The 70,065-nt window shown below is 36.6% G+C and overlaps 1 protein-coding gene across 3 annotated transcripts; it reads left to right on the top strand.

The window, feature by feature from the left end:
* The first annotated feature begins 13,477 nt into the window (after positions 1-13,477).
* Positions 13,478-55,420, top strand: LOC121407122 (cell adhesion molecule 1-like). Of its 3 annotated transcripts, XM_041598051.1 has the most exons (3): positions 13,478-13,783; positions 34,406-34,597; positions 52,961-55,420. In XM_041598051.1, the coding sequence occupies exon 3, from the start codon at positions 52,989-52,991 to the stop codon at positions 54,552-54,554; it is 1,566 nt and encodes a 521-aa protein (XP_041453985.1). In that variant the 5' UTR covers positions 13,478-13,783; positions 34,406-34,597; positions 52,961-52,988; the 3' UTR covers positions 54,555-55,420. The 3 variants fall into 3 exon arrangements, with proteins under 3 accessions (XP_041453985.1, XP_041453986.1, XP_041453988.1); XM_041598052.1 differs by lacking the exons at positions 13,478-13,783; positions 34,406-34,597 and adding an exon at positions 38,205-38,666; XM_041598054.1 differs by lacking the exons at positions 13,478-13,783; positions 34,406-34,597 and adding an exon at positions 52,424-52,566.
* The last annotated feature ends 14,645 nt before the right edge of the window (positions 55,421-70,065 follow it).

Genomic DNA, 70,065 nt, shown 5'->3' on the forward strand with positions numbered 1-70,065 from the left:
CATTTCATTTTATGTTGAAGATAAAAGAACTATCATAAGGAGTATCAAACTTTGTAATATATTTTCCATAATCAAATGTACGAAGACCATCACTGGTGTATATAGCTAGATGGGAGAGGGATGTGCACTGGACCCCTAACAGTTTCACGACCAAGAAAAAAAAAGGAAGTGGAGAAATGAAAAGGGGAAAGGGAGTAGGGTGAGATATTGACATTATTTTCTGATTATTAGGTCAAAATCTATCACAAAAATTTATATAAATATTTTCATTTTTGTCTCACCTGCATAGCAGAGCGAGACTATAAGCGCCGCTTTTCCGATGGCGGCGACGGCGGCGGCGTCGTCAACATTGAAATCGAGGTTAAGTTTTTGAAATGTCATCATAACTTAGAAAGTATATAAACCTAGTTCATGAAACTTAGACATAAGAATAATCAAGTATTACTGAACATCCTACCTGAGTTTTGGGTCACATGAATAAGGTCAAAGGTCATTTAGGGTCAATGAACTTAGACCATGTTGGGGGAATCAATATCGAAATCTTAAAACCAAGGTTAAGTTTTTGAAATGTTGCCATAACTTCCAAAGTACATGGACCTAGTTCATAAAACATAGACATAAGGGTAATAGTGTATTACTGAAGATTCCGCCTGAGTTTCAGGGCACATGATTAGGATCAAAGGTCACTTACGGTCAACGAACTTTGGCCATGTTAGGGTTATTTGAAGAATTGTCATAACTTTGAAAGTTTATGCATGGATCTAGTTCATGAAACTTGGACATAAGAGCAACCATGTATCCCTGAATATCATGTGCAAGTTTCAGGTCACATGACCAAGGTCAAAGGTCACTTAGGGTTAACGAACTTGGCCATGTTGGGATGTTGGGGTTATTTGAGGAATCATCATAACTTTAAATTTTATGGATCTATTTCATGAAACATTGACATAAGAGCAATCAAGTATCCTTGAACATCCTGTGTGAGTTTTAGGTCACATGACTAAGGTCAAAAGTCATTTAGGGTCACAAAACTTTGGGGTATTTGTAAAATTGTCATCAAAACTTTCAAAGTCTATGGATCTAGTGCATGAAACTTGGACAAGCAGTGTATCCCTAAATACCCTGTATGCATTTCAGGAACATGGCCAAGATCAAAGGTCATTTAAAGGTCAATGAACTCTGGCCGTGTTGGGAGTACGTGTTGAATTGGCATCATAACTAAGGAAGTTTATGGATCTTGCTCTTGAAACATCGACATAAGGATAATCAAGTATGAATGATTGTTTTGCACATGTCTTAGGTTACATGATCATTGTCAAAGGTCATTTTTGGTCAATAGGCATAATATTTTATTATCACATGTTTTCTTCTGTGAATAATGTTCATTAGCTATTTTCAAATTGGAAGCACTGCTGCTATATCGCATTGCGTATAATGCAGGAGAGACTGCCAGAGGCGTTCCACTTGTTACTTTAAAATATCAAATTTTTCGCTCTGCTGATGACGCCGCTGAAGACTAAAATACAGCACATGAAGTCTATCATTATAGACCCCACTGTGATGGTGAAATCGAATTCTCTGGAGTATTATTTGGGGTCTTCCGTTCTGATCGCATTGATCAGATTATAATTTTATTTTCATTTATCAAAATACGGTATAGATAATGTTAGTCTTTATGTATTTTATCATTGTGTATCTATATGAATCCTTACGCAAGCTTACGTTTTGTGTTAGCTTTAAACAGTCATGTTCTCTTTCATGCAACGAATCAGACTTTGTATATTATTTTTACTGATGATCAATAAAGACTTCTTTGAAAAACGAATTAATAAATTTATAAATTTTATTCAGTAAAATTTTATTATTCTGTATCTATATGAATCCTTAGGCAAGCATACCTTTTGTATTAGTTTTTAACATGTTCTCTTTCATAAAACGAATCAAACTTTGTATATGATATTTACTGATGATCAATTTAAAAAAAAATCCAATCCTGTCCCCTTTAATGTATCAGGATAATGACAAAGCATGTTAGTAACCACAAACATTTGTTCGCATATCCTTGTCTAGATATCGATAACAAAGTTAGAATCGGGGAACCACACGCACTCCTTCGCTCCGTTACCTGGAAGGGCCCCTGGGAAAAAGCCGCGACGCACCCCTGCATGTGGGCCCAGGGTGACCACCCCCCCCCCCCCTCCCGATCATATCTCCATCTTTCAAGCGCAAGCCTTTCCTCAAATCAAACCCTTTCCTTCCTCTATATACAAATCTAATTAATTTATTAGTCATGCCCACAATAAAAATAAACTTGACTAAAAAAATCATTCTCTTTCTGTTTCCCTTCAAGTACGAAATGACATGAGTTTCTGGCTTTGTGACACGTAATATATAGCAGGAAATTAATGACAACAATGTGTTTTATCCATTAAATTGGAAATGCAAGTGGCACTTTGGTAATGAATTACGAGAATCATAATTGTAATGTTTAATTTTATTGTTCCTTGACATCATATCACGAATTTTGTAAGAGTAGAAGAAAGTTATTTGCAATCATTCTCATGATTTTAGAGTGCATATTTTACAAGATTATAATGATCAACATGTTATATTTTTAGTAAAGAGGTGATCACAAATCGACGTCATCAGTCTTCATAATTTCTTTGGCCCCGAACGTGAATACTATCAGGGACTTTATTACATAGTTTGACCAATTCGCTTTCAGCAGGTTACAACAATGCACTTATTACTTGTTTAACAGGGGCGAATCCAGCTTTCGCCAATGGGGGGGGGGGCCGAAAAATATTTTCATCAATTTTTTCTCAAATTGGCCACTATAATCTGATTTTTTTTATTTTTTCAGGGGGTAGTCCTAACTAAAGGCTGAAGTTTTAAGTTGTTATAAACAAGATAAGGTATCTAATGTGGTCTTAATATATAATGCGAGCGCGAAGCGCCAGCTAAAATTCTTTGATATTTTAAGTCATTAGAACTGAAGATTCTGAGCAGTTTTTATAATCATGAACAAAGATAAGTATCCAACTAAACAATGCGAGCGCGAAGCGCGAGCCGAAATTTTATTTTAGTAACGTGAAAAGGGACTCAATTAGGACTGTTTTTTAGTGATTAATGAAGAGGATAAAAGTATCACCAATTAAATAATTAGAGTGCGAAGCGCGCGAGCTCAAAATTTTTAATATTCCGACCTGAAAACTGGACAGTCTAAGCGCGTTATTATTTAAATGAAGAACAAGCTGTGTGTCTCAAACAAATAAATGCGAGCGCGAAGTATGAGCTTATTTTTTTTATATACTGACATGATAAAGGAGCATTTTGACAAATTTTTGAAAGAATTTACAAAGAGGATAGGTATCTCACAAATCAAACAATGCTAGCGCGCAGCGCGAGCTGAAAATTTTGATATAACAATAATTTGTGTAAATCAAAACAAAATAATGAAAGCTTGATGTGCGAGCTAAAATATTGTGTGCAAATTGATTTCAGAATTGGATATATGAAGTGTCATTTAATCCTCTTGAATGGGATTCATTACACAGGCAATGTGAGCGCGAAGCACGAGCGAAATTTTTTATATAAAGTCTATTTTCCAATTCTTCCCCTCACCTTTTTCGAGGCTGTAAATTACACATCATGGGTATAATACCTCTTTCTTATTTTTCTTTCTGTTTTTTGTAGTTTCTATCAAGATAAAGAGTACACTTTTTTCTGCAAAAAAATAGGGGGCCGGCTCGGCCCCCTCCTGGATCCGCGCCTGTTTGTGGAAGAAAATTCAAAAGAAAAGGAGCATGACAAAAAGAAAGTAATTTTCACCGAAACATATAATTACAGTTCGACCATGTTCCAGAAGAGTCGCGTACTTCTGTATCTTTAGGGCTTATGTTGTTGGTGTTTATATTTATTTCTGTGTTGAATGATTGTTCTTGGCTCCATAACTACAACATATAAGAAGAGATAATGATCCTCTTGGTTCAGAATGTGTATATATTTCTATTTGAAGTCACTGCTATACCTATTAAGGCATTTTATATTTTGGTACTGAAGCATTTATCCCTATTTTTCTGAATATCTGTGCAAGACGACTCGTCAGCCTGATGAATTACCGGCACCCCCACCCCTCAGCCCTCCTCTAACAAACGGGTAAAACATAATCTCTACTTTTCATCTTAATCCATTACTAACCCAAATCCATTGAAACATGGAAATCCCAAAACCGTAATCTTACACAAGGCCAATTCCCTATTTAATCATATTATTTCTCCTAATATACATCAATTTTTGTCATTAACATGATTAAGGTCTCGTCGCTCCCCTACCAGAAATGTGGATTATCTACGAATTTGTGGCATGCACGAATGTTGTTGTTGCTGTTCTTGTACTGATTGTGTATAATTCTGATCAGCCTTAATTTCATTTGATCAATGATACCGTTTCCTATTACAATAAGTCATTCATTTAAAAAAAAGATTAAAAATATATGTAAGAGTAAAATGTCATTCGAAAAGACATGTTAAAACTTTTTAGTGATGCGCCCTACCAACGAGTATTATCTGTATTTGTAGGTCGTTTGATTAGTACGTGGTTGTGCCTGTGTCTCAGTTTATTATTATTGAGATGTCTAACGAGAAATAATAATAATCGCAACAGTAATAAAAAAAAATTATAATGATAATAATAATGATACAAATAATAATAATAAAATTTTCTATGCAGCATTTAATACAATGTATTTACGCGCTGCACAGTGTCCCGGCTGTACAATTCAAGGAATTTCTTTCAACTGGAGACCAATCTATTCGCCTGGGTGTGGCAAATGTAGATCATAAACGCCTTGCCAAAAGACTCGAGTGCTATGGTGGGACTCGAACCTAGGACCTTATGGTTCAAAGTCCGGAGACGTATATTTGACGGATATTATCGCGTCTCGAATCGCGATTGAACCGAATGACTCGTATTCTGAACTCCGATTTAAATCAAACTCTGGTTTAAAGTTGTGGCTTAACTATGGATAGCCAAGTGTGACACAAATCTTTAACAGTACATGTTCAACTTGTCAGCTCATTTGACACTCAAATCACTTATAACTGACTGGGGATACATACTGAAAAAGATCTTAATTTAAACATGGAGAATGAGGGAAGAGCCAAATAAAGACATTGTGTAACATAATCTAAAAGCAATTTTGAATTTTTTGGCTCCCCATAATGCTAACTCAGAGTTAGACCAAGGCCCAAGTTATATCGGTCTTCAAAATTAATAAAGCAATAAGGAAAATATCAATCGCTCATGATGCGCTTCTGAATTAGTATGTTGATAAAGATGCTAGCTGGTGATAGGGGGGTGGGGTCGGGCAGAGTGCTCCAACAATGGACAGGTGGTAAGCTCATACTTGAAAGATCAATCTTTATTCGAACATTTGCTTTTTTCTTTTGCAAACCGTTCCAATTGAGTCAGAGGAAACGGCCTACCTGAGACGTCACGAAGCACCTTGCGCTACAAAACTGCCGACAATCATCGCTGTGACAATTGTTCGGAAAATGGATCAAGCCTTCTTTTTGTTGGAGAGGAAAAAACTAAAAAAAAATAAAGAATTTTGTAAAGCCTGGAAACCTTTGACATTTAGGGTAGCTAAAAGAAAACTTGCAAGGTCATGTATTGTCGGGGATATAAGCCAGAGTGAAAAGGGAATAGAACGGATTGCAAGATTTTAGCATTCTAGAGGCTTTTTGTTAAAGCTGGAGTGGGCAAATTATTTAAAGAAAAAGGCTCGATCGATGAAGCAGTGGTTAGAGAGAGAGAGAAAAAAAACATAGTGCTGCCCCTCTTAAAAAATAGACGAGCAAATAGTTTTATATTTGTTAATTTATTAATGCAATCACCCCTCATGCATAGCGCGTCTTCGCCCCGCCCCCGCCCCGCCCCTTGTAAAACAACGTATACTAAACTTTTTGGTAGTCACATATTTAGCAAATCAGACTAGGGATAGAAAAAGTGAGATATTTGTGTTGGATGAGTGACAATTAATTTCATTTCACACCTGTTCCTTGTAACAGCAACAATAATGTCTCTCGGATGTGAACGCTCCCGACAGATGACAGGCCTATGGTGGTGACGTCATAATAGACAATAGGTTGAGATTGATGAATATGATGTCCCTTGTAAATTAAGTGTATCCCGCCCCATCATTCCCCACTAAATACGTCCCAGACATGTCATGCATGTACCATCCCATATCGTCTGCACTTCTTTCTAGTGACAACAGATGTCCTTAAAGAGACATTAATGTTGCAGGAATATGCGTGAGTGTGTGCTTGAATAGAATAGTGATATATCAGTAATGAAAAAATTGAATTAATTGACTAAAAATATAATGAATAAAACATACTATTGAATAAAACGAAATGTAAGGTAATAGACCCACAAAAAAAGAAATCAGTATTGTTTTCTCATTTATTTGTTTATGAGAAATTTTTCTATCTTTTAATTTTACTTTTGTTCCATTTTAGTTTGCATTATTTTTTTACAAATAATTTTTATCCGTCGAGTGATTGATTGATTTATCTCTAATTTTATATTTTCATCTATTTTCTCTCATTTCTTTGTAGTGAGGGGGTAAACACAGGAGGAGAGAATCCAAATTCAAATTTGAATTCAAATCCAAATTTCTTGATATGAGCAGCGGTGGATACAGGACTGACCATTCATGCCATTAGGTCACAATGGACCATTTTTTGTCTCACCTGCATAGCAGAGTGAGACTATAGGCGCCGCTTTTCCGACGGCGGCGGCGGCGTTAACATCAAATCTTAACCTGAGGTTCGGTTTTTGAAATGACATCATAACTTAGAAAGTATATGGACTTAGTTCATGAAACTTTGCCATAAGGTTAATCAAGTATTACTGAACATTCTATTAGAGTTTTAATGTCACATGACCAAGGTCAAAGGTCATTTAGGGTCAATGAACTTAGACCATGTTGGGGGAATCAACATCAAAATCTTAACCTGAGGTTAAGTTTTTGAAATGTCATCATAACTTAGAAAATATATGGACCTAGTTCATTAAACTTGGACATAAGATCAGTCATGTATCACCAAACATCCTGCATGAGTTTCATGTCACATGACCAAGGTCAAAGGTCATTTAGGGTCAATGAACTTTGGCCGAATTGGGGGTATCTGTTGAATTACAATCAAAACTTTAAAAGTTTTTGGATCTGATTCATGAAACTTGGACATAATAGTAATCAAGTATCACTGAACATCCTGTGCAAGTTTCAGGTCACATGATCAAGGTCAAAGGTCATTTAGGGTCAATGAACTTTGGCCGAATGGGGGTATTTGTTGAATTACCATCATAACTTTGAAAGTATGTTGGTCTCTGAACATCCTGTGCGTATTTTAGGTCACATGACCAAGGTCAAAGGTCAATGAACTTTTGCCACAATGGGGGTATCTGTTGAATTACCATCATAACTTTGCAAGTTTATTGATCTGACTTTTGAAACTTGGACATAAGAGTAATCAAGTATCATTGAATATCCTGTGCAAGTTTCAGGTCACATGATCAAGGTCAAAGGTCATGTGAGGTCAATGAATTTTGGCCACATTGGGGGTATTTGTTGAATTACCATCCTATCTCTGTAAGTGTATTGGTCTAGTTCATAAAACGTGGAAATAAGAGTAACCAAGTATCACTGAACATCTTGTGCGAGTTATAGTAGTTTTCAAAGTCAGCACTGCTGCTATGTTGAATCGCGTGATGCAGGTGAGACGGCCAGAGGCATTCCAATTGTTTTACAAAAGTTGTTGTTCTTGTATTGTCACTCCAATCACCTAACTACCCCCTCCCCCTTTCTTGGTACCAGGAGGCACTTTTTGACAACTTTCCACTTTTTTTCCTCTTGGGCGGTCTCTCCCCGACCCCCAGGTCTGCCATATGAGATCCACAATCATCGTAATGATTCATGCAAGTCCAAAGAAAATGATATTATGATTACAAACATAGCCACCATAAGAGGCAAAAGTATGCACATTTGACAAAACCATTTTCTTTTAATTAACCAAAATCAGAATGAGATTTTTTTCCCCTTATACCCTGCATAGATACGGCTATTAGCATCTTGTTATTTACAATTATCATCTGATTTTTACAATGGATTATTATTTGCCCCGCTATCCTATCAATTCTGAAATTGCCAGCTTATTGGAATGTCGTTATATGCAGCCATCCATCAATTAAGCACTTCCAGTAGACTATCAGCTATTGTCATTTGTATAAAGCCTAAACGTGGGCTCGCATGAAGTTATAGTTGAATAGCAAAAATACATCAGGAATTTAACGTGGGTGCAAGTTTGATTTAGTTTTCTTCTGAATTTGAGCCCCCCCCCCCATTCTAGAAATGTTCCGCGGCTAGGCTATCACAAGTATGTACTGTCATTTAAGGTATATTAACTTTGAAGATTGAAATAACACGTTCGCTTTTTTAAAATAATGAGAGTATTTTATGTTTTTTTTATAATTTCTTTCATTTTAGGCCCCTTCATATGAGCCCCCCATTTAGATATGAAATTCTTGATATGCCACTAAGATTTGACTGTGAGTGTATGTGGGTGTGTGTTGTGTAGGTTTTTCAAGTGTTTGTTTGTTTTATTCTTCACCATTCATAACAAGAAATAACTTTACAGAATACAATGTTACATTAATAATGATAATGCACAGTAGGAACTAAGCATTAAAAAAAATTTGAATGCACACGTGTTTGTACCGTTATCATGATTAACGCCTAGCGCATTTTCATTTATTTTTCCATTGAATGGTAAATAACATTGTAACAAACATTGTAGATACATAGGCCTATCCTTTCTCAAGGGCATTGGTTTCGTGACCGGGGATCGAACCCCTGACTTTCATGTGTCTATAGTCAGCCACCACAGACTGTCTGACCGCTGATCGAACATGTCGAAGTTGACAGTTGCAAAGTCCCCCCCCCCCCCATACTTCGCCGGGACGGCAATGACCCATAGCTGTATACATTATCCGCATTGTGTATAATATGAAATTTGCCTCATAAAGCTAGACAACAATGGACTAATAATTGGTGAGATCATCAGAAAACAATATAATTATATCCGTGGTTATGATCCACCTCCCCCCCCCCCTGAAAAGTCAATTAGCATAGGATGCATGAATTTATAATGGTACACAGCAAAAACGGTGTTTTTTACACAGTGCTATTTACCTATTTGGACCTTACATAAGTTAAAATCTTATGCAAAAAAAGTTTAATTTGTAATATTTAATTCTCAAGGTATAGACATGCAGTAACCAGCATTTTTTTTACTGTGTATTAGTCATACCATAAATCCATGGTTGTCACGGCGACGGTTGTGCCAGCGACTAACAATTCCTAAGTCAGTTGGTCGCAGTTGCGTACGCAAATTGTTTTAAAGGGGGGTGGTACAAACTAAAAGAAATGTTGACACCCTCCCCAAAAAAGGTCTTTAAAAATCTAGAGGGTGGGCTTTAAAACATTAAGGGGGTCAAACCCCTGTAACCACTTCCCTGCGTACCCCTTCTGGTTGGTCATACTACATATTTGGCATACAGTTTTTGCCTATTTCTGTCGTTTGATGCCTATTGTTACATTGAAGCAAAAGGTGTTATATAGTTACAGATTTCCATAATCTCTGGACACTGAAAACACTCAAATATGACCATAATGGTCACATGATTTCGTTTGGTAATGCGAATAGATTTTCATCTTCTTTCGTTTTGGCCCGGTGTTTTTCTCCGAAATCAGGTCACATTTTAATACCCTATACTATAGCCTGATTAATTATCTTTGGGCGATGTAAATTCTTTATAATACATGTAGGTATCTGAAGACAATTTTCGTGCTCTGGGGTGGTATTCTGAGATCCATTTTATCTCAGATAAAATAAAATATTTTATCTCCGTTAAAATCAGTGAGATAAAATGCCCTTAAAATCTCTCCAAATTGGTATTCTGAGAACCATTTTATCTTCATTTTATCTCTGTAAGACACACCTACTTTTTAATCAATATCCAATTAGAAACGCGCTTTTATAGCTTTTTCGTGTCAGTCAACCAATGGAAATCCATTCCACAAGGAGGTGTGGCAAAGGAGTGAGATTGCGTTAATTTTTGACTTCAAATACGCTTGCACTATACGCTCGCGCGTCTTTACAGAGATTTCTTTTTAACAAAAAGGACAATGCTCTCATCTTTTTTCGAGGTCTGTATCGCATCTTTTCAAGCATCATTTCAAAGACAATATTAGTAAAGACAAGTCTTATGAAATACTTTCTTATTGTACAGGAATAACGTTAAGGTGTTATTCTAAATAAATATATAATTTTTCTTCATTTTAATGTCAACATTTGGGGTTAATTCACCTAGAAATATTGGTGAAATCAACGTCGCGGAGATAAAATAGCCCCTACCCTCTTTTAAGTTTATTTTATTTTTTTCTTCAAACTATCTTGGGCGCAAGCACATCATCTGCGTTGCAATACCCAGATACGCGATGCCTTTGTCTACGCAGGCACTGTTTTGTTGCGTATCAAAAAGTTACGCAAGATAAAATTTATACGCAAGATAAAATTGTAAATTTTATCTGAGAGATAAAATGTCATCTCAGAATACCAATTTCATTTTAAGAGATAAAATAAAATATTTTAAAGATAAAATGACCTCAGAATACCACCCCTGGTCGCTACACGATGTCGATACCCGTTTCATGGCCATTGGATATCGGCTCTTTCTGATTGAATAGCAGGATAGTAGGATAGTCGGACAGGTTACACTTCGTAATTCCAAAGGTTCGTAATTCCGAAGGTCCGTATAATTCCGAAGGTTCGTAATTCCGAAACACGTAATTGCCTATTCCTCGATGTTCGTTATTCCGAAAACGTAAAAGGGCTCGTTAATCCGAACATTTGTGGCGTTATTCCGAAGGTTCGATAATCCGAAAACGAACGGGGCCCCATGTTATGTCAAATATGGAACGGACCATTTTATGATACCATCGTTATCTAAAACAAATGATATATTGTTGTATTAGCATGTTAGAATTAAATAATAATTTTTGCATTGTGCATTTTGAAAATAAATAACCGTTCGATAATTATTTTTTTAATTCAGAATGTCTAGGACGTGGATATAAAAAAAAAAACCGTCGTGTACAATAAAGACATGCACATCTAGCTTTTCTCGACCCAGGTGAGGTAAATAGGTACGGAAAGAATAACTTTCAAAAAGAAGAAGCTGTGAGCACCGGAATCGGGGGACAGGAGGGACGTGTTGCCCCTACTCAGAATACATGTATTTTAGGACGAGATGACCTCACTTTGGGGATGATAACCTTTTTTTTTGCTTGTCAAATTTATTTTCGTCGAAATCACATTGAATTTGGGTTGATAACCTTTTTTCTTTTGCTTGTCAAATTTTCCAGCCTCTTGCCCCCACCCCCTACCTTTTGGGAGAGATTATCGCCCCTGGTAGCTACATTAAATTGCAGGGCTAAAATAGGAGCGCAATTGGGTAACTCACATCAAAGTGGATATGTGGCCATATAAACAGGCATATCCCCTTTATTATCATTATCATTAAATATATCAGGTCATACTATCTTTTAACGGCCCGATGTTACTGAATCATCACATCTCCATGCTACAATAATACATTATGTTTCATTATAGCACCACATGGGAATGGCTCACACATCGTCTCAAGTAGCGATCGAGCGACACAGTCCAAAAAAATGGAGAAAAGAAAAGGATATACTCGGTAAGACATCTGGGGTTCCCCCAAGTCCAAAGTACAACTACCATGGCAAACATTCAAGTTCGGAAATCGAAAATCAAGTTAATATTGAAGTGTCGCACCCCGCAGCGGTGATTGGAACATAAGTCCACATATACAAACTAGGCTCACGAGTATTGCTAGATAATTGTAAGGGGAGGGGTAGTGTCGAACAATGTCTGCCGACAAAGCAGCAGAAGCAAATGCATGGATGGATGGATGAATGAATGATGAAACGAATGAAAAAGGATCTTGATAAACTGAAAACAAATCAATGAATACTCACATAATGAATGAATAAATAAACAAATAAATAAATGATTAATGAATGAACTCATCAATGAATCAATCCATATATAACTTTGAATAAAGGAATAGATGAATAAATGATAACGAATAGTCATTAATGGATACAGAGGGGTGAATTGGCCTTTTACAATTATTAAAGTGTGTGAACGCCTCGCATCTTGCTAGAGTGAATGCTAGTAAAATTCCGAACTGCTAAAACTAACCCGCCAAAATATAACTAATATTTTTACGGAAATTAAAAATGAATATGTGTGTGAGAGGACAATTGTGATTTACGTGTATATGACATGATCATTTTGCCTTGGACTAATCTGTCATGAAAGAGGTGACTTGGGACTCGAACCACTGATCTCTGAATTGGTTTGTAACTTGCACCAAGGGCGACATCATGTAATTTCCTTCGGCAAGAAATTTATCCACATTGTGCCGCACTCGACCTAGGTGAGGAGAATGGGTACCCGTTAGTAACCGCGCTATATAAATGGACATATAATCATTATTATTATAAGTTTGTGTCGTGTAACTTTATTTCAATTGAGAAAAATTATGACGTCAGCGTTAGGTCATCTTACCCCATCCCTTCCAATATATCCAGGCCGCTTTGAGACCCACGTCACAACGTCCTTTGTACCTGTACTTAGGCGCCCCTCCGGAGATTTTTCTTTTTCTTAAAAAAGGGTGCCGCCCCACCAATCTCTTCTTCCCTGCACTTGCTGACACCTAGAGGGTCATGGTCCACCACGCTTTCGAGAAACACCTCAAACATTCGTTAACATATTCGAACACGGCGTGTAATTTGATTTACCTAGCTTGGCTAGATAGGCATGCTTAGAGACGGTACTGTATTATCTTTGTATGAAGAAATCCAAGTTCGTTGCCGCATACCCGCATTTGTTTACTTTCGTTTTTGGATTTAGGAGGCAAAAAAAGGAAACTTTGCCCTTTGATGTTTGTAAGGATAGCAGGCACATTCAAGTACCCGTTTAATATTTCATTTTAATTGAACTCTTTACAGAAGAAAAGAATACTTCCACCGACCTTAAATCCCAGGAGAAGATTCCTTTCGCGATATTTTTCGCCAAAGATTTTGCTCCACTTCTCTCTCGTCAAATTTTAACTATTGTCCTCTTTTGTGAAGTGTGAATCGCATATCGAGTATTATTTTGTGGGATCATTTTACACCTGAATGTATGGACATAAAGAGGACTCGGCGAAGCGAACTGCAAGTTCTCGAAAGATTTGTGCTTCGCAGACGACAAACGTCGGCAAGTTGTGGAAAGAGGTCCCTTTGCTCGACGCGCGCTCGTGATCGCTCACACTTTTCCAGACAAATTGACGGTGCGCCGCACGCTTTTGTCGCGTCGCACTCAGTACATCGTGATCGTGCTAGATTGGTAGTTGGAAAAGTCTCTCTTTGTGGATCCTACTAGACTTGCACTTATATGAGCTGCTGCTTACTTGGAATACTCTCGAGATATAAAAACATACCTTGGATAAGTTCATTGTGCACTAATGTCCTGATTGATAGCTCATTCCATTGTGTCTTGATTCATTTTTCCGTGTTTTCAAGCACTGATATCTGACTGTATTTTTGCCATACAATGATCGGCAGGTATTCTACTTTATTAAGGTAAGCCTCATGCTCAATTTCATATTTCGATATCAAAATCATGCCCACTGGGCCGGGGCTCTCTCTTTTTATTTCTTCTCTTCCTCCCTTCCCTTGCTGCTTTCCGTCGAGAAGGAAGCTTTAATTTGCAATTTACAGGTGTGATCTGCAACTGTTGCCCCTCCTGACGTCATTTCTAAGGGGTTCAGTTAAAAGCGGAATCTTATGGGCTCCTGTTTGCCCCCTTCCTAAACTTTCGAATAACCTGCACCTCGTTGGAAAGTAAGCTAATTCGCTATTTTTAGCGTGCTGTGTATTCCGCATACTTTCCGTCCCTTTCACTTGATAATGTGTCACGCTTTTATCACCACAATCGAAAGATGCGTGAATTTTCATAATTTTCAGTCAATAAGGGACTTCAAAAGAGTAATGATTTTTAGGACTGTTTGATAAAAAAAAGGTGATCAGGTTTGTTTATGTATGTTTGTTATTTGAGGGCCACTTTCGCTGTAATTCAATAGTACGGCACATGCATCCAGTCCTCGCCGATGGCATTCTGGCCAAGCAAATACAAATATCTATTAGCTGTCAATTCAATTCTTCTTAAGATTATATATGTCCAGGCGTTCAACCAGGCGGGGGGGGGGGGTACGTGGCCCTCCCCACCACCGCAGTAGCACAAAGAACCAACCAGAATTAGGGGCCAGACATAGCTATGGAACAAATCCCTAAAAAAAAAAACTGCGAGCGAGCGAAGCGATCGCCAGTCAAAACCTTTGATTTTTTTTTAGTTAAAAAGCCTATTATCGTGATAGATTGTGACATAATATCACATACTTTCCATCCTTCTCCGTTCCTTTTCTGTAAGTTAATTGGTTTTGAAAATTTTGGGGATCCAAGGCCCCCAATTCCCCCATCTGTACGCCACTAGTGCTCCACCGTACCCAATTTCGAACACAAAGAATATCATGCCATGTCTTGTGCCTCTACTCCACCCACTTTTAGTAGATACGATGAAAAGACATCCCTTTTTAGTGAAAACCCTTCCCTCTTTTCTCCCCCCCCCCCTCCAATTCTAAAAACCTGTATCCACCCTAGTTGTCTCCTTTAACATCATTAATACGCGCTCACATTTCAGGCTTCATCGTATTATAAGGTTCCCTTGCCTTCTTTCTTTAACCTTTGAACAAATACAACGGTATTAATTACATACCAATCATTTACAATTAAGGACGTCCAAACAAATAAGAAAATAATGGTACATTCTTAAAAAAAAGCTTACCCAATTTGCGTTAAAATGAGAATATGCATGTTTGGTAAAATGATTCATTTTACGCAATTTTGCGTTGACATTTAACATTAAAACATGCATTTTGTCCAACATGGGAGAAAGATTACAAACTTTTTTTTAGAATGTAACAATCTCATTTAAGAGAGAATATTATAATAGCCAATCGAATATTCGACTCGATTTCTGTAATATCTATTGAAGGATGTAGGCCTATATCATTTATTTATTTATTTATTCATTGATTTATTTATTCATTAAAACATCTTTACACAGGATAACATGTTCAGATAAAAAAAAATGTTTTTCAACACGGTCTGTTACATTAAAAATATGAAACAACGATACAAATGCATGCAAACTTAAGTTAAAATACTGGGTATACATTTTATGATCATATGCAAATCTAATCTATTTCATTAAACTGTATATTGAAACTCGTTGTTCATGAAGTTCGTAACGACTTGAGAGTTGCAGGCTAGAGGAAATTATCATTCGCTGTCCATCGCAGTACTGACATCGAGTTTTTGATCAACATTTCTACACATCATCAGTATAAAACGGACCTGCACTTAAGCCACAAACTGACTGATTTTTTTTTTTTTGGGGGGGGGGACATATTAAAGCGTCAGAAAAAACTAGGGTTCACATTTTCGAAATTCGTAAAGGTATGCATAATCCCTGGTACGAAGAACTTTTAAACCACCTTCCCCCCGGGTTCCAGTTCCTCCAGTTTCTTTTCTAGGCCATTCCACACTTACATCAATTAACCATGGAGCTAGCTTTAACTATATATTAAACATCAGTCAACGGGGATCTAAACTCATTGTGACCATTTGATTGATGTTCTTCCATTCCCTAATTTCACTCTTATTGTACTCCTACAAAAGATATACCAAGAAAATACACAATGATTTTTAATATGCCTATTTTTACGGAGGAAATTTTTATTTTCTATCATCAACCCATTATCGTTGACCTTGTCAGAGTAGCCCAGGAAGTCGACTGCATGACCACACAAATGCATTATTCAACAACAATAACGTGACCACGAAGTGAGGGAGGGGGGCATCATTTCAATGAGGCAAATGTTTCATTTTGGAGCATGTAAAGGAATAAAGAAAAATCGAATAAAATTTTGTACCTTGTGTAATATTTTGATGAGTTGTAAATGTATAAGGTTGTATTTGCCAATCCACAATCATTAAACAAATTTAATATGATGATGTAGTGAAGTATATTGATTGCGATCGGTTGATGTATATACAATGATTTTTTTAATGAATGAAAATGGAAGGTGTAATGCCCTGTAATTTGTTGTTTTTTCTGTTTATCATTAATTTGTATTGGTATTTTTTTATAATTGAAATAAACCAAAAAATGTCATTTCGGCGATTATATTATTTATCACTATCCACAATTGTAATTATGTTATTATTATCATCATCATTCTTATTAATATTATTATCATCATTATTATTATTATTATTATCATCATTGTTATTATTGTTATTATTTGCATTATTATTATTATCATTATTATCACTATCATTATTATATAATCATCACGTAGATCATATTGTAAAATTCAATTATTTTTCATTATTGCTGTTATTATTGTAAGCATTTTATTTAATGCTGTATACCAAAACTTGTTGTGCTTCGGAATAACTTGCCGTACCCTCTAATTTGCTGAGTATATACACAAATTATATGGATTTGAACTTCCCCTTGACGTGCAAACTATACCATGTTCGCTTTGATTGAACTTCAGGGTCGCAACTCGTTTACCGACGTGCACGATGTCTATACAATGAAAGATATTCTAAACAAATTCATGGATTTATCATAACTCCATGAAAAAAAACACCCCTTTGGTGTCGGTACACCCGAAATGCATTTGGGGTGTTAAACGATATTATATCGGTCATTGACCTTTTCGTTGGAAGGTTCTGACATTGAGTAATTCATCATTGACCTCTTCCAGGGAGGTTACTGCTTTTTCTTATTTTTTAATGATGTGTTTGTAAATGAGAGTTAAGGATGGGTGACAGAGAGATAGAAAAAGAGAGGGGGAGATGAATCTTGATCATTGGTTCTGAGTTCATACCGTGTTTCCAATTTGACGCCACTGGTTTTACAAAAACTGCACTCGCGTGATCTTGTGGAATGCGTGAGGGGCGATTTCCGAGTCAGAACGGGATTTTTCCCCCAAATCCTTGTATAGCTCATTCGCGAATTGGTAATTACAACCAAAATAATCAACAAGCAATGGAACATTCACCCATTCAATGAAATCATTTTTTTTTTTATATTTTCGATAAACAAAGCGACGAACCACTGGAAATTTTATTGTCATTTTCTGTTCAGGATCTAAATATTTGGATACATTTAGTGTTCTAATTCAGTGAGCGTTAAATGATATAAATTTTGACACGACAATGAAATGTAAATCAGTAGGCGTTCTGTCAGATTTTTTAATAAAGGCAATCTACTTGTGTTTGTGTTTGTTTACATATCATTGTAAACTAATAAAACTAATAAAATAATAAAACAACAATTCATAAATACGTCAGTGATTTTACGAACCGGTTCAAACATGTCAAACCAATGTCTCGGTCAAATTTTCGATTTTTGTTGTTGTTGACTGATTATAGGTAAATACATGGGAATCACAAATAAACACTTCATTGTTATAATTCCATGTTTAACACGTTTACTCATCATATCACCTTCGCTAAACAGTTCATGCATGAGTATGACGAAATTGTTATTTAGCACTTTGACAGAATATAATTACCCTTTGGTCATATTTTGATAATTTCGTTTCATGTGCATGTTCATCTTTTCGTGCACATGTTGTTCTTTTCTTAGATAAACTCAAAACAAAAAGACCTATAATATCCGTTTTGATGCGTGCCTTATTCATCATGTTCATGGGGCGTGTTTATATTTTGACGGATATCTGTTGAACTGCACTCCGTTTGTTATTTCAACTTGAAACTGAGAGAGTAACATTATCGACTCATATCGACTGGAGGTTTTTAATTTCAACATCTTTCAGGGAAACGGTTCAAATGGTCGAGATTGCATTGGTGCCTGATGGGAATCTAAGTGTATGTATTCATTCAAATATGCAGAGCTCTGTGGGGTTTTTTTGGGGGGGGTGGGCTTGGTTGTTTTTCTTTTGGGGTACTGACTCTAATCTCCACAATCCAGAACTCTATTTTTTTTAATCTGTTTTATTTATTTTTTTAATCAGGGTTAGTCATCAGTACATATAGGCTTACTTGCATTGTGCATTATAGTGATTCAGATTGAAATTATACACTCTGAAAACAAATCAGTAAAAATGACTAGTTAATAGGGTCAGCTGGGAGCAACTCTTATTCTAGTCATATATTACTATTTTCTAGTCGTATTTTACTAGAACATAGTTATTTCTGACTAGAATATGCGTCAGAAATGTGATTATCAGTGATTGTCATATCAGTTGCACCCAGCTGACTACTGGTCTAGTCAATTTGACTGATTTGTTTTAGAGTGTAGATTTCATTTGGAATGTAATCATCTACAAACTATAATCGCCAGTTTTGTGTATTATTTGTTTTCATGATAATTAAGCACAACTTCAAAATGTAGTAACCTTCTATTTTATATTCCATTTTGATGATTTAGTATTATTCTGGGTTATTTTATTGTTTATTTGTTCAAATCATCTCGCTATTTGAGCGAACTTTGCCTTTAATAATCGCTAACGAATTAAGATATAGTTACATCATCATCCTAAACTGTAATGAATAACCTTGTGTATCATATTTCATCTTACATGTCTTATCACAGTACACCACTTTACTCATGTGAGAGCGGGCTTTGCATTTTCCATTTGTTAATGACTTCACATTTTATTATGAAGTGCAATGTCGCTCGGATGTTAGAAATGACAATCTACTTGACTGCAATTAGATTATAGATGGAGACGTCGTGTACACGTAACCATGGAGATTTATTTTATGCGTGAGTAGTTGCATGAGCTATTTCGTCGATTAATCGTGGTTTATTATAGTCATCATGGCAGAAGTGATAACTCTGGCTGCTCTGGCACTGTCGTGGAATGACTATATGCCGTATTAAGTTGCTATATATGCTTTAATGACTACCATTATGGGTGAGAAAGTATTTTAGGAGACGTAGATGAGGGAGGGGTCTTCTCAAAAGTAACTCGTGAAGTAACTCGTGACTTTTGGACGAATTTTTACTCTTATTTTGCTCCGGCTCAAAAAGTTCCAGTTCATGTTCAACTTCATTTCAATTGTACAAAACATTATACATGTCATCAATGAAGTAATAACGAATCAACAATAATTAGAATGCAGAACTCATTATTACATGACCACCGTTTTGAATGAGTGCAATTCCCATAATTTCTCCAGACATATACAAATACTTTGCACAAGAAATATTGATATTTATCTTGTAATTTATGATATGATCCTTTGTTGTTTGTATAAAAAAAAATATAATTCATGTTCATTGTTCAAATCTAATGTCACGTACATCAATGATAAAGTATACAAATAATGAATCACACTATCAGACTATCGGCCTATTACGTGTGAAAGAATCGATCTGGGTTCGAGAGAAAAAGAGAGAGGGGTCGGTAATTTCTTCTTTGAACGAAATAAGAGTACACACTTAAAATGTTGGGCAACATACTATCCAATGTGTTGGGTAATGTATGTTGGTAGAAAAAAAATGTATGTATTCTGGGCAATTATCCAATTTAGCAAATTGATTACCCGATTATTAGTTTTTTATTGGGCAGATTTTACCAATAGTTTCGAAGGACAGTAAGTTGCCCAGGGTTGGTTAAAAGTTGGGCATTTGTTGGCCAAACTATTTTAAAAGTGTAGCATGATTTCTGATAAAGAATTACACTCACTTAATTTTGTAAAGAAAGATGCTCTTAGGGCCTTCATATAGGTTTTCCCGCTCGAGTTTAAAGTTCAACTTTTGAACCTATTGGGAATATTGTGATACATTGTTTATAATGCTCCTGTGTTGCCGTTTGAGGGCATGTATGGTAGCATAATTAAGGATTTCCTTACAGCTTCCTAGGCGGATACCCCTTATGACAATTTAGCTACACTGATATGTTAAGTCCATAAATGTCAAACTTTGTCGGGAATGTGCGAACTCTTCAATTTGTAATCCTCGGAAAGATGGTGGATGATTTTCCTCACACGACCCCCCCACCTGTCTTCACTGGTCCTCGTTGTATACTTTCTCTATATGCCCCCTTTTCTCTCTCTCCCTCCCTCCCTCTCCATCTCCCCCATCTCCCATTTATGTGATACGTAGGTCTCAGTAGTTTGCGCCAATTAGGACAGCATTTTGTATTTCAACGAGTAATGATTACCTTTCCATTCATATTCTGTAATTTTGTAATCCATTGTTGACGTTTTCATAGGTTTTCATTGTTAATGTTAACTTGGTTTTAATTTTTCTGGTACAATGGCTTCTAAATCATGCTCAAATCTATTTGAGGTGTTGCCAGACATACAGGAGCGGATATAAAGTGGGTGGGGGCAGGGGTACGTGCCCCCTCCCCGCTTGCCCGTTGATGAGATGTGGCTCTGTTTTTGCTGTGAGGATCCGCCCCTCCAAACAGGCAATGAATGCGCATACCTGGGAAGCCTCAGAACTAGACCATGAATGAACAATTTCCTATTTTCTTTTTTATCATTTCCAACTGAGGAACTATTGGTTGGAGGTTATATTATCAAAGCGACAAATAAGTGGAACAATTGAAATTATAGATCAAAAGAGTGTGAATAGCGAGGTATGCTTTAGTTTTTACATGGTGTTCTGGTTTTGTTTGCGTCACCTCAAGTTGCGGATAATTGAATATTATTTGACTTTATAAGGCGGAAAAAATAACTGTTGGATGAAACAAATCAATCGAACATGTCAAAAGTAATAATTTTTGGAGGGGAAACATCTGGCATTTTTTCTAACCATACGTAATACCAGCAAGTCTACGGATTTATGCAATTGAAAGAACTGATATTTTTCCAGATTTGTAATTCATTGTTACCGTATTGGGATACATGGAATGACATCCGATTTGAGTGACGAGTTTTAAATGCTACATTAAAAGTTAGACAAATTTAAAACTCATGCATAAAAATCCGAAATACATGCAAGAACGTGAAAATTGTATATAGGACTGTTTCACAAAGTTATTGGTGTAGTTATACAGAACTTTATGAATGACTGGAACATGTTTCCGGGTATTAAAATAAGTTTCTCGGTCATTCCCTGCTGGGAATGACCGAGAAACTTACATTTCAAAGTCAGTACAGTTATCGTCGTTGTCAAGTCGACATGCTTCACAAAGTATGTGAACTAAGAAAGTTATCTAATATTTTTATGTAATGTCAATATATTTGTATCTCTTTTATGGTACACAGCTTGCGATGCAGCTTGTATGGTATAGCAAACAATATTCATCCTCATTTAGTTTGATGAGGAACGCCTGAGCCTACACTTTAAAAACGCTGTATATTAAGTCCGTCACTCTAGCATCAAATTGTTTAAAGTTTGAAACAAGTTATTTATTTTGTTTAACAAGATGTTGAAGAAGTTAAAAGAAATTCTAAAAAAAGCTTAAACAACTTGTTGTTGGAGGGACGAGTTTAAATTGCATGATTTTTTTTTTTACTGTGTATAAATAACTTATCACTTGCATGAAAAATAATTTGCCCTTCAAAAAAGTGACTTCTGACGTTAGAAGATGAGTCTATTTTAAATTGACAGCATCCAACAACCCCTCCGTGTATTTACCCAAAAAAATTATATTGTCGACCACCATGCCTATAATAAATTGACATAATAATTATGCGGAAATAGATATTCAAAATGGGTTTCCCTCTCCGCTTGGCCATGTTGGCAGGGCACTTCGATGGCGTTGCCAGAGCTGGAATAGGGGGCACTTTGGTGACATTTAACCGCTGATTAAGACTTTTATCTATTCTTAGTATGATTTAACGGAGATTGACGGCAACCGGGATACCCGTTTCCGATTTTTTACGAAGTATAGTTAGTGACTTCATGCTGTTATATTACAGAAGGGGCGGGTGAACGGGCAGGAGGCCGTGTCGAGCCAGTCAAAAATGTTCCCATTCCAACAGGGGCAAAATTATGAAGATCGAATTTGTCAATCCTGGCTGAAGTGGATATTTTGAAATTGAGGTTGAATAATGAAGGTGACAATGCCATATTTTTTCTAACTAGCTGTGGACCTATAGTATGAGACTAGTATATCAAAGAACTCCTTTAAGCATTTTTCTTTTTAACTCATTCAGGAGCTTCGATCTCTTGCATGCAATGATCAAGTATGTTTGGTCATCCTCCCAGGATGAGCTGGAAACACCACATGTATATCTGCGATTACAGAATCACCCACTTTTGCCCCCCCCCCCCCTCAAAGAGCAGAGCCACTGTCATGGAGTCCAGTATTATATGAAGAAGAAAAAATGCTTGTCAAAAGTTTGTAATTCTAGCGATCAAAGTATGTTTTCTTAAGATCAATGTATCAGTTGTTAATTCATAACTGTATAATATCTATATTTACTCAACAATGTCTTTATTTATGAGACAATAACGCCGAACAGATTAAGTTGAATCTCGAAGTCTAATGTCCTGTTTGCTCAATAAATATGAATTACAAAGAAAAAGTTTTTTCTCAGTATAGACATGGAAAAAGCATGGTTTGGTATACTAGGCACCAGTGGTCATTATGGTATAATATGCAGTGATTATTCCGATTCATGCTTTAAGCTCATATTATTCTACTTGTATATCATGCCAATTGGAAACGACTCCAGACCGACAAAATTATTCATTATTTTCAATGCCACCGATCGGTTCATAGCGGGGTTGCTGGATTTTTTTAGATGTTATAATAATGTATATAATTAAGATTCGTTTACAAAAATACCACACAGCCGACAACGGCCATGTTGACATATCCCTGTTTAGGGTTCGTTATTATTTTGTCTGTAGTCTAAAGTTGAATTGTTGTTGGACTGAGCGTCATAGAGTCGGTCTGCTGTCAGATTTATGTCTAATGCCATCGTCACACTGGCCCAACGGACCCCAGACCGACTAATGCTATTACGTTAATCACCAAAAGCAAACCATCGGTCGGTTCGGAGTCCGTATCGTTGGTGCGACTGCATTGGCATGTTAGTCTGAGACTGACATCGGGTTATCTGTTGGCGTCGGTCGCGGTTGACTCGATAATTATGTTAGGTTCTCGGTCCTGTATCTCTGTTGAATCCGTTTTGTATCATCATGTTATTATTGATTATTTCGCCAATGAAAATTATACCAAATTGGTACAATATAATGCAGCACATAATACACATAACAGAGTATAGATTGACTGCCAGTGTCAAATAAAGTTAACTGAATTATTGTCGTCAATAAAGACCTTTTTGTCACAATTAAGTTTAAATGTGCCCTTCTGATTCGTGATCAGGTTGCGTTTCATTATAACCGTTATAGTACAACGAGCCCCTGCTGTTGGTTTGCCTGTCCGGTTTTTCTCTTTCCGATATTTTTCTGTCCGATGTTTGCCTTCTGGCATGTCTGGTGTTTGTTCGATTTTTGTCCATCCGACATTATTCGATAATTGTCTGACCGATTTTGTTTGCCGATATGTGTGTATCCGATGTCTGATGCTTGATGTTGATATGATTTGGTGTATTGTCAGCATGGTATGTATCTGGTCTCAGTCTGTCGTCAATGTCTGGTGTATCAGTCAATTTTCTAGTAGACTTATGTCTGAACTATTATACATGGGGCCCTCTACAGAGAGATTCGCGTTTAAAGTCAACAAGAAATCTAGCATAAGTCATTTATTCATGTTAATGTTTAACATTCGTTGAAAAAAAGTGTTTGATTTGATTTCTTCTAGTTGCGTTCGATTACAACTCTCTCTCTCTGCACAGAGTCTCAGATGTAATGACACTGATCCTTCTGCATGTCTCAAATATTGTTACCGTAAGTCTGTTTCATTCTGTTAGCGATTTGTCTGGTGCGGACCCGGTTTGTTTAGTGTGCTGTGAGTTTAGTGTCATTGGTTGACAAGAGTCCGGGGTGTCGGGGAGCATGTCATCAACATTCGTCATCCGACTAGTTTTCAAATCTGACATCTTTCCTAGATTGTGACTGGCTGAAGATCATAGAAGCTCGACTGTTTCTATGGTAACTCTCGGATAAAAGAAATTTTGTTGCATAAAACATCCGACAAGCGCTTTCGTGAAACGCTTCCCCTGTTTGAATCAGAGGGCTAAGTATCGAAGGGAAGTGGGAAAAAAGAAAGATCAAAGCTTTACCCGACTGCTCTTTTGTCGACCTGGGCGAATGATCAAATTGAATTATGACGGAAGTGCAGTATTTTCCTCATATTTCAACATTATCTCGAAGAAAAGAACTTGAAGCAGATCATCCGGACCAAAACAGTCGGCAAACATTGCCGCATAACAGTTCTTAAAGATCAAAACTGAAACAGTTTTTTATGAATGATTTTCGGTGTTATTATCAAAGACATTTCATCTCGTCTGCAGAAAAGTCCACAGTTCATTACGGTACCTTAATGCTTACTGGATTTTTGCACTATGCAACAATTTTTATCAAAACGTTATTTTTTTTCTCCTGAATTTCTTTACAGCGGAAATGCATTATGATGTTCCCTCGTCATACCGCGCAAATTCTGTATTCCATTTTGAACATGTGGGAACCTCTAACCAAAGACCCCAACATGAATAAACAGTGCACTATTGACGTAGGATAGCATTAGCAAACGGAAAGTGTGATCCGCACTTCACCTTAAATGTTTGTATTTCCCATTGCCACCCTTTTACCAATTGTCTGACTCTGTTCTACACAAAGAGGGCAAAGAAATCTGTATTGTATTCGTTCTTGTTCATGAACGAGGTGCGTGGCGATGGTGTCGTTCTCCACACATTTTCGACAGTACATGGGACTGTACTATAATGTTCATTGTATTCGGTGTCAAATAAATGTTGTCGTACAAGTTTGATAGGCGCTATATACTGTTTGATTGATAAGTTCAATAATGTATTGAACATGTTGAAGCCTAAGGAATGTTCTCTCCCCGATATCGGGTGATGAATTATTTTATTGCCTTGTCTGGGGTGATCGAGGAGAAAATATAACATTCTTTAGGCCGAGTAATTCCTCCATTTAGCAACCTTAAGTTTTCTGATAAATTAATACATATATTTCTTGCTCAATCTGCCAATTTCTAACCTTTAAAAACACAGATCTATTCCCTGTAATCATGGTAAAGATATACTGCCGTGTTCTGATAATTCACTATAACTTTATAATTACCGTTGTTGATGGTACACTCTAAAAAATGGAATGTTAAATCAACATTTTGAAAGGTTGGAGGAGTGACAACATTTTCTAAATGTTGCATTTACCACTTTAAATGGTTTTACCCAACACTTAAAATGTTGGATTTAGCTTTATACAAAGTTGGAAGTAACATTTGGAAAAGGTTGTCACTCCTCCAACCTTTTAAATGTTGATTTAACATTCCATTTTTTAGAGTGTAATGGGACAAAATATTACTTCCGAGGTCATCTGGATATATACATATAGCTATCTTTGCTAAGGGAAATGAAAATATAATATGTAATTAATATCATATTAGGAAGTGACGAAACGTCACATCACGGTTATCACGGCCATCACCTGAAAAGTTTATGCTATTTGAATAGGGCCTACTTATATATTATCTCGGTTTGGAGGTAAATTGCAACATCTCTCATTTTGAGGGATCAGCGAAAAAAAAAATAACGACCCAAACTTTCATCATGTGACCATGATGACGTAACGAACTTTTGACCAATCGTACAGCAATACCAATACGGTGTGGAACAAGATGCTCTCTGTGCATTTTAAGCCACTGCTCACATGCTCACGCTATCACGTCTATCTCAGCTCCAAGACCAGAAAAAGTGTTGGCCTATTGTTGCACCTGTAACAGGTGCTTCAAAACCGGAAAGGGGCGTTGTCGCGCCTGTAAAAGACGTTCCAAGAGCCAGTAAACTAGGAAATTCTTGCACTTGTAAAGATGGTAAATTTTGCTTCAAGAACCACTTGGTTAAGATTCTGATTTTTTTTTCATCTTCGTCTTCCATTCCTCTTTGCCTGATGTACACTTACTCCTCACAATTATTAATGCAACGACACTCGTCTATGAATTCTTCATGGATTAGGCACGATAAATATCCCTTTTTACACTAGATTTGTGAATAACAGTTAATCCGAATTAGCCAAATCCCAAATCCGATGTCGATAATCTTTCTGTTAATCCTATTTGATCACACTTTCGAAAAGGGTTGCGATTGACGCTGTCTGGGTGAATCCTTATGACTATCTTGGATGTCTGTTTGTTGTAATGTTTGAAGGTGATATACCTAACACCCAATCTAATAAAAAATTATAAAGGTCGAGTAAAAGTTTACCCAATATGGACAGATTGGTGTTTGGTGGGTAAAATATATGTCGAAAATGAGGTAAAATGGAGCGTTGTGGCCCTGTGGATTAGTCTTCGGACTTTGAAACAGAGGGTCGTGGGTTCGAATCCCAGCCATGGCGTAATTTCCTTCAGCAATAAACTGATCCACAATGTGCTGCACTCAACCCAGGTGAGGTAAATGGGTATCCGGTAGGAAGTAATTCCTTAAAAAGCTGTGTGCGCTATATTAACGCCTAGCTTAGCCGGGTAATATAGGAGCGCCTTGAGCACCTAACAAGGTGGATATGTGCTCAATATTAATACCCTATATTATTATTATTATTATTAAAATTCTTGCTTTATGCATGTTATGTGTCTGTGTTTAATGCAACGTATTTTAGATTAAAATAGCATTTTTTCTGATTTTACCCAACAAACAAGGCCTTTTAAACCAAAAGTTTGATTATCATGTTTATAGAGTGCATCAAGTGAAAGCATTCTTACGTAAGTGCAGTTAAGATTTCAAACTGCATTTTACTTAGATTCAAAGTTCAAAGATGATTAATAATACCTTCATATAAGTCATGTCATATCTTCAAGTAACGTTTAGGCCTTCCAGTCCTTTAAAACTAATTTATGACTAACTACAATATGAATGGCACCTTTTCGTAGGTGCACCAGTTAAGAATCAAACCGATATTTGTTTAACACTGATTAGTGTTGTTTAAATGTTTAAATCTGGTGTTAGCCTAATGCCGAAGTGGTGCTGTTTCAACACCTCTGGTGTGTTCCTATATAGATAGCGAGCTGGTCTTAAATTAACACCGGTATTTTTGCAGTGTTATAACAACTTATTAGTGATTAATAAATCTGCGTCAGATATGGCTTTATTTCTTAAATATGAGTATAGTTATGAAAAAAAAATACTTGTGGAAAAATGTTAATAATTTTTATCTACGGCGGTACTTAATTTTTGACACCGGTGTTTTTGCAGTGAAATGTTGTGCGATTGTTCTCTATCTAAATGTAAACCTCATATTATTTTTTAAGAAGTGGTTAGCTGCATAAAGTTAACATTTTCATTTACAAAGTTGTTGTGTTTTTTTCTTAAATCTTCCCAGTCTCTAAATAGCAATTTTAGAAAAGTCACTTTTTTATGACTCCTCTTTATCTGAAAAAAAACAACAAATCTTTTGAATTGTTTAGCGAACTCATTTTAGCAATCGTTATAAGTCGAACGAATCTGTCAAATCGAATCCTGACGAATCTACTCGAAAATTCTCTCTCCATTATTGTAAAAAAAAGGTTTATACAAAACAAGAGATTATATTACACAGAGCATGTCATTTTGTCATGTTTGTCCTATAGCCAACTGTCAGTTTTTCAATAATCTTGATAAAATGACAAACTTTGATCCTGTTTCAAGATTCTCGTATTATGAGGTTTTTTTAAAACATTTTCATCAATCATCCCTATTAGTGGAGGTGCCGTGGCCGAGTGGTCTTAGGCGCATGGCTATACATGGAAAGTCCGGGGTTCGACCCCTGGCCTTGGCTCCTATACCGGTGAGCAAGTTATTTAATCTACGATGCTCTTTTACCTTGCTTTCAAGTAAATGGAAATGATGTGCACTTATTTAAAAAAAAAGATATGTATACTATTTTACATTTGACATTTACAAGAAAGCGGAAATGGTAATCGGTAGAAATGTGATACGTATTTTTTTATCTTCCACTCACCAAACCAATTTTCATACTTTAAACTGATCCTTAAAGCAATCTGTAATTACTACTTCCTTTGCTCTCGAAATAATGGTATTAGCGGTTGATTGCGCCCTGGAAAATCTTTACCGCGATGAGTCCCGTATTAGACGAGCATGACTCGCAACTTCATTTGTTCTTTGGTTTTAGATACATGTTTTCTCGTCCTGTTTTCTTTTTTTTCTAGACTCTTCTTTCTCTTCAATCATCATCAAGTCCATCCCTTTTCCCATTTTTGTTCTCCTCCTTCTTTTTCGTCGTCGTCGTCGTCGTGTTCTTCTTCTATTTCTTAAACAGCAAAATGTTGAGAGGGATGTATTAATTTTCCAAAAGATGACCGCGGTACCGATCGGATTAAAAGAGGGGATTTTTTTCTGAAATATGTGCTAGCATGCTTAATCCTTATTGGATACAAGTAAGTACCAAGTCATGCTAGAAAACACGTGACTACGACTAAGCTGATGTTGACAAGAATTAGGTCAGTGTAAACCAAATTTAACAAATACATACTCACATGGGCGGAAAGTGGTCATTTTAAGTGATGTCATAGATTTTATCAACAATTTTGTTTTATTTCTCTCCATTTTTTCGAGGCAATTTTGGGGGGAAAGATTATCTGTGATTCGAAATTTCGAAGAATCGAATGTTCTTGACTTTGTCTTTTGTAATTGATTTCATCGCATTTAAAATTCGATGTAAGTTTAATAATTGCGCCCTCTATATGTCAAGCTCTGTAATGATGGTAATTTTGATCATTCTAATATTCCAATCTTACATGAATCGTAACCGTTATAAAATGTGCATTGACTGATTCTTTATGAAAAATTGAAGTTTGAAATCAATCAATTTAAGCGCCCCCTCTGGGTTATAGCATCTTATTCTTTTTTTCAAATAAAACAATTTGAACATCTATCTTAGTGATTAGTAATTGCAGAAGCCATATCGTAAATATCATGATATACTGCAACTCCATTCCATAATTGATTTCTTTCAGAAATTTTTTACAAGTTAGTTACCGATGTATATCAGATTTCAAATCGTATAGCTTTCTGCAAGAACATTAAATTATATTCAATCTTTTCTTTATTTCATTTCCTGTTCAAACAAATATAGAGTAATATAAATCACAAACGAATGATCATATCGACATTTTAAAAGAAACTCTGTATGAAAATAGAGCTTGTAGATATGAAATGTATGGAAATGGAAATAATGTCTTATGATATACTGTTCTATAATCTCTTGATGAATTAACTTTCGTAAAAAAATTACCCAAAATAGGTTTCAATGGATTTTTTTTCAATCTTCTCTAACGTCTAAAACTCATTACTATTCTTGTTCAAAATCTGTAACCATATACTGTCATCCTCGACTCTGGGCGTAAGTGATTGCTATTCCGACCGTTTGAAAATGCTTTCTCCCTTGATTCCTTTTCATTGTCAGTCTTTCTTTACTTTTGTCAAAATCCTCAAAGCAACATAGAACTTATGTATCACGATACAGCCTTTCTCCATCTTCGTAGAGGGTGTTAGACGGCCGCATTGTTTTTGTCTTGTGCCACGAACGACGTTAATAAATGATTTCAACGTCTATGTAAACCAAAAATATGCACGATTCAAGAACAATATCAAGGGGTGTGAAAAATACACCATCGTGTTTGAACATAGCAAACAATGTTTCACCCCCTCCCCCCCCCCCCCCACAAAAATAGACTTACAAATGTAATGCGTTGTATGTAATAACCATGATAACGCAAATAGGTGTTAAACTAACACTAATCATTTAACATTGGTGTAAAATGCATGGTACGGTCGTGTAAACAAAAGTGGTGTGTTTTAACCCCACTGTTTCTCAGAGGGTATACATCGATGGATGGCAGTATGTGACGGGGCCACCTTCGGTTTAAACTTGACAGAACAAAGTAGAAATCCTTGTCTTCAAGAACATGGTCCGGATTTACCACTCAAAGATTATGTTTAGGCCTTGGTTGTGGTACAGTTATGACGTAATTGGGGTGTATTCTTGACTCGAGGCTCAGTAATGACAATGGATTTGAAGAAGCAAATAACTCTCTATATCTATCAACAGCATAGTGTAACGGACAGTTTATGATGATGGAAAATCAAATTCTTGTTATTTTTAGGGCAGTGGGTTTCAAATTCTCTTGACATGATTCTTGACTGAATTAAATCATTAAACCGATACGATTGTACATTTTTTCCCACAAACTCGGTTAAACTGCTGCGATATATTTACGTATTGTTTAGATAACAATTCTGGAAATATGGAGAGTAACTATTATGAAAGAAATTTCACAGCTCATTAACGCCAATTAAATCGGAGTTCCTCTCAAAAGCACGAGTCTGTTCCGTTGCAACCAGACTGGCATCAGATTTAGCATGATGAATCAAAGATTCCTCGCAAAGTGTTTACAGGGGTGCCTCCATCCAGGTGTGAAAATGGTTTCAATAAAAGCAGAAACACGAGAGAAACAGAGTATTTGGAACGATCCATCAAAATAATAACTGACTAGCTACGGATTGTTTTTTCTTTTTCGTTTTTATTCTGTGATGTAACATACGAGTAGCTCCGCCTTGTCATGGTAGGTCTTATTTACACAACTCCGTTATTCTTTGATGAATTTCACTCAGCTTTCATCTATATATTTCTCCTATTTTTTGTTTTATTCATATCAACTTGACTGACTCCAGGGTAGACATCCCCTTTAATTAAAGGCGGAAGTCTCATTTTAATGCACTGTCGTGTAGACGCGCACCTCACGGGTGTCTTTGAAAGATATCTTCAAGAGGCACTTCGCCGTTGATTACGCAAATCACTCATTAGCGCAATACGTGTATCTCTCTTCGGTTATACACGGAACGGAACCGGTGTCGATTAGGGGTCCTCTTGGATAAGGAAATTGATGACATTGATCGGCTGGGTCGAGTGGCGTTTTTCTAAAGATAGGTATAAAGAGGTATAGCGTCATTATTTTAAAGTAAAACAAAAGAAAAAAAATCGATCGTCGTCCTTTTTGTGCCTCCTTTGACACAAAATCCCGCTCGTGAACTATATCACAATATCGCGAATACGATCTACGATAGTTAAGGTTTGTGACGTTCTTGAGTTGGTAATCTAAAAAACCCGCATGCGTCATGGAGATAGGGGGCCAGAAAACTTTCTCAAAATCAGCAATATTTATCATTCCCATCTTCAACCCTTTTTTCTTCAATGAAATAAAAACAATTTTGATTTTGATTTATTATATTTTCCCCACATGTCATATTTACCAAATTGTTTGTATGCTTATAAGAAGGTTGGTATGTAAGTCGGTATATCTTCAAAAGAAGAAGTAAAAACACCTTTTCACCGCCAACAATGAAATTATATTTCTAGGTCAGTCCGTGTTCTTGTATTGACCTGTGCCTACGTCAACGATACTACAAATTGGAAATCCTCAAAGCCACTGTAAAGGTGGGGTTTAAATGCGATAAAACAGGACTTTAAGCTGAAAATACGTTCACCATCTGTGTAATCTGCATCTACCATCTTCAATTAAATTCTTACAATATGATTATGATTTCGGTAGTTACGATAATGGCTTATCGCTCGTTCCGACATGCTTGTAGGCTATTCGACATGTCCCTTTCTCTCTCTCTTGCATACAGCTCATCGCCGTCAAAATTGGATTATAACGACCAGAATGGTAGTAAAAATATGACTGTTTATAGTAGCTATTATCCGCGGATGTTAATCTGTTTAGGCTAGCTGGGAAGGGCATTTTGGAAATGGCCAAGAAAAGTACACTGTCCCGAAAAGGAACTTGGTCGCCCGCGAGCTGTTTGTAGATATTATAGGCCTTTTAGTAGAAGCTTATGTAGGTATACAAGTATTACAATGGCAAGATCATGGAGCTAAAATTGTTAGATTGAAAACTAGTTAGTTCACTTTAATGCGAAATAAAGACATTCCTATCTCTAAACATATCTGTCATAAAACTAAAGAAAATAGTTTTAAGAAAAGAGAGCTCCTCTGGAAAAACTAAAATTGAGTTTAGGGAATAGGTCAAGTTTGGGTTAGAACATTTCATAAGGTTAAGCTTGTTTTTGCAAGATCACTGGCGATTATGGCTATATTGATGTTTCGAATTACTTCTGTTATAAAGACTAGGGAAGATTACTGCAATGTTTATCCGTGAGCAAGAAAATAGTGACAACACAACTATTTCCACCAAGCCTTTACAGACCCTTGATGTGTGTAATTTATATTTTTAAAATTTGTGAGTGTGCAATAATGTTCTCTTTATTTGTTTTTTAAAGATGTGTTCTATCTTATTATTTTTTTCCTGTACTGACAAATCTTCAGCATCATTATGAGGAAGAACCATTCCACGTGCACGAAAATCTCTAAATTCGGTTCGCTTTTGTTATTCATTAACTTCCAACCAATCAGAATAAAGTATTTCATTGATTGACTATAAAATGCGACTGTGATTGGTGGGAAATCCGTTTCTCTTGACAACAATCACGGTAGTCAGTAGTCAGTAGAATGATGATTTGTCGAAAGCTTTGTGCCAATTCACACTATCAAACCCTTGGCTAAGCTCAGGGGCGGCGGAACCGGGGGCTGGGGGGCTTCAGCCCCTCACTTTTTTCGAAAACCGTGTACAAAAACGTAAAAATTACCATATGATTGTGATTTTTAGCATGGTCAGCCCCCCCCCCCCCCCACTTTTGACTCAGCCCCCCACTTTGAAAACCGTTCCGCGGCCCCTGAAGCTTACTACGTGCCATCGCAAGCAAGAGTTCATATCTCTCAAGTATGACGATTGCCGAAAGCGGCAGTGGATCCTCGAAAGAAAAGATCATGGCGTATAAACCATTGTGATTTCATATGTAGAATATCGTCGTTTGCTAGATTAGATGATGTACATATTTCAAAACATAGCGGATTATCAGTGAAAAATTCCTGTTTATTTTTTGGGCGGTATTCAAGAGCGGAAACATTAATGACTTTCGTGAGAATTGCCATCGTAATTGAATCAAGAAATCAGTCATGTCAGTGACTGGTTTCTTTCAACATGATTAGTCGAGAATATGACTGTGATTGTAACTAATAATTGCTCAGGCTTACAATTCTTCAATCTTGTTAATACAATGTAGTCAAAGTTATGCAGGTTATGATAGACATGAAAGCTATAATGCTTATTCAAGCAGAACGAGAAAAGAATTGACGTGGTCGGTGGTTTTCGAAAAAAAAAACGCAGGTGGGATATTGTAGCATAATGCCGGGCGCCAAGACAATACAAAACAAATACACAGGAGAGCCGATTGAAAAGCTGGCAAAAGTCCAATAAAAAGAGTGTGAAATTTACTAGACAGACAGACGTTAAATAAAAAAGATTGGTTCAGTTGGTATATTATTTGTTTTCATCCACATGGAAAAGGAGCTGGGAAACAGAGTGTTATGGCTATTGTATATGTATCAATCTATCCATGCTCGCCGAGGATTTCACGGTGTCTCTTTCAAATACTAGCCTAACGACATCAACAGATAAGGTACAATTTCTCAGAAGTTTTATATAGAAATAAAATCATCTGTTAGTATTTGTCTTTCTGGAATATATGATACTATTTTTTGTGGGAGGTTTTCATTATGCGGATAAAGAGGCATGGTTGATATCTGTTCTTCACTGTGAAGTCACTAGCATACTTCGGTCTACAAAAAATTGTTCAACTTTTTTTTCCATCTCTTGAATGATGTCCACTTACATTGCCCCCTTCCGGCATTTCCTCTGTCCTTCAAATGACAAAGACAGAGGATTAGAAAAGCGATTGAGATTTGGGGCTAAGAATAGGATTTTGATGGCGCGTATCCAAGGCGTGTGTTTGTATTTCTGATTGTGTCTCTCTTTACCTGAGAGAAACTTCGAGTATATTACGTCTAATTAGTTAATAGTGTCTTCATTGTGAAATTCAGGAAGCATTATTTTTCTTTATCGCCCAAAGGATTCGATTTGTATTTCAATATTTCAGATCGCATCGTGAGGGAGTAGCCGAGATGGAAGGTGTAGTTCAGGACACATCGGATACCAGTCACTAGATCAAACATTCCATAACGATTCTTCCAGGCGAGTGCTTGCCATCATCCGAGAAAAAAAAATACGGCTACACACCCCTGGCTGGCTGGCGTCATCCGCCCGTGGCGGTGTCACCAAGACTTTGAAGGTATGAAACAATCTGATTTTATTTCAGTGTCTTCCATTTGAATTCTTTTAACTTGTGTGTATTACCACCCCGACACACACACAACACACACACAGTCTCATACACTCACATGCTCACCGGCATGCTCACTGACACGCCCAATTACTTTTTGTAGCATGATCCAATCAACGGCAATAAGTTGTGGAATTTTCCAAAAGAAGGACTGCATGGATTTTATCCTACCGGCATTTATTGTGGCGCCACGTGTTGCCGTAGAGCATGCGGTTTGATACGTATAGGAGGGTGGGTGTGTAAAGTGGAAATGCGCGCTCGTTTGTGTGTGCATTAAATACAAAATGTATATGGCATATATATATAGTAACTTCACATTGCATACGAGTGAAATTGATTATCGACGAAAAAACAAGTAAGTTATGAATAATAATGTTTCACCTCTAAAATATACTGCAACTATTACATGACATACATGGCGTCACAAGAAACTTACCTTCAATTCCAAATCAAGCAAAAGTCCCCAGATCACACCCAAGTCATTTGATTAAACCCACATGAAAAGGTGTTACAAGAAAGTTGAGTTACATTTCAACGCCAATCAACTACAATTGTTTTTCATGCGTGTTTAATCAAATGACTTTGATATGATTTGGGGACTTTTGATTGATTTGGAAATGAAGGTAAGTTTCTTGTAACGCTATGTCATGTCTAACATAATGCAACATACACATACATGGACATCAACAATTTTGGCCTTGACGATCACGGGAGCCTGGGAGATACGAACTGATTTTTTTCTTTATTGTTTACATAAAAGCTTCGGTCATAAGGCCCAAAGTGTGCATTGCATTGCACTATTATTTACATTCAGTTGCCAAAATCAATACTCTCAAAATATACACAACTGGTTATACAAGAGTAAATGGGTTCCCATTTTTCGCAGTCAGTGCTTTCGTTTTTGTTCGATTGTATTGTAGTAGTGTGTATATATTTATGTAGATGCAAACGGTTAAGCAGAGGATTGAAAAAAGGAATTCCCCCATCCAAAATCCCTTTTAAAAGGAGGGAATATGTTCAGCAAGTTATTGGTAAATCGGTAAAACACCTATCAGATTATGTATTATCGGCTAACTTAGATAAACAGCTAAGTTAGACTTGGCATGCTTTGCCATCGGAATATGATCTCCATGTACTTTGAAGAAGGTATCCCTAATAATAAGTAAAAAGTAATTATACTTTGTGATCATGGTAAAAGCGTTGTGTAATCCTATTTTTATATGACACCACTTGTTTTTACTATTGCAGAGTTAAATGGGTAAATGTGTTTTCATACAAATGGGTATATGTTGATAAATACCACAAGGCTACATCGTGATTGGAATGTTGCATTGTGGGTAAGGAAGCGGGAACTGCTTGAGTAGTCCTGGACTGTTAAAGGTCGAGTCCACCACAGAAAAATATCGATTTGAATAAACAAAGAAAAATAAATCTAGCATAACGCTAAAAATTTCATAAAAATCGGATGTAAAATAAGAAAGTTATAACATTTTAAAGTTTCGCCTATTTACCAAAAAAAAGTGATATGCACAACTCAGTGACATGCAAATGAGACAGTCGATGATGTCTCCCACTCACTATTTCTTCTTTTTTTTTAATTATGAATATTTCATTTCCTACGAATTTGACAATGTGGACCAACTTGACTGAACCATATAGTATGAAACAAGGCTACTTCCATATGTTCAAGAAGGAATTATTGTTGTTTCACTTGACAATGAGGAGTAAATAAGAATATTTCATACAATAAAATACACAAAAATAGAGAGTTGATGATGTCATCAGTCTCCTCATTTGCACATCGACCAGGATGTGCATATAACTGTTTTGTTAAATCAAGCGAAACTTTAAATTGTCATAACTTTCTTATTTTACATCTGATTTTAATGAAATTTGGATTTTTCGCTTTTTATTCAAATCAACTTTTTGTTGGGGTGGACTTGTCCTTCAAGTTTGGCTGTAGGATATTGCCTTTGATATGAATATTTGTCGGCTCAGACTGCTCTTATCTACTGAAGATAGCAAACCATTTTAGTTTCTTGCACACATTATAAAGATGATCAGATGATCGAATTTTCATTTCCCCGTTAAATTCGTTTAAAAACATAACACGGGTGAAATGGAATGAAAATGATGCAATTCGGTCATGTCGGTGTAATTTTTCACAAAGAAAAATAGTTCATAGAGTGATGTTATCTTATCCCTTTCTCCGCTCTGTTGAACGCATTAGTTCTCAATTGCATCCTTTACGTGCTATTATGCTGAGGGTTTATTTAATACAGATTGCAAAATTATTAGACTATGGTTTGTTTTTTTAAAAGGCGATTCGTATCACGTTGCCCATTCTCGTGGCAGACGCCAGGCGTGATTTGATTGCTTGCTCCGATAATAGTCCTTTTATGAAACCGATTCAAGGATTTTTCTCAATGGTAAGATGAGGTGAATGTCATTTGAAAGTCACATGACTACCGGATGTTGAACGTAGCTCTGAAAGAGCATTCGAATTTCATGGCGATTCTTGGCGCCATTTTGCAATGTTCCCGCCAAGTTTGGATCTTGTATTGCTCTTCAAGGGTTCAACAGTACATTAGACTTTTCCTGGCTTTCTTTTTCAATAACACAGACGTGTATCCGTTGGATTGTGGTGAAGAAACTGTATTTTGTTACATCACCTCGTATTACCATTCCTTTCAACATTACAACTATCGGTGGAATAGAATATTACCGTGACTTTTTGCGCATGGATTACATGAATAGACAGTGAATTTCACTCGAAACATACCGAACTACTCGTGTTTATATATGGATAACGGTAAAGGTGAATAGCACTTTAGCACTTTGGTGCTATTTACCCCCCCCCCCCCTTCCCTCTTCACTCTCTCTCTCCTTCTCTGTCTGTCTCTCACTTTGAAGTGGTCTCGTCTGGTTAATAATTTTGCCGGCAGTGTTGTGGATACATGAAGACAATACAACCTATCCTTGAAACACTAATCGATTTGTCGATAATCGTCGGTGGAATTGGGCGCGCAATTAACACCCGACTTGCATAAAACAGAAAGTATCACCCACCCGTGCCAACTGGATGGTCTAGGGGTGCTGCTTCACATGCTGGTCGGGAGGCTCCCGGTGTATTGTCCTCTGAAGAGTCTAATATTTACGTTGCTCCGTCTCACCGGTCATACGAAGGTTAAACGGAGGAGACTGAATGGGTTAATCACCATGCATGGTAGTCACATGATTGCCCCTGCATTCCTTCCTTTGTTCCCCATCCTGTCTCCTTTTCATTCCTCATCAAACTTCTCTTTTATTGATGTCTGTGGTTTTGATCCACCATTCTTCCTTCTTTCTTCATCTCTATCCCTCCCTCCCTTTTCATGTTTTGTTTCTTCGTTTGTTCCGCTGGAGTGATTTCAGATGTCTACAAAACGATTCCGGTAGGTGATTGGGAGTGTGGGAGAAAAATATGGCGGGAAATCGATCAACGAGAGTTTGCAGCCGTCTGATTGGTCGAGGTTTTTATGAATGGACCGTGCACACTCGCAAATGTACAAGCCCAAACAAATTCGACCTTGCAGGGGGAAAAGTTCACTCCGGCGTAGTAACCACGATCGTTGACTTCCCCTTGTCTGTTCTCCTCTCTCATATTCCCTCATCCACTCTCCTACTCTTTCTCTCACTCTCCCGAGAGGAAACAATTAACGGAACTCTCCACGTGACAAAGGCATGGCCGGCTAATTATTGAGTTATGATTCTATATGATAAAACCACCCTCTTCTGAGTTCGTATGTCATTGTTTTGGTCGCCGGCTTTGGAGGAGGATTTTTTGAAGTACCTCGTGAAATGGGACCGGTGTATAATTACCGCCCACATTGGTATAGATGCTCTCTGTTTCAAGCGTTGACGCAATGATATCTGTTGCATCATCCCGATTTTAATATTCTACATATATTTATTTTGCGTGGACAGGACCGAACCGTGTGAAGTGGATACACAGATGGTCTGTGAGGCTTCTACCAAGGTAAACAATCGATGGACGGTGTTATAATATTTGCTATTTCACCTTTGTTTATACGATATAAAATACTATTCCATCGTCATGCTGATGATCGTATGTGTACTATCATTCGCAGAAATACTATTTGCATTGATTGATTTTTGAAGGCTTGTATGTTTGCTGGTAGTTTTGAAGAACAGCCCATATTTATTTCTTTTTTCACTTTGAATTCCTCATTCTGGAAGACGATTTATGTAAGCACAAGACATGTGTTACTGTACGTCCTATTTACATATCACTCTTTAAAGAAAAAAAAGTACTTTACTTTAAGAATGACAGTGTGATGCACTCTTACTAGAAACAACATGCGATAACTGGCGCTCCGATATCTCATTGGTTTTTACGTGTTTTTTTATTATTATGTATGAAGTCCTACACCAGGTAGAGAATTGAAAATATACTGGATATTCACTAATTCTCATTAACTGGATAGATTATTTCATTCATATCAAGTATATCAACCCAGGATGTGGAAAAGACCTAGTCAATGAGTTCTGATCAACAACGGCTATGATGGCCATGGCGCCTAGATTTGTGATTTGGCGCCAAATACTCCCTTGTCAGGGGAAAACATCACACACCTCTTTCTTCGAGTAGATAGCTAATTCGTTTAATTTGGGCGGATAGATGTTTTTAAAGTGATTAATAAGTTAACTCCATCAAACGGTCCTGAACCCAATCCTAAAATGATGAGTGACACACATGACCTCCATTTTCTGTCAACTTTCATTCCAATATTGGTTTATTTTAAGACTAATTTCCCAATTCCCCTCGTCGTTGTTATCGATCGGATAATGGCAATGTCGTCTATCTCTTCAACTTTCATTTTCGATTTATTTTGAAGAGACGCTTTCCTGCCCCCAAGTGTCCTTTTTAGATAGAGATCATCTGTGAGCCCTAGAATAAAATTTTACACTAAAGCTTGCTATTAAAACGTGCTTCATTGATTTTAGCAGCTCTTGGAGTGTGACGATAACCCGTATGTTCATGTTTTTCAAATCATGATACTTAAAAGAACACATTGAATGAAACGGAACTTCATCATTTATCCAGGTTCTCTCTTCATTAAATTTTGCTTGTTTTTCTTTAAATGCTACCCGGTACTTCATGTATGTAACATTTACAGCTCAATTTCGTTTTTATATACATGACTGATTTTTTTCTTGCATTAAAAGGCTAATTACGTTATGTTTTCGTACAAGATACGGTATTTGGAATGCGTTGCTCTGTACGCCTAATACATTAGGGGCTGCTTCATAAATGTACATGTATTTTCAACAAGTTTTGGTAATATGATATTGCATTTTGATGCTTTTTGTTTTTTATACGGAAACCAAATTATGTCCTATTGTTGGTTAATATTATGATTCCGACCAAAATTATTGTTTTAGATTAAACGCACCAGAATGCTGGTTGGTTTTGACAACTTTTCGGGCAGGACACGTTTAAACCATCACATTAGCTGTTTTCATTAATCTATTTTAAAGAATGTGTTCGTAAATTTAAATCATGACTCTGTGATATAAAGTGCCATCGTCTTTATTTAATGATTTTTAGAATTTTAAAGTAAATATGAATTTCATTCAAATGATTTATTGAATTCAAATCGTGCCATAAATTATAGTTTTTAATTAAAAGATTTCTCAGCTAGAGAATATGCAATTAAAGATGTTGTTGGCATGCCATATTTCGAAACGAAAATGCTAATTTTGTTTTTACGATCAGATGTATCAAACACTGCTATTTGTTCAGTGGAAACATGACTGGGTTAATCTTGATTTGCACGAATATATATTTTTAATTGCAGAATGATCCGAGTCGTTTGATTAATGAGAAATGTGTGACCTTTCGATTTATTTTCTGAAGGAGACAAAAAAAGTATGATGCAGGAAGGCAAAAAAGAAAAAAAGATTTGGTTTACAGAGTTTCCCTAACATGACAGAACCTCTAACTGCCAATCAATTATCAAACCCCTTTACATTCATCAACTTATAAACCTCGATAAGGTTAAATTTCTATTCAAAGGATTTTCTTCCCGCAATCCATTATTTCGTCACCAGAGTCTAATATTTGCCGATTACTGGGACTATTGTGTTCTGAAATCCCCTTCCGTTTTTCTCCTGACCATTATCATAAATCCAACAAATTTATCAAAATGTGGCTTCCAGTGTGTCCGGCATGCCCTTAAAAAATATATGATAATAACATGGGATAAAATGGGATGAATGGTTGATTTATCGATTAAAAAAACCTTCCAAATTGCACTACAGTTCTTCCTGTAGATGAAGGCTGAGAGAATGTGTGATCCATTTCAATCACATTTCAATTTTCTAACCCTTTTGATCTGCGTGTATTTCTTTCCCTTTGTCAATCTATTTAGTTACCTTCTCTTCTCTTTGGTCACTTCTAAAGAACTAGCGAATTTAAAACATACCATGGCGATCTAATAAAAATCATTTAGAGTAATATATCACTCCGGCTCATTAGTTTTGAAAAAACCATTGGGGTGCGGACAGATGACCGCAGTCTCGTGCTTTACCTTCTTTCTTTCAGCGCTCTTTTACCTCTCTTATCAAAACGTATCCCTTTTTCTGAAAGGTTTTCATTCAATTTGTTCGACTAAATATTGGGTCTGTAGTGCCCTCGAGCAATTTATGCTTTTTTTTATTTTGGGGTTGATCGACTGGGCTAGATGAAGGTCATCTTGAGGGGTGAAACTGGTCTGGTTGGACAATGGGCTGATGAAGGGTACAGAGAAAGAGGGGGGGGGGGAGATAATGAAAAAAATAGAAATCGAGGGGAAAGAGGTATCATATACAGCTAGGTGTGCATAATGCAGGGTGAAGATTTATTTTTAGTTTGGGTGAGTGATAACAGAGATAGTGGTGATGGGGAGTAAAATTAGAACCTACACCAAAAGCCTAGCAATAATCATGATAATGAGAAAATAAATGAGAAGTTCATATAATTATAGTCAATTTAACGCATTTTTTAATTGTATATTTTATTATGATTCCTTGCTTATGATGGCACAAAAATACAATATACAAACGGAAGTGGGTTTTTTTCGTTGATTAGCACATCAAATCAAGAAAAGTAAAAAATATATGAAATACAACTACAATGTTGTTATTTTTTAATGTGTTTTTCACAAACTTGCTGGCAAATTTATGCAAAAATTTGAATGTAATACGCTAATTAGGATTACATGTTATATCGCGTCAGGTGTTTTCCCATGTACAAATGTAGATACTGGTCTAATCATTTTTCATCAAAAATATATTTTCACTAAAGTTTAATTGACATATTGACATAATTGGAAATACGCTTCTTTTGCTAAAATGCCAGTATACATAAATTGGCTTTGTATCCAGCACTTAACATATTCGTAAAATAATGCTTAAAATTTGCGATCAGCCCTATGAGGCACTTTTTTAAATGTTGCTAGACACTTTCAAAGAATGAAGAGAAAGGGAAACATTGAGATGGATTAGAGTGAAAGGCGTCGGGTTTGAGCCCCTCTGGACAAGACTTTTTCAAGAGTGTAGAAAATGCTCGAGGCAATGATTCAATTACTGAATAGAGGTTGAAAGGAAGGGAGAGAAAAGAAGAGGACGGATTTAGAAGACGTCTTACCGAGCACCATTGTTGTGATCTCAAGCAAATAACCACGTGATCAAATGCGGTAGACAGAGTAGCCATGAACTGTACGCACTTTTTAACCCAGTGTGCCACTCTTGATACGGTATTAAGCACCCTTGTGGAATTATCAAGTTCGTTTCGTGTGAGGATTTTAAAAAAAATATTTGGACTGCTTGTGCTAGATTGCAAGTCCTCTGTGCATGAAATAATAATGACGAATGTATTAGACCGTTCTACCAATGTGGAAGGGATCTGTTTGCGGAAATAAGCATTCATACTTTGGATGTCATAGCGTTTTTTGTATTTGGTGTTAAATAGTCGAGGTGTTAGTGCTTGGCATCGCTAGATTTACGGTTTGACCAATCGGATTACGTGTATTTGTACGCGGTCATCCGGTGTCCCGCGTTTTGCATGTAGGTGTTAATATCTGATTTACAAGTACCAAAGCAATGCAAAACTATCTCACTGCTCTTAACGATACATAACGCTGTTTTCATTTTCTCTGCCCCTGAATGTCTGTCTTTTGTCGGTCGAAGCCATTAGCATGCATGATCTCAGAAACAGACGTTCTGCTTTAAAGAGACATTATTATTCAATGGATCTGGAGGTTAACATCTTCCCTTTGTGTTTAGGATTATCTTTGTTGATTTGATGTAGACAAGTTCTCCTTGAAGGCAGATCATTTAATCTGAAAACGGCCTTCTTGAATCTCAGCATAATTACGGTAAATTGCTCCTTTGTGAACCAACATTGTGCCTCCCAATCCATGAAAGAACAAGGTTAAGCTCTCACCAAGCAGAACGCATTGGTTTATTTAGAAATATTTTATGTGAAGCAGAACGTCAGATCGGAAGATCTGGAATGGAATGATTCTAATGTGATTTCTATTTTATGTTTCGTACTGCTAATTGTAAATTCCAGAATTGACTTCAGGAATTTATTGATTGCGATAGGAATACAGTGGTTTGAAGTGGAGTAAAGGGGTGCTTAAGGCGACTTAATTATAATAATAGACCAAATTGCATACACATATTAGTTCTTCTCGTTAAAGCATTAATCGCTAGAATAGGTTTGACACAAAAACTATCTCTGAGCGCAAAAATCATAAAAAAATGTAATTTTTCTTTGAAGAATGAATGCTCTATACGCTTATTGTAGATTATTTGTGGTAAACATGGTAAAGTTGTGCAATTATGTGAAATACGATGTTTATTCAACCCTGTTCAAGACATCCCACTATCGCTATTGGAGCTTGAATTTCTCTTTTATAGATCAAGCATTTTTCAACTCGCTCTAGTTATCAACACATTAACTCCCTTTTAAAAACCTATATCTTAAGAAATATTCATCATTTCTTGATTTTTCTAAATCATCAGCAAAGAGGTTTTGCTAAATTACTCTCATGAATAGAGCAGATATAAAGTCGACTTCATGACAAAATACTAAGTCATGGATTCAAGAAATAGGTGGAATTGTATAAAATGGAGGATGGCTGATGAATGTTTCAATAGTCAAGATATCATAATACCCACAAACATACAACGTAAGGTTTGGGGCCTTTCCCTCCTTTGCCAATCATGTCACAATATTTCTTTTCATTATGATAGATTTTGAGGTAATGTAAACACATTATGATCTAGAAAATGGCGGTCTTTGTGTGCAGAAGAATTTATTGTAATACAGAAAAACGACAAAAGCATGATCATGAAAAGCAATGGTTGAAAGAAACCATTTTTTGAATTGATTGTGCATGAACATGAAAAGTGCATTCTATTCGACATACCTGGATCGTGCGATTGTTCTATTGCTTTTGGCCGTTCTACCCATACCCCATGGGATGAAACCATGAGAGACCATTATCTAATGTTCACCACCATATCGATGGATTACAATACCGATATTGCCTTTATTTCTTTTTTTCTGTTGTTGCTTTCTTCCTTTTGGCGGATTTCCACATGGCTTTAACCATGCACAAGCGCGTTGACATAACCTGGACGATATGCCATAAATCCGTGAGCAGAAAACGAAAGCAAAACAAGAATAATATCTTTCCCACGGCCATTTCAACCATGGCATGGCAATATATACACTAATTAGTGCCATCATAAGTTATTGAGTTTGTCCACCAGGTTAATGGTATAGTCCCAGGGCTCGTTACACGAAGACTCAAGATCAAACACAACAAGGTTTCAACCATGCAGCAGACGCGCTTATTCGGTACTTGCGTTTGATCTCTTTGGTTGAGTTGAAATGCAAGTTGGCCCCTGGGACTGATTCAGTGAAGTTGTTTGTAAGGGTACGAACGACTATACGACCGCGATTGGAATAAAATAGCCCCCCCCCCCCGTATGACTTTTTGAAAGAATAATTTACGTCGCCTGAACTGAAATATGCAAATGTGACCTCCTGTAAACAGTAAACATAAATATTTGTACAAGTTTAGCTTTACTTGCCATGATTAGATGATCATGTATATACATGCTGTCGATCTCTGCTTACACTTCATTTGGCACTTCGCTTTCCATTTGTTCCTAAAAATCAATCGTAGGTCATGATGAGTTTTATGAAACCACGCGTTAGTGTAACAATGGCTTAAGTATTGTTCGCGTGCCCTCCTCTTCCGCCGTCATACAGGAAGAGAAGATAGTGGCTCAATAAAGATATTTATGATAGCAGAAGTAATCTGACAGGTTATTTTATTCACATCTATTGGTGTTTCAAGGTGACATTCATTGTCAGGGCTGGCTGAGATGATGGAAAAACATTTTAAGAAAATATGATAAGAAAGCTCGGAAAAAATACTGATTTTAAGTGACAGCCTGCGTAATCTTTCTGGACAGGATTTTTGATTGATTAAAAAAAAACTGAATGAGCTGTTGTCAAATCAAGAGAGCCTTGGATAGAATTGCTTTCGCTTCGAGATCGCTAAAATATACCCTACAGAGTACAACTTCACAGCACATTTCCCCTCTCGACAATCCCTGTGAATTAACAAAACAAAAATGGTCACGATATCTTGGGGTAAAATGAAATCTAGCGTTGGCTAGAATTCTGCAGGTGGACATGTTTCCTATCTATACAGGTATCTGTAAGTCTTATTACAAATATCGAGCTCAAATCAATACATGATCGTTTTTTTTTAGTTATACAGGCTTATATGAATATCTGTTGAAACATTTGATCGTAGAGAATACTCATGACAGTAATATATTCAGAAGTTACGAGGTCGTAGATATAAGTTTCATTGGCGATTTATTGATAGGAATGGGATGGGTGTCATCCGTAAAGACTACTTATTCACAAAGACTACGAGACATCAGGGTAACTTGTGACCAAACCAGTCTTATAGAAATATAAAGTTACCCTTGTGAGGGCGAGCATACCATTGTAGTCCACCAAAGGAAAAAAAAAGCTGCAATCATTACGTGTATATGAGGAAATAATATTTGAATTATGGATCTATTGGTTCAATTTATCTGTTGGCACCAAACTACACAAACAGTTGAATTGGGTTAAATATTAAACTTCTCTGAATAAGTTAAAGGTACGATATGTCAATTAAATTATTAATCCATTGCATGACAATCTAATTTGTAATATATTGATCTAAGATTTCAAGACGGTTCATTGTCAATTCAAAGAAATGGCTTAAATGGATTCACTATTTTTGTGAGAGCTCGTTGTGATTTTTTTTGCAGACAACTTGTTTCACTTCATTATTTCTTCGAAATGATTTAACCTCGTTATTTTTCTTTCAAATGGTATCATTATTTGAACCAACCTCACCGCAGGGTGGAGTATACCCCTTCAAATATGTTTACAATAGATTTTACAGGCATTGTATAATTAAAACTTGTTGCGACCCTTGGCATAAATGTATATACCTCCACAAATTGTCAAAACGGTTTATAACATTGATAACAGCAAATTGCACGATGAATTCAATAAACATTATCGCGATAAAGATGTAAAGAAGTAACTTGATAAGCTATTTTGTGAAATGATGGCAAACTTCTCTGTGTGAGTGTCCCTTTGAGCTTAACTAATTTGTACATGTATAGTATTCATGGTATTAAAGCTCTTCTATAAGCGTACGAATTAGAGTGGTGTTGATCTTTAGAACTGGTAGAGGCTTGGCTTAATGTCATGGTCCATTTAGGGGGCAATGTATCGTGTTTGCAATTACACACTGAAAAGAATCTTAAGCTTAATTAAGTACATTTATTCCAGTCAAACATACAGAAATCGGTCTTAAAATAATTTAAAAATTGCGTTATTCTTCCATTTCCGGGATTTGTGAATACACACCAAACGATTTACAAAGATATATTTTTAGAGGTGGCTGGGTTTGGAGCGATGATGAAAAAGGGATTTGCCTTTTGTGAGGGGTGGATTGTAAAAATTGACTTTTCAAGATCAAAGTTTATGAGTGTTGTTCTGGGAAGAACTAAGGATTATGTTTGACGAGATTTTTTTCTTGAATATGATCTCTTTGTACTGATGCTCAGCAGCTCGCCATCTTTTATGAGTTGATTTATCGGCATGTCATCGAATCTATTGTACATTCGCTTTTATTTTGTGCTGTGGTGTATACTCTGATCACGATTTTTTTTTCTTCTTCTTCTGCAAATTGGTTGTATATTTCAATTTTTACAGGGCTTGAATGCGCTATAATTGCCTGGGAGCTTCTGTGTGGTTCTTTTGGACTCTTGATTGTATTCTGCAATGAATATGGTATTTGCGGAATCGTACCTTGTCACGTGGAATCTGAATCCAATGTGCGTCAGGACATGTGTACATGAGCAGTACCTGTAGTCTGGGATTCAATTCAATTAAACATTACAAGGGATATTTTGCAATATCTCACGTCCATCTCGCCCCAATACACAAGACCCGTAGCAGGTGTCATTGTCGCTGTTCATCCTGCATGTCTGAATACATAATTCTTCTATGATTTTTGAAGGAATGTACGGAATGTCGCTTCCAATTTAGTTTGCGATGGGTAAGTATCTTGATTGAATAAGGTATTATCATATTTATTCAATATGACGCCATTTTTATAATTGGAAATGCAAAATGCATGCACGCACAAGAGGCTACATTGCTTCAACCATTGACGTAATCTCTGACCGTCACTCAATCTGTATTTGACCCCGTGCAAAAAGGTTAACCAAGTTAAGTCACCAGCCGCGGAACATTGCGTCGAATCTTACATGTAATAGCGTAAGCGCCAATATGCTTTTTTTCAACTAACACATCAAGCAATGGAAGCTGGCGCCGCGAAACAAACATGCATTTCTGACCACCCCGCCGTGCCAGAGAAAAGATCTTGTTTCTTTTTATTTTTTGAAGTAAAATATTCCCAATAGTTAAAAATAGAAGTGCGTTTATTCAATATCTTAAAGCAATGTCGTGGTGAACACGTGCTGACCATGGTGTGTGCTGAAGGATATCCAACTCGCTTTTATTTTTTGTTCTACACCAAACCACATAATGTGTATGCATTAAACCTGAACTTCACATACCCTCAAGCGGTATATACGGTAACACAATCATGATTGTCGAACGGTATCTCAGCTTCATACAGCTCTATGCCAACCGCTCTCTGAACAACCACATCCCCACTGAAGAAAATAGTAGTCAAAAACTCAAGTTCACCATTCGCACTTGGTGGCGATAAAACTCTTTCAAAGGTAGTCAATTGCTAGATGGAAAGGAGATTGGAAAGATAGATTTTCGACACAACAAAAATCTGCGGCTTTTGTCACGTAATCTACTTCCTGTATACAATTTCTACGATTGAATAAAAGAACCATCGACGTCTCTCTGAGTTTTGAAGTACCGACCGCAAACATGAAAATTTAATCTCGGGTTTCAGGTAATTTTGCTGGTTTGCTTCTGCTTTGAGAATACCATGATTTACTGATTTAAGTCAAGTCGTTGGTGAAAAGGCACTCATTATTTTGAATGTTATATTCGATTTGGTAGATAGCATGGTTGGTTGAAAGGGTTGAATGTAACTTAAGTTTAAACCTGGGTTGTGTCTATAATACCAAATTGACATTTAAATGAGTACCCCTTCTTTCAAAATTTTGCCAAACAAAATTACAATTCTCCTCATCTCATGTGAGATAGAATATTTAGAAATGATATTTACAATAAATTATTTTTCAGTTTGTACACAGCTTGCCATGGACTTACAATTAACCTTAATTGTACAATGGATTCCATCAGATGCATATTCTATTTTACATGGTCCTGATATATCTCAATATATTCGTTAAAAACTCATCTATTTACCTTAAAACACTGGTCTTCAACCAAAACGGTTATTATTCAAAGATTCTCGGTTTGTGACAAATGATTTCCATCTTTTTTTATTCCTTCGGGATTTATTCATTCCATTTCATGTCATCTTTTTTCTGTTTCCCAACAAACTGATACGCACTCGAAAACGATAGGCCTATCTTGTCAGATATAACTTAATTTGAAGACAAAAATAAAGAATAGAACATAACATTTTAATGAACGGAACATGTTTCGAGGTGTCGCACCTCATCCTCAGCCTGAAAATTATTAACAGAGTCATTGGTATTTTATTTTTGTCTTCAAGTTAGTATCGTGTCGTTCTTTTGGAAGTATAAATAAATTTCTACTATGATGAGAATTATAACTGTGATTATCCTCTTCCCTTTTATAAAGGTTTTTGTCTTTTGAAGGGTAATACATTTCCTAGTTCAATTCTCCCTAACCGATATTAGAGCAATTTGGGCGGTTGGTATCCTGTCGTCAAAGGTATAATCGGCCACAATATACACTCTTAAAAAGGTTGGGCTAAAAGGCTCAATTCTAACCATAATTGGGCAACATAATATTTGCACAACTATTGGTTAAATTCTGTCCGAGTTGGGTAATAAAAACTAATGGGTAATAAATTTGCAAAACTAATTGAAAACTAAATAAATTAAAAACTAATTGTCCAGAATATATATATATATATATATATATATATATATATGTTCTCTTCATCCATTTCTTTACAATATTTAAATAAAAAAGAGTTGCCAAAAGCTGTTGTACATGTAAAGCTTTACACACACATATATATACACGCAACACAGTGGACAGTATGTTGCCCAACATTTTAAGTGTGTGTGTATATATACACATGATTAGCTATTGGTTTCCTTTTCCTTCCATCTGGGTGGAGAATGTAAAATTGCTATATATTTGATCATGATTATTATTTTAATATACAATATTATGCTAGTTTATCGAAAATATTTCAATGGCATGGCTTATGAAGATAATGTAATAGTCCTGCTGTAAACGATCATGTTCGCGTTTCTTTCTATACCACTTTCATAAGAAGTTCAATTTGTCTTTTGCATCTGATCATGATTACATTTTGGGAGTTGAAGAGAAAGAGTACAAGTTTCTTACTGCCGTTTTAGAATAATGTCATTGGAAGTCATTGATTAAAGTCTTTTCGTGTATCCCAGTGAATCCCCTGACACATTCACCACAAGCCCATTCTGTATTTCTGACCCTCAACTCGGCATTAGTTATAACAGCTTTGGACTGGACATGCTTTAGCAGACCTATATTGATTCTGATCTCGGCCACCGTTTCTTTCAGTCTATTATATATTTTGTCCGTGATTGATCGGAGACTGTCTGCTGCCGTGATTATCATCAAAGCAAACCAGAAAGCCATTGTCATTCTTTTCATGCATTCCTATTTCTATCTCTACGGACACCCCCTACTGTACGGCATCAGGGGTTCAAAGGGGGTTCTAAATCCTACGGGCAATGATGGAACGCCAAGTAATAATGTCCCAAATCCATCACCTCCTCACTGTGAAAAACTATACTTCCATCATTTTCGTAGACAATGTTTTAAACTTTTGAATTATATTTTTATGATTTGTAATGTGAACTGCCTAGTAGCCTGTTAAAAATAACCCGAGCAATTTCCCCTAACCACTTAGGTGAAATTACACCTACTCACAACGATGACAGTATCTTTTTCCCCAAACTCTTCAGAAAGATGTAATCAGACATGTCAGACGAGTCTTCAACTTAGTATCACACTGCGTTTTTATGGACTTGATTTTTGCAATCAAATCTTAGACTGTACATTACATCGAAAGCAAACATATATTGAAATCTGAAATTGATATATCTCAGGGAATAATTTTCCTGGTATCGCATCGCAATTTGCTCCACATTTTTGAAAGACTGCAGTGCGTGAAGTCTTTCGTATGGCATATTTTTTTACATAGGACTGTACATTACGTAGTTGAGAGCTTTTACTCTTATGGCAAAAAATGCTATTCAAATTTGTTAAGCAAAATTATTCCCTGTTTCTTTGCCAATTTCGGGCCATGGTGAAACTCTTGGAAATCTCACATCACTGACGTAGTGCTATCAGTCATACCAACGAAACCAATTCCAAACCAATAGATGATTGAGCATATAAACGTCATCGATTCTGTCGTTCCGGAGTCCTGTGATTTTGGCGCAGGTCCGGGGCTTATTGTGCAGCACAACGTATCGCTGTGTTGAAAACTGATAAAGGTACTTTACTATAAAGTGACTCCTCTCTTGCTTTCAATTGGTTCATTAACCGTATAAAATGCTATGAAGGCTCGTAACTAGCCCCATCCCAAGGTGAAAGAGGTTGTGCACATCATAATTCCCTTGGTAGTGTTGACTGAGCTTCAGACACTACTGACTGAATCTATTGAAGCTCAGATAATAAGCCATGGTATTGCAATAATCCTTCTGGTTCAAGGTTATACAGTCCCTCTATATGATTGAATTCTAGACTGTAATGTATTATTACAGATATTACTGAACCAGACTGATAATGGTTATGGTACCATCTATCATGTCTATAGGCCACTGGACATATCAGTTCTTCCACTCACAATTTCAAGTGACGGTTAATCAGGTCCATGGTTTAATCAAGTCCATTAAACAAAGACATGTTTCTACTTCTTTTTCTTTAAACTTGGTACCTTCAAATACGGAACATATTCTTAGAAATGATTTTGTTGGTGTGTGTTGTTTTTATTGAATTAAATTTATAAATTAGATAAGGAAGTTTGCAGGTCTTTCACAAAAATAATTACCAGATACGTGTCATCAAAGGCCCGTTTCATAAAGAGTTACATCTGTTGTAACTTTGCCATTATAGCGACTACCAGGCAACCTTGATTCTTATTGGCTGCTGAGCCCTGTTACCATGGCAGTTGCCATAATGGCAAAGTTACCACAGTTGCAAGTCCTTTATGAAGCCGGCCCAAGAGCTAGAGCTTCTGTAAAATTAACACGTTACAATGAAGATCGATGGCACGGCAAAGCTTTATCAATAGGGTCATTGACACTCGGTGTTCTAGGCCACTGATTCCAAGTCCAACTGTACTTCAAACTTAAGTGGGGGAGCTTAAAAATAAAAATAGAGGAGAATGGAATAAACACCTGATTTATTGATTCCAAAAGATTGTACGTGTACCTGTATATGTTCCATCTACTCTAAAAACTAATCATGATTGAGATTTTGATTCAGACTCCTCCAGACAAGTACTCTCGGTACAGATCGATCGGGATGCTAATAGTTAAAGGAGATTTACTATCAATCACATTGCTCTTAAAAGGATTTTTTAAAAGTTACCCAGATATTTTGGACAACAATACCCATCTATTCAAATTATGAGCCGATTCAGCAGGGACCTATTTGTGACAGAGCACGTATCGGGACCGCCTGTAGCTGTTAAATATAAAAAAAAATGCTATAGGCTATAAACATTGCATAAAAGATACAGAGTGTCTTTAGAATATAACAGTCAAACCTTCCTTTTATCGGCAAGGGAGGAAAAGTACGTCAGACAATGGATGTCATGAGCCATAAATCTATGGTGTCTGAGAGAATACTGACTTTGGTATTTGAAACATGACTTCTATCATCGCATTGACACACACTGCGAAAAAAGACCTGCCTCCCGTTCTTCAGTACAGTTGCGGTGACGTTGCGTACCGCATGATAGGAATTTTGAGAAATTGTTGTTTTATAAAAAGAGTGTATTTGCTTCAGAAGGTAGAAGGGACAATGTGCAAAATCATTTAACTCCATAGTGAGTGTCATGCATTACCTACGATTCTAGCTGAATTCCAGATATTGCAACTTCATAGTGATAATTCAGTTGGAACATGACTGTGTAAGTTAAAATGTATCATGCATGAGTGATTTTAGGTGTTTCCTGAGATGAAATGGTAAGTCCATATCATTTAGGGTTTCACCGAAGAACTGCCAGGAATCTTGGAGAGCTTTCCAATAAGTGGAACCCATATAGAAAGCTTGTACATTCGTGTTCCATAGAATTCATGGTACTTGAAACCACGAAGTTTGAACTGTAATGGTGGCGCAGTTATCAAATTAAAGATACCACAGTTTCCATTTTCATTTTTGCGAAGGCCAACTTTATGTCACAGTTACCTTTCACAGTATGTTGTTAACTCTGACTTTGTATTTACATTCTCTTGCAATGAATTTTTTGTCTTGTTAGTCCAGTCCTAAGCCTTATGGTACCGTTTTCCTTTTCTATCTTTCAGGTTTCTGTTCAACCCGACGTGACGCAGCATGATGGAGACACTGTTTCCTTGTCTTATCCTGATGTCTTTATTTCTTGCGAGTGACGTCGCTTCTCAGTTGGTCGACCACTCAACGCCATTGGCCACTGCTCTGCCACCAGAACACCTATTGAGCAGCGAAACTGATAGTGCACTCGTAGCCGCTGAAGCCACGAGGGGTGATGGGGTGGTAGATGAAAGAACTAGCATGGATCGTACACATGAAGCTGCAGAGACGACGATCCCGAACAGGACATTCAAATCAACGTCAGTGCAGAGCGTAAGTAAGGTCCACATGGGTTGGCCAACAGCTTCTGCAAGTACAAACTTTACTGCTGGGGATGCAATCAAAACGTATTTAGTAGGGTCTGATCCTGCCGAAGGGGACACCATAACTTTGAGTTGTGTTGTGTTAGATCCAACCATCTTGACTGTGTCGTGGTACAGAATAGAGAGGTTGAGTACACATGATATCCTTGCCCCTGCTGCGGATGTTCAACGCATGTCAATATTGCTTGATTCCTCCGACGATGCGCGTCGTGTTTTTAATCTGACCATCGAATATTTGCATAGTGAAGATAGTGGTGAGTACACATGTCGAGGCATTAACCGTCCTGGTGCTGTCGCAACCCTGGACATCACGGTGAGGTACATACCTGAGTTGCACTATCCAGAGTGCTACTTGAACGGTAAAAGACAAGCAGTTGTGATGGAGGGCGATACTTTAAAATTTGAGTGTAGTTCGGAGAGAGGAATCCCTCCGTGGCATTTGATTTGGTTTCGACAACTCAATAAAAGCATCGATGTGATAACCACGTCAATCGAAGATCGATCAGAAATGATTTTTAGCGAACACTCAGTCATCGCTACACGCGAATTAACTGGTGCCACGTACATGTGCTCCTTGGTATGTTTATCACATGAGTGCCTCAAGGCTAACAATAATGGCCCAAGGAACTGCAATATCGGGCCCTTGATTGTCAATGAGCGTCCGCAACCCACTACGCCAGAGATCATCACCATCGACCCCGGTATGCCGATCGCCTCCGAGGGTGATGACATCGAGTTCGATTGTTCAACGACGCTCGAGAACGGTAACGCGGTCTGGTTTCCAGTTGGCGGCGATCCACCGCCCGATGACCATATCATTATTTCCGATGGCGGCTCGCACATGTCCATCAGGAACGTGCAGGTCAACGATACCGACTTAATGGCATGCGGGGTTTTCTGCCAGGAGAAACTTGTCACCGTTCGGCATGCCAATTTTGAGATACTTCGTAAACCTACAACTACATCCGAACCAACGACGACAAAAACTACGACGTCGTCGTCAACGACGGCATCGCTAGCAGCAGTATTACCTGTCACAGACAGACTAGGAAACGATGCAGGGGATCGGGATAGACGGAAAAATGAAGAGATTCAGGCGCAAAGAAGAGTAAAAATCGGCACACCTTTAACACTTATTTTCATGCTTGTAATATTAATAGTACTCTTGGTCATCGTTGTGCGACTCAGAAGACATTCATATCAAAGAGCGGCAACAGAGCCACCAGATTTAGGCTATACAGTATGACGGAGAGTGACTACAACAACAAATTGAAAAAAACTGTTATTATTGTCTTTATATATTACGAAAGACCTACTTGGTTGTGAGGGAACCTGCGCAATAATGGTGTGTGAATATGCATTGGACATTGCCAGTTTAAGGAGACGCTTACCAGAAAGATTATTAAAATGAATTTCAGAGTATTTTGAAACGTATTAAAAACATCATGTTTGGAAACTGATCTGAACTGAGCTTTTGCTCACGATTTACTTTTCAACATTATCTTGAATCCTTGATACCATTTAATCATAACTCGGTTTTAACCTCGATGTATACAAGATTGTAATTCAACAAAATCAAGAATGTTTGATTGGAAGTCATCACCATCAACTGATATTTCATTCAAGTCTTTACTAACATGTATGTCTCAATTAGAGACAATCCATTTATCGTTATTAACTCAAATGTTTTCTACCTTACAGCCACAATAATGATGAAAAATTAGTCGGAGATGACAGTTGAATTCAGATCTATTCTGGAATGACAAGCCCTTTACGTCCTCGCGTTTTAGAATACCACGAATTTCCAACTTGCGAAACATCGAAATTGAATTTCTTGTATTAACAGAAATCACGAATCAAGTATCTAATACTACAACCTCATTTCTTAATGTCATAAATGGTACTTCGTGGTGTCATTTACTAGGACCAAAAATCTCGAAATTTGAATTTCTCTGCCAGAGATTCAGGGCCACATGACATTATAGCTATCAATAATCATGATAATAACCATCAATTTTATTCGTGTTTCTGATTTTCAATAGAATAATACCATACAGTTGACATTAATTGTACTATATAAACTATGTCTTATGTTCAAGAGCAAGAAGTTTCATATATTAGGTGTGTGGATGACATAGAGTAAAATGATCCGATATTTGTATCGCTAATGTCACTCGCAGTATGTGGTTTAACAGGATTTGTATATGTCATAATTAATTATACACTGCCTTTTATATTGTTTTATCTTACCCAATTATATTTATCTTGCCATGAACATAAAGATTTTTATTCTTATTACCATGGGAACGGGAAGTAACTATTCATATTGTTTATCCAGTATTCAAAAATAGAATACCCTTGTTTTGTTAACAGTATTGGTATCATGTATGATAAGGGTTCATAAATTACTTTCATGGTCCTGCATCTAAAGAATAAAGAAGTGTTACGTGATTTTATATTCCTGGCTGCTTTTTATTTGTAATGCAGGAAAATTACAGGCGTCATATTCAAACATCGAAATTTGACGATTTTTTTAAAATAATTATCTTTACTCAAATAGGATATGAATATGACTTTTTACACTAAATATTTACAAAGTTTTTATTTTGTCTATTCACTTGGGGAAATTGACGTAACAGTTGGTTTTATGACATTCAACTGTAACATGCCATGACAACTCTTTATAGGCAATGACTTTTATCGTGTATATGGCTGAAATGTAAATATCAAGATATTTTTTATTGGTATATCCCTCTCTTTCAAGAAAAGTACGGATGCAGCTACCAGTATATCTTTACCTGCTATGGCAACCAGGATTATATCAATGAACCGTTAACTTTTTACATCCATCGTAATAAATAAAATAGTAACTATTGCTTGAAAAAGAAACAGTGCGAATGGATCCATACATTCGTATTAATATCTGTGCTTACATATTGAAAATTGCTCTGTGAATATACAATCAATGTGGTGTACAATCTGATATCATTTATTACATTTTGTGTTTTCATTCCTTGAAAATTCCCCTATAATTTTCTTTATATGTTTTCCAGTCCTTATATCTGCCAACCAGGGACAGTTGTACAAAGGGGCCGACGACAACGACCCTTGTTATTTTTAAAGAAGTGAGATTTAAAAGAAGAAACAGACGTCAAAAGGAAGAGTATCAAAAGATATTATGTTGTTATTTTGAATAGGCAAACTAGTCAGTTTTGACTATTGTTGCCTTGTTAATTTTGCTTTCCTTTTTTTTCCAAAAACAGAATATTTTTTTAAATCTAAATCCGATAGAAAAAGTAAAAAAAAAAAAAAAAAGAGGAAACAAAAATTCTTAGGAAATTGTGCAAGACCACCTCTCCTGCCCTGTATAGCACGTTATCCTGCACTGATCGTGTTACTGTATCATGATTACAATATCTATTTTATTCAGTTATTGAACGAAAATGACGTAATCTTTACATCGTGTTGCCCCTCCCCCACTGCTGCCAACTGTAAACAATTTTGAAAAATGACTATATACACTTATAAAAAAAATAATGCATGAAAAAAGAAAGGTGCTGCAACTCAGGAATTTTTTTAAAAGAAACTTGATTCTAATTGGCTGTTGTGACCATGGGTTAGTTATGACTGGATGACAAAGGTTATATAACTAGTACTTTATATACAACATAAAGCAATACAGAGGATGATTTAAACTAGCTAGCCATGCATTCGTACTTCGGTATACTCTGGCTAAAAACTTCAGGTGTCAAAGAGTCCCTTTAAGATATTAGTCACTCTCGGCCCTTTCAGATGTTGATTTAGAATCATTCATTTTGATAGTAATTCACTCTTAACATAATGCATCGCTCAAATTCAATGGCATTTTAATAGGGGATTAAGCCCCCCGTCTCGCTCTATTTTTCTTCTTCACGATGTAAGGTCCACAGTTCAACTCTTTAATTCTCAATCGTTGAGATTGTGATTTATGGCGTTTTCATTTTACCAATTGCGGAAAATACAAATGTACAATACAATTATTCTGCCCTTCAGCATTGTAAATACGAGTTCCTATGACTCGATAAAATTACATCATTATGTTAACTTGGAAATCGTTTAATAATCTTCGAGAAAATGAGTTTTACGATTTATATTCACCTCGCTCGGTGAATATTTATAAATGACTACAAAGTGCTATCTAAATTGCATGTATTATTTTTTGTATATGTTCATACAATGACATTGATCTGTATAGTATTTATCTTATATTTATTATCAAACTAAAAGTACCATTATGTATATAATATGAATTATAATGTCAAATATTATGGCGACGGTGTATTTGCAAAGCAAATAGACTCTGTCGCGCGCACGCACCAAGTGATATAAAATGTATAACAAAATATATTTTAATACAAAGAAATTATCTGTTTACAGTGTGGTCTCTTTGCAGCTGTGGAATAGTGTTACGTGTGTTGTAGGCCAAGTCTGTGTTCAGGATACAAACATGATTGAATATTAGTATGGATCCTGTAGAAGATTGGGAAGAAGAAACAAAAGGGAGTGGTAGTGTGTCTGTGTGATGTGAAATACCAAGATAATGATTATGCAAGAACTTAAGAAGAAACAAAAAGTGGGATATCTCAAGAAAACCTGAGTGGATCGAAAGTTGTATGACGCCTTGCCAAAAGACACAAGGCCGCGGGGAAGATTTGAACACACGACCCCGATCACAAGGCGAGAGACGGAACTAATACACAAAAGTTCCACTTGGAGTATATCATGCATGTACATAATTTTCTAATTCCACATTTGGAAACCTCTCTTAAAATACAAACCATTCCACCCATTTTCAAAACCTAATATGTTATCGAAAATTCTGGCAAAAAATCAGTGTACGTATTCCAGATCCTACTTTCCAAGTTTAGAATGAATAGAACTGACTTTGCTCGGTTGCTTCGCTCTTTCGCTTAGAATATTCACTAGAACATTCTACGTAGACCCCCCCCCCCCCACCTTCGAACACAAAACATGGGTACGGTCATTGAACCATTCGCTAGACGGTGTTGTGCTTTTTTGGGGTGGGGCGTGAAGATTATAAGGGATCTATACCACAGTTGCTTTTGTGTCTGGTTAATTAGACCGAACCCTCAACTTTTTATATAGCTTGTCAGCACTAAAAACTGTAATTATCTGATAGCATATATACATTTTTCGCAATTGCAACGGGAACGCAGTCAAGAATACAATAAATGTATCGGAAATGCCAAAGACAAGCTTGGGAGTCTTTGTAGAAATTTGGTTATGACGAAAATTGCAATTACGTCCGGCGGCCCGTTTAATAAAGACTTGATACTGTAACAAATGCAAGATTTCTTTAACAAATTAACTATCAGCCAATCAGATTGAAGTATTTCAGTAGTTTGTAACGGTCATTGTCATTTTTTTATTGTAACAGGTTTTATGAAACGGACCCCAGGGCTAGACTGCCGTTTTGATTCCCTAATTTTCGACAAAGAATTTCTTAGTTATGCTTTGCCATGATCGACAACATACTTTCCGTGCTCTCGAATCCGTCGCTGGTCGTTGAAGCAAAAGCTCCCTCATACAATAGTAATTATCTTCAACGCAAATATATGCTTTTACTAACAATGTCAGTGGTGATATCTTTCATGAAAATGGTGGTCTGATCAGGATATGAATTCATGAATTATTAGACGCCACCAACGTTGAAAAGGGACAATCTTCATCGAATTCTATTTCGATTAGCCTGTTATTGTGGAATTGTGTTTAAATGACACAATCGCAGAAGAAATTTTGTTTTAATGCTGCAGATTTTCATCGCGTCTTCTTAGGCGTCAAAATAGCCTAGTCTTTTTATGGTTAAAGAGCTTACATGTCCAACTGAAATAAGACTTGAATTGTCCAATTCTGAAACGAAATGCATCCGGGACGAAATTCTTGATTATTAACACCCAAGAAAGTAAGTTCACTTTCAAACTTACTAAAGCAGTTACTGTCAACATGTTCAAGGTTAATAGAAGAGAATTTGATATTCGAAAACAAGAAAAGGGGACGTGCTTTTGAGTGTTTTTATTTTTCAGTTCTCTCTTTTGCTGGTATTCATTTGATATCGATTCCTTCTTTGTAAAGCAATGTCTCAATAATTCATCATGCTCATGGCGACACTCAAAGCTATGAAGGGACCCGGATGTCATATCAAGTTCATCCCGGGAATCACGGTATTCCCTTGAAGTGTTTTCCTGAAAAACATGAAAACAGTTTCGATTTCGTCTCCGACAACCAATCAAACATTATAGTTCACGATCAGTATTTTATTAGTATTTTATCAAAAAGTCAATGAATCAAGTAACGTATTTGCCACTTTCTCTTAAATTGAAGAAATGATTCCGAAGAAGAAAGAGAGGGAGAAAAAATAGAGAAATAATTATTATTAATGAGATATAGAAGGGCTTGGATCCTTTTCATGAAAAAAGGTTTACAAATTTGATATTTGTCACAGGCCTGAGTAGTCGCACCCCTCAAATTTATATTGTTGAGGTATATATGCCTATGCATAATTTATGTGCAAATAGGTATGTCTGTTGTTAATGATAATTTTTCTTATTTGGACAGTGTTTGATGCCACCAGAAAAGAGGGAGAAAGTATGGTATTGTATGTCAGGGATATTCAAGGAAATCTTCTATCAATTCAAGTTTCTAAATAATGTCTGGGTGCAAATTTACGGCCAAATTTCATAGGGAAGTAAGTTTCGTAACAAGGCCTTGATTTTGCCTTGCATTATGGACATGATGGAATAGGCCTGCAGAAACTTTAATTTTTTTTCGCAGAGGCGCTCTTCTATAGACATGATAGAAGGATAATGATAACAAATTTTCATTTTTTTTTAATTGACATGCAATTATAGACCGCTCACAATATACACAACTAAGTTGAGCACCGCAGCCTTAATTTTATTACCTCAAGTAATATTATTCTGGCTATATTATTCCCTTAAAATACAAATGCTGCGAAGATTTCACCCCCCCCCCCCACCCACACACATACACACACTCACTAGATACGCAAGACAAAATCAAGAGAATAACGGGAGAATAATTTCCCGTATACCTTTGGATTTTGTTTCGTAAATGTTGCAGACACTGAATAGTAAACTTGTACGCAGGATTTTAAAAAGTAACATTCGGGCCATGGTGTGGAAAGCTTCGTATCAACTAACAAAAAAATCTGAAACACAGCATGCCCACGCAAACTTTGTATGAAATGTTTTAGATATATAAATGTAAGTTATAAACCGACATTTGGAAAGATACAAATGTGTACGTCTTTGGACCATATGTTTTCTCACAAAGCTGTTCGTAAAAGTTATCAATAATTTAATGAATAATTACTGAAGTACCCATGTCAAAGAGGTAGCCGATTTCTGTTTTTCTAAAGCGTAAACAACACTGACAATCGTTGAGTAGTAGAATTAACCAATTGTATCACGACAACGTATAATAAAATCGGTTCCGTTTAATCATAAATATTTGAATTAGAATTAAGTTTGAATTAATAAGAATGTTATAACTTCAAATGTACAGTCACCATTGAATAAGAATTTCCATTATGAATTCATTCATCCATCGTAAAATCATTGGAATTGAGAAAAAATGAAACCGTGAAAGACCCCAATGAAAAAAAGGGGAAATAGATCCGAGCATTATAAACTTGGGTGCTCGGAATATTAGTGTAATTTGAAACTGCACGAGTCGGTCTACTTCCAGCGATTTCGATTTGGGTAATAGCTTCATTTAAATGAAGCTGATTTTTTTTTAGAATCCAATACACGATTCCTAGGCCAATTAGATTGATAAATTACTACAATTATCGTAAAACTAGGATAACTTTCCATAGTTTAGATTGTCTCATTCATTTCGCTGTTTAATAAAAATGTTAGATGCTTGTTAGACATGAAACATGAGTGAATGTCCTATGATGGAATAAATTAATTATTTTTGCCGTTGTAATGGATGTTTAGATTCTGTACATGAACATTTTTTATTTTAACTCGAAGATTATTGTAAAGAAATGATCTGCACGAATGTTTTCATTTTAGTGCCTTTGGGAAATGTATTTTTTTACAAAAAGGGAAAGCTCACCCTGGTTTTAATGAAAGTAGAAAATATAGAAATGTTGATGAAGGTTTGAATGTGATCCGTCAAATAATATCATAGTTTTTAATTATTCCTTTTTTTATTTTATGACGTCACAGACGAGCAGCTCCTGACTATCCTACGTATGTTGTGTGATACAAATTCCAAAAAATGTAAGTTCGGAAAAAGAAAAAAAAAATACCCCCTCCTGTAAGTAAAACATGTTTATGTACAGTTGAAATGAATTAATGGAATTTATATAACATGATAATTGAGGAGGCTTCATTTAACCTTCACTAATGTAATATCCATTAAAATATTTGTTTTTTTCAAAACCAACTTATCGCCAGCATGAACATTCCCTTTAAAGGCGATCGGTATGCCAATGATATTGCGGGCGGTCAAAAGCTCGATTTTTTATCGAAATGAGTTATATTGTGTATGAATTTATAAAATTCCTGATTCAATTTTTTAATAGGTACTTATGCAATAAACTAGCAGATGCATATATGTAGGCAAACGTCTTCGTAAACCCTGCAACTGAATGCAAAATCATCTTATCATTCTTATGGAGACTGTGTCATCATTCTGGTAATACAAACAGGTGAACGTGAAGCCAAAGATAGTTCACAAAGATAGAAAGGAATTTCAGCTATGTCGTAATCCTATTTTCTGCTAAGATTCACCCATTCTTCAATTGTCGGTGTGCAAACAATCGGATATGGAAATTATTATTTCATCCAAAGCCATTTTCCCGTTGTCATTCACTCAGAGGCGTCGAGATTCGGGGGTGGGCAGGTACGACGCCCCCATTCAAAAATAATACATCAGGGATAAACAATCAGCATCATCCTAACAAAAAATAATGAAGTCGGTTGGCGGGGAAACAAAATTGCCAAAAATTATTCTCTCTGCTCAGTTTGCCAGTTTGGATCGTTAGACAATGGATTGTCAAGCAGAAATGATATTTATATATGTTTTTTTTTTCAAATCAACGTTGCACTTGTACAAGATAAACACTAACCAAAATTGTGTACTTATTATTGTTTGGGGTTTGAATAAACAAAAACCGTCTTGATTTGAAGTGTACAACTCATATTCTAATCAATGCACAGCTTTCCATTTATGATTGTGCTGCTGTTGTTTTTTGTAAACTATATTTCTTCTACTGTTGAATAAAACAGAAAAGTAGGTCGATGTGTAATCATCCTGTGACGATCCCATTTCAAATAACTAGTTTGTGGGTTTTAATTTCTTTTATTTCTTTCTAAAGCTTTGACAAAGGTAGAAGTAAAGGTGTGCCTAGTGGTTCTGCATGACTCTCGCCTTTCAACAGAGGGTCGTTGGTTCGAATCCTAGCCATGGCGTGTTTTCCTTCAGCAAGGAATTTATCCACACGGTGCGGCACTCGACCCAGGTGAGGTGAAAGGATACCCGGCAGGATTAATTCATTGCATGCACTGAGCACCGGTGATGGTAGCTCGAGCTAAAGCCGGTGTAATAATTGCAGCACTTTGTATCCTCAGGCAAAAAGCGCTTTATAAATCCAGCTATATTATTTCTATCATTATTTACATTTCCAAAGTTCGTGGTCATTACGTTTCTTTTCAGAAAAGCGCGAAATTATGTGATTGGTAATGCGTTGAAGTGAAATGATTTTCAATTTTCTGAGAAAATGGCAATTTTTGAAATTTAGGCCTATATCACATGACTTATAACGTGTACGGGAAGGCTGCTTACATGTGACGTGACAAAGTTAAAACTTAAAAATCAATAATTTTATTTTCCTTTGAGAGATTTTCGCCATACTGTCACTAATAAATTTTCCTTATTTTCTTCTTTTATACAAAAAAAATCTTCAAACAAGGATGATCATCAATTATATTTTGTGCATGACTTTGTTTTAATGATCTCACGGTTTTACATCACTTTGCGGCATTTGGGTTTGTAGCTGGGGAAACCCCTATACGTTTTTAACTGGAAAAAGAATTAGGAGGTCCAGTTGCGAAAGCGATCTCCCACTGTCATGACCATGGGTGTCGATCGGTATTCTTGGTTGGGGGGGGTGATCGACACAAAAGTTCTTGTGGATGGGGATCTTTCAACATTACCCCCATTAAAATCACAGGTTAGGACATTTGCGAGTGATTGATATGCATGGTGTTGTACTGTACTTATATAGTTTTTTTTTAATTCAATTTGTGTTACAAGTAAGCCTATTCTAAACTCATACGAAAGAAAAAAATGACAAAAATTGTCTGGACCATGTACAAGTGATCTGTTTATTGAGCATATGATGTATACACAGGGGCGTCGATCCATTTTTCAGATTGGGGGCAAAATCATGAATCAACGTTCCAAAGGCGCTCGATCACACAAAACGAACAAACTCACCCACACACCCCTACACCCCCCACACACACAGGACTATATTATATATATATATATATATATATATGACTCATGAAAAAGAGACACATATCTCACTCTCACCAACAATGCGAGCGCGAAGCGCGAGCTGAAATTTTTTGTATGACATGAAAACAGGAAAAATGTACGTGTTTAGTTTTGTTTGTAGTAACTCATGAGGATAGATACATGTACATGTATCTCACTAGAGAGCGAGCTGAAATTTGTTTATATTCTGACGTAAAAGCTTGATATTCTAAGCATTTTTGGTACCAAGATGGGTATCTAGAAGACAATAGATGCGAGCGCAAAGCGCGAGCTGAAAATTTTGATATTTCGATCTGGAAAAAAAAGACAGTTTAATGGACGCTTTTAATAAAGAACAAGATATGTATCCAACAAAAGATTATTGAAAATCTAAGCGGGAGTTCTTTTGAGGTATAGAACTGAAAACGGGACATTCTATTCACCTATTTAATCATAAAAAGTATGGGGTTTTGGTCGAGAAATGATGCGAGAGCGAAGCGCGAGCTGAAAATTTTTATATTCCAATCTGAAAAGCAGACATTTAGAGCACGATTTTAAATCAAAATCGAGTTGGTATCTCAATCTCGCTTGCTGGTTTCAGTGTAGCATTACAATCTTACTTTATTTTTTAGTTGCACATGCTTAATTATTGGGAGGGGGGCCAAACGATATGTTCCCCCAAATATTTTCATTGGTGGGGCGATCGCCCCCCTGCCCCCCCCCCCCCCCCCCCCCGGATCAACGCCTCTGTGTATACAACTTCTCTCTTAAATCTAACCCGACTGGTTATATTTTTTTCTTAATGCATGATGATAACATGCAGATTCGGACCAATTAAGACTAGCACAAATTACAAACTGTGTGGCTTCTCGTGCGCCATCGGGCTTACTGTCATTCCATAGAGCTATCACAGTAATAGCTATATGGTCATTCCTTAGACTATTTATCTTGCCACCCTTTCACTCCCGTTTATTTTTCCACCCTTTTGAATTAATTGATTTATTAAATTTAATTTATTCACCACTGGAGGGATGGAACACCCTATCAACAAAAGTTGTTTTTCATTGGGGTCCTTTTATGTCATGTTTTAAAAATATCATATACATAAACATTTCATTCTTTTTCATCTTGAACCTCCACCCATCTGTTTAATAGTCCTGAAAAAGAATGTTTTTATGTAATAACAATATACACAAATTGCGAGGGAAACAAACTGATTGATGGCATACTATAATCATCACTATAATCATGATCAAACTTCATTTTTTCATCATCATTATTATAATTTTTCTATCCTAAATTATTGGGGGGGATGATAATACAGGCCATCCCCCCCACTTGAAATATTGGGGGGGATATATCCCCCCCATCCCCCCCGTGATCGACACCCATGGTCATGACTGTATGTATACGGAAGTTATGCCCCCAGCCCTCCTGCCTTATAAGTTATATATTTGTGACTTGTTTATTTATAGTCAAAACTTTTGTTCTGAAGCCTGTTGCATAAAACTTTTTACCTGAGAAAACTCTGGTAAAAACTGAAAACTAAGGTTAGTCTGATTTCCGCCATTGACTTAAGCACATGGCAAAAACTCCGGTAAAAACAACCTGAGTTTTCTGAGGTAAAAAGTTTTATGCAACGGGGCCCCTTGGTGGTTTCCCTTTTCGGAAATGTTGGAAAGCATGTCCGTTTATTGCCGGAAAGGCCTGACCCTCTACCTAACTTATACTTATTTGCAATCGATAATTTTGCAAACCATTTTGTTGCAAGAACCAGAAAGTCAGTCAATTGAAGGAAAATGCAATTAATTGCAAGATCAACGGCTGATGTTGGAACATAACAATAAATTACAAGTGTATCGTTTGTATTTTCTTTTCTGGAAAATTCCCTTTAATTGTAGATTTGTTATGCACAATTGTATTTGCATCCCAATGGATTCCCGCGATATTTCGCTTTTGATATCATATTCTAAACAATATGTAACGATTTTTTAAAGACAAGCTCGATGTACACTATTTTCTTTATGACACTAATTACATAGGTGCATGCGTTATTTCCATATAATATTAAAGATTGGATATATATATTGGATATATATAATATTAAACATGGATCAAGAATCCGAATTAAATCACATCGGATACTGACGTCTCTGAATAAATATTGCCAGTTTGATAACAGCAAAATTGACATAAAAAATATCACGAAGTTCGGTGTGCGAAGTATATTCCAAGTGAATCCAACGTTTTGAATATTTACCACTGCGGGATATCGGATTAAATGTCTTTTTGACGGAAACGTGGTGTTCTCTAACCCCAAATCTGAAATTCCATCGACGTTAATCCTTTTCAAATTTGTTGATATTTGGATCGCTTACAATAGTTTTTTGTGGATGTTCCATAATATTGACCTAGAAACATTTCATACTCTACCCGTCTCCTAGATAAAGAGGGCTAACACTCTCTGAATTCATTATTTGTGATGTATAGAGAAAGAATAATGGCTTAGGCGAAAAATTGACATGCAATAAATTGTGTAAGGAATATTTGTTTCGTCCTTCGGATAGGACTCAATGCTTTAATACAGGCATATATAATGCTGCTTTTCGGTCTGGTAGGTCAACGATATCCCGTATAAAAAGCGGTTGCACTTCAACCAAATTTTGGAGTGTGCATGGAATTATAAGGTTGAATAAAATGGAGACTAGGTAGTAAAAAGAGGACTGCACTTTTTTTCTACTACTACTACTACTACACTGTAAAAACTGTGGTGTTAAAACTGACACCAATCGGTATTAATAGAGGACCACACCCTGAGGTGTTAAAATTACACCCTACAGAATAAACGTAACACCAAAGAGTGTAAATGTAACAACAGAAGGTGTTGTAATAACACATATAGGTGTAAAACTAACACCACCAATTTAACACCGGTGTAAAATAACTGGTGTGGTCCTCTATGTACACCGGTTAACACAACAGTTTTTGCTGTGTACTACTACTGAAACATGTTGGGGGTCTAGTGCCCCACCCCTATCTACACGCCAGTAAATACCAATGATTGTAGGCCTAATGATAATGATAAAAGTTAGTCATTCGGTCCGAAGGCATGTCAATAATTCACAAAATATCCATCGGAAGCTAGTCATACTCTATGCAGTCACTGGTTCGCAACTGGAGTCATATTGTACACACATTATGCTGCTAATCTCAGCTAAGTATTTAACTGTTGACAGCAAGGTCCATAAGTATTTCAATTTCCTCTGAAGAACAAATTACATTAACCCGGATATTATCAAAGTCATGACGAACATGCAGAGGGATTACAAGGCATTATGTCATTTGTCCTATTAGCCCAGGCCTATTCTGCAATACTGAAAAGATATGATGGTTTATATGTGCTCACAACTCAATAGTGGGTCATTGGTTCGATACCCTCTCAAGTCTATCCCATACACATAGAAATAAAATAGTCAGGCACTGAGCATAAAATTTTGATAGGATCATGTTTATCATACAAGACACACCGTCGAAGATCAACTCTTGAAATATCTGAATATGAATTGACTAGGATATTATGTATAAAAATATAAAATGGCCAGTGTTGCCATTTTAAAGTCGAGGAATATCTGGACTTTAAACGTATTCGATAAAAAGTGAGAACAGATGTGGTTATAAAACAACTTTTGATGACGTCCTTTCAATCATGTTCCAAGACAGATGAGTAAGTGAGAATGTTTGTTTTGAAGCATCTGATGGCCTCTGTCTTTCAAAATTTGACCTTCTATCTCTGAAGACAAATGAAAATGTCATTACATAATTTCCTTTCCTTTAATTATCTGCCCCTCCTTGCATGGGTCAGCTGTGCCAAAAAAAAAGTCAGTAAGGGGACAAGAAAGAAAGATGTAAGGAGAAAGAGAGAGTTCTGGGGCCTTTGAGGGTTTTTTTAATCATCTAATAATGAACTGTGAGGGCGGAAGTTCACTTAAAATCCATTCCGACTTTCGACTAAACATAATAAAAGAACACAGGCACGCATGGGGCTACTATTATTCGCTTATTCATTTATGTTACAAATCAGAGATCAACAAATTTACTTCCCGTTATGATTATAATCAAGTAAAGAATCAACATTGTATTTTTGGAACAAGCTTTGAGATTCTTTTAAATTACTTTTTTCGGCTCACAATTATCGCCTTCTTTTTTTAGACCCTATGTACCGCATAGGACCTACTAATTTGTAATATAAAATTTATCTAATATTTGGCATGTTTGTTTTCTTCTTATTTAGTAATGATATGGTCTATAAGTCTTTTATACCAGAATACTACCAGTGCAGGCGCCCCTCCATCTTGTAAAATCCATTCACCCTTGTTATAAAGGTTCCTGTTTATTCTCCACAGTAAAAAGATGAAGGCCACATTACATTATACTACCTTAAAATGGATATGGTTACGCATCATGTCAAGTAGACAATAAACGGCATGAAAAGACATGTGACGAAGAAAATTTGCTTAACTTTAAAGCTGGCAAACTACTAATTAACGGGGAGACAAAAACAACTCTCATCTCTTTATCACTTCAATGTTCAAAAGAAGGTCGAATATTAACTCATTAGCCTTAACTTTAATTTCCCTTTGTCTGGGTTGAGCCATAACAGGTTGAATCAACGGAAATGAGGGGTCGGATGCCAAGGGGATGGGGGAGGGGGTACTCCACTCCCCAGGTGCACAACGTGTAGAAAAACGTGACCCCGAACGCGAAGAAAAGTTATTGCTTCCGGGTCCTTCCGGGACAATTTCTCTAACATGTCACATTAAACTGATTGATCAAGGACGCATCCTGGGGGAAAAACACTTCGTTTAATCATGTGAAAATTTATTTCAAATCACACCATGCTAGTCTTTTTCCCTCATTTAACATCACGTGTTTTTTTTTCCTTTTTAAAACTTTGGTTAAACCCCTACTGAAAGCTCTGGCGTCAGTGACATACTGTGGGTCACGGCATTGGGGGGCACCAAAAATTTTGAGCCACTTAATGAGCGCGCAAAACACGCTTCTTTGCCAGGTATACTGACTATAATAGAGACATTTCAAGGACAGTGCCATTAAACGGATAGTATCTCACTGATTGAATAATGCGAACGCGAAGCGCGAGCTGAATCTTTTTTATATTCAGACCTAAAAAGGGACATTATAAGCAAATTTTATAATCATGATAGTACCCTGTCTCGCTAAACAAACAATGTGAGCGCGAAGCGCGAGCTAAAATTCTTGTTATATTGACACCCAACATGCAGGGATATTTTAAGGACCAGATTTTAGGAATCCATTAAGAGTATATGTCTCGCTTTAGTCATCCAATACGAGTGCCAAGCGCTTGCTGATATTGTTAGAATTACACTTTAACACATGAAGCACTTTTTGTAGTCATTGTAATCATGGTTATTATACGCATCTCACTAATCAAATATCGCGAGCGCGAAGCGCGAGCTAAAAATTTAGGAAATTCAGACCTGAAGAGGGGTATTCTAAGGCTTATTTGTAGGAATTCACTATGACCATACGTATTTCACTAACCGAGTGATGCGAGCGCGAAGCGCAAGCTAAAAATATTTGTTATTCAGATCAGAAAAGGGGACATTTCAAGGACTGATTTAAGGAAGTCATGAAAAGCAGACACATCTCACCAATCAAATAATGCGAACGTTAGCACGAACAGGAAATGTTTTATATTAAGACCTTGAAATAGGGCAGTCATTTTAAGTAGTCATGGAAAAGAGGCACATGTCACTACATAAAAAAATGATAACTCGAAGTGCGAGAAAATATATTTGATGTGCATTGACTTGAAAACGGGGGGGGGGGTAGTACAACAGGATTATAAATCTTGTTAAACAGAATATGCGAGCACCAGGAACAATGAAGACATAGGCCCTGAGCAAATTATGTTTCATGAAGTTATGAAAACAATGTTTCTTATAATGAACAATAATTTTTCTTTCCCACTATGTTTCTCTTCCTTTCTCCCTCTTTTTCTTCTTTCTCCCCTTTTTGCCAGCCGGGGGGGGGGGGGGCACGTGCCTCACATGCCCCGTAGTTACGCCACTGACTGGCGTAAATCCCGGGGGGGTTATATACCCCACACACATACCCACAAACTCGCTTTTCAGAAAGGGGTGGCA

Source organism: Lytechinus variegatus, chromosome 2 (assembly GCF_018143015.1).
Source record: "Lytechinus variegatus isolate NC3 chromosome 2, Lvar_3.0, whole genome shotgun sequence".
NCBI classification, from domain to species: Eukaryota; Metazoa; Echinodermata; class Echinoidea; order Temnopleuroida; family Toxopneustidae; genus Lytechinus; species Lytechinus variegatus.

Bases quoted from the DNA above. Each gene is read 5' to 3' on its own strand.
- LOC121407122 (XM_041598051.1), top strand. From the start codon at position 52,989: ATGATGGAGACACTGTTTCCTTGTCTTATCCTGATGTCTTTATTTCTT.